Here is a 60,562-nt window from a genome sequence, read left to right on the forward strand (position 1 = left end):
TATTTACAGAACTTTATTTTTATTTGGTGCAGTATTTGTGCTTTGACAATATAGTATAAAACACTTATTCTTTGTGCTCAGCCAAAGCCTGGGGCTGAAGTAGTTTACATGACGTGGACAGCAGGCTCTCCACTTAGAATGTTACATAGAGAGGCTGTTTGATGCCTCAAGGTTGGGCAGAGGACAGCTAACACCATCATTTCTCTTGAGATAAACCTGGTTGGACAGCTGTCTGCCACAGGGCAAGGTGGGGGTGGGACACAAAAGGCAACAGAGGAGAAATAAGCAGAGGAGAATAAAGTTCAAAACTCTTGGCAATGTGCAATGTACACTACGTGCTTATGCATATGCACAGATGTGCAGGGTGCCATAGAAAGACATGCACTCATAAACGTAAAAACTGGAAATTTTATTTTTATCACTGCACTTATCAATGTATCCTTCAATGCATCTATTATTTCCACTTTTTTATATTTTACTTTGGTCCCTCCAAATGATACATCATTTAAAGCTCAAAAAGGCCAAATATATTTGTGCACCAGCAGGAGTCCAGGAACAAAACAGGATGTGCCCTGGAGCTGGGCGCCCTTCCTGCATTGGCACAAGACTCAGAGAAGGCTGGTAACTGCTGAGGGGTTGGAGGGTGGGGCTGTGTGTGTGTATGGGGGGTGCAAATTAGCACTATTAGCCTATCATCTCTGACCCTAATAATAAGAACTCTATGTTTATTTCCCTGTATTACTTTCCTTTGTGTAACCAGTGCTATGGACAGTACATAGTGTACCAATCAGGCTTCCACCAGAGAACACAATGGCATGCATGTGTGTGCATACATATATACATATGTGTGTGTATATACATATGTGTGTGTGTATACACATATAAAAGAATTAGCTAACACAGTTGTGAGGATGGCTAGGCAAGCCTGAATTCCACAAAGCAGGTAGTTAGAAAGGGTGGACTGGAACTCTCTGGCACAGGCTAAAGCTGTTGTCCACAGGACTTTCTTCTTTAGAGGAGGAAGAGCCTCAGTTCTGCTGTTAAGCTCTTGCAGTTGATGGATTCAGGCCCTTCAGAATCATCTACAAAAATCTCCTTTGCTAAAAGTCAACTGATTATGGACATTATTCACATCTCCAAAATACCTCACAGAAACATCTAGATTAGTGTTTGACTGAATAACTGTGGACTAGAATAAGTGGCCTGGCCAAGCCGACACATAAATGGACCACCACAAATAGTTAAGTGTTCATTAAACAAATGTTTTATGGTTTTGTTTTTCATTTTTTCACTTTTCAAATTCAGAAAATAATACTTATAGAATAGAGTTTAAACCACAAATGTACAACCTAATAAACTGTAAAACAAATCTTCTGGTAATTACAACCAAGGTCCAAAAACAGAACAGTGAAGCCCCAGGAGCCCCTGGCACACTCTGTCCCAACCATCGAGCCCTCCTGACCCCCACCGCCCGGGCAGGCACCCTCCTGACTTTCTGAAACTCATTTCTTGCTTTTCTTTATAGTTGACCTCTTTATTATGAATCCTAGACAATATGCTTTAGTTTTGCTTTGTTTTTCACTTAAAAAAATGAAATCATACAGCATGTGTCTGTCTTCTTTCACCCAACACTATTATATTCTTACACATATTGGTCAATTATTCATTTCATTTCTGTTATGTGTGAGATGGGACATTATTTCACGATATGAATATTTTATTACTTCCTTATCCATTCTACTGTAGTTTTAGCTATTGGCTTTGATCAATAAATAAAGCTGTTGAAATATTTTAAATATTTTTCAAAACATTTTTGAGATTCTAGAATTGTACTGGGTCATGAGATATGGATATTGTCAATTTTACCAGATAATTTCTATTTCCAAAGTGATCAAACCAGTTTATACTACTAGCAATATAAGAGAGTGGCTCCTCATCCAAGCCAAAGTTCATTGTTGTCACACTTTTTAATTGTTGCCAACCTCTTTCATCCCCAAAATATAAAAAATTTCTATCAAAAATGAAAAAAAAGGGATAGGCAATCAAATAGAAAAATGGGCAGGAGCCTTAAACACACACTTCTCATGGATATTCAATGATCAATAAATATATGAAAAGATGCTCTACATTATTAGCCATTCAGGGAAATCTAAATTAAAACCACAATGAGCTATAGCCACTCATACACTAGAATGGCTCAAAGTTTAAAAACCCAAACAACCAAAATCTGACAGTAGCTCATGATAGGAGGCTGTGGTGCTCCTGGAACATTCCAGAGCCATTGGCATCCCAATCTTGTCCCAGGTGAGGCACACTGTTTTGTAAAATATTAATAGTTGGTGCCTGAAGGTCCTTGGCATAGTAGGCACAAAACCAATAACATTTCCTCAACTCCTACCTTGTCTCACCTTAAGATACTTGATTTATCCACATTATTCATTAAATGTTCACTGTTACCTAATGAGACAGACATGTTACAGTGACTTTATTGAACTTTTGTTGGGTGGCTATCACCTAACATATCTTACCCGACACATATTCACATATATTTATTTAACAGTGATTGTCTGAGGCACTAGAGATATAGCAGAAATTAAAACAAAGTCCCTGCTCTAGTGGAGTTTGAATTCCAGTCTAAGAGGCAGATAGATACATAAATAATGCAAATAATGTAAATTTCTCCATGATATAATAGATTCTTGGTGAGTGTCAAAATGGGAGACTTTCACCCAGACAAGATGGCATATATCTATTTTTCCTGCTCCTTCCCACTAAGTACAACTTTAAACCCTGGAAATAACTCAAAAAGCAGCCAAAAGTAATCTCTGAATGGCAGTAAGAAGGTAGCAAGCCAGTGTGGGCACCCAGGACTGGAGAACCTACACAGTGGTGGGCAGTCTCATTCCCACCATCCAACAGAACAAAAAACCAGACTCCGAGGTTTCTGATTCCCAACTAAGCAATAGGACATAGCTCAGGCAAGCTCATTCCACCTCTGGACTAAAGGGGAGTCCCACAGAAAACATCCCCCAGTGAGCTGGGCAAGATAGTTGATGGTAGTCCTACCAACCGCAAGTGGCCAGAGGATGCAGTCTGCCAGGCCCGAGGCTCCCCTCCCACATGGAGAGATACTCAGGCAGCAGGATGGCACTGGCAAAAGTGACAATATGTAACCCAAGGGAAGGAAAGAAAAGAGAAGCAAAGGAATGAGAAACAGATGAAGCAAACAGAACATAATAAAGTGGCAGATTAATCACTCACATATTAATAATTACCTTAAACATAAAAGATCTAGATATACGGATCAAGAAACAGAGATTGGCAGAGTAGATTAAAAAAACAAAAACCAGAAAACAACAACCCAACTATATTCTGTTTATAAGAAACTCACTGCGAGTCCAACACATGAAAATGTAATACAGTCCGGCACTGCATTACGATGTTTTGGACAAGTCCAGATTGCCTATACAATGGTGGTCCCATGAGACTATCATATTGTATTTTTACTGTACCTTTTCTATGTTTACATATGTTTAGATATGTAAGTACTTATCATTGTGTTACAACTGCCTATAGTATTCAGCACAGTAACATGCTGTACAGGTTTGTAGCTTAGCAGCAATAAGCTATAGCATGTAGCCTGGGTACATAGAAGGCTATACCATGTAGGCTTATGTAAGCGCACTCTGTGAAGTTTGCACAATGATGAAATCATTCTCAGAATGTATCCCAGTCATTAAATGACGCATGACTATATATCAAAATTTGTGGGACATAAATAAAGCAGTGCTGAGAGGGAAATTACAGCACTAAATGCCTATAACAAGGAAGGATCTCAAATCAGTCATCTAATTTGCCACCTCAAGAAACTACACAAGCATAGCAGAAGGAGGGAAACAATAAAGATCAGAGCAGAAATTGAAAATAGGAAAACAATATAGAAAATTAATGAAACAAAAAGCTTGTTCTTCAAAATATCAATAAAATCAACAAACCTCTAGTAAGACTGATAATAAAGAGAAAAAAGATACACATCACTGATATTGGGAATGAAATAGGAGATATCATAACAGACCCTGAAGCCATTAAAAAGGTAATAAAATTATACTACAAAACCAACTTTACCTACAGAAATTTAACAATTTATAAGAAATAGAGGCCGGGCGTTGTGGCTCACGCCTGTAATCCTAGCACTCTGGGAGGCTGAGGCGGGAGGATTGCTCAAGGTCAGGAGTTCAAGAGCAGCCTGAGCAAGAGCAAGACCCCGTCTCTACTAAAAATAGAAAGAAATTAGCTGGACAACTTAAAATTCTACAGAAAAAATTAGCCGGGCATGGTGGCACATTCCTGTAGTCCCAGCTACTTGGGAGGCTGAGGCAGGAGGATTGCTTGAGCCCAGGAGTTTGAGGTTGCTGTGAGCTAGGCTGACGCCACAGCACTCTAGCCCGGGCAACAGAGCAAGACTCTGTCTCAAAAAAAAAAAAAAAGAAAAAAGAAATACACCAATTCTTCAAAAATCACAAACTACCAAAACTCAACCAAGATGAAATAGATAGCTTGACTAATTCTACAACCATTAAAGGAATTGAATTTAAAATCTAAAAAGCTCCTGAAAAAGAAATCTCCAGGTCCATATGGTTTCAATAAAGAATTCTACCTACTGTTTACAGAATTAACACTAATTTTATGCAATCTCTTTTGGAAACCAAAAGAAGAGAGAACAATTCCCAACTCATTTTGGGAGTCCAGTATTACCTTGATGCCAAAATGAGACAAAGACAGCATGGAAAAAGAAAGCTGCAGACCAATATTTTTCATGAATTTAGATACAAAAATCTTCAATAAAATATCAGCAAAGAGAATTCAAGGATGTATAAAAAGAATTACATTCTGTTACCAGGTGAAATTTATCATAGGTATGCAAGGTGGTTCGACATTAAAAAATAAGTTAATCTGCCATATAAACTTGCTAAGGAAGAAAAAGCATATGATTCTATAAATTGACACAGGGCTTTTGGCAAAATTCAGCACCTATTCATGATAAAAACTCTTAGCCAATTAGGAGTTGCGAAGGACTACTTGCATTTGATGAAGATCACCTATAGAAAACCTACAGTTAACATCGTACTTAATGATGAAAGACTGAATGCTCTTTTCTTCCTATGAGCAGGACAAAGCGAGGGTTTCCACTGCCCCGCTCTTACCCAACATCGTACTGGAAGGCCTTGCCACTGAAACAAGACAAGAAAACAAAATAAAAGGCACACAGATGGAAAAGGAAGAAATAAAACTGTCTCTATTTTTAAATGACATGATTGCCTATGTAGGAAATCCCAAAGAATCTACAAAACCCCCTCCTAGAACTAACAAGTGAGTCCAGCAAGGTTGCAGGATAAAAGACCAATACGTAGAAATAAATCACTTTACATAACAATGAGCATGAGGAAACTGAGATTTAAAACACAATGCCATTTACAATCACTCCAAAGATAATAGACTACTTAGGTACACATTTACCTATACATATACACATCTGCATGTTGAAAATCACCAAACGCTGAGGAAAGAAGTTAAAAAAAAAAAAAGACCTTCATAAATAGACTTACTGTGTGGATTAGAAGGCTCAACATAGTAAAAATGCCATTTCTACTGTTGAAAAGAAAAAAATTATTCATGGTATATGTTAGAGATGGTAGAGAGACTTTTTAGGACTATCGCCATAGGTGTAGGAACCACTGTGATGAAGTTTTGCAGTCGGGGAGAGAAATTGGGCTCGACTCCTAATACAAGTGTGAATTTATCGCCAAGCAGCAGTGTCAGGGTCAGCAGATAGAAAATTACTAAGAGAACACCAAGGCTAGGGGGATTCTGGCTAAACTGAGTCAGCAGATTCTTGCGGAAGGCAGGCCAAGATCATGAGATATTGAGGGCAGGAAATGAGGAATTTGATCAGATATCAAGCCTGGAGGATTTTCCTTGAACTAACTTACCAGGATTCTTGCTAAAACTTGTCTAAGTGGGCTTAGACTCTGGGCTAAGGACAGATGGGGACCTAGTCAGAAAGAGAGCCTTGGCCACTACCCAAATTGATCTATAGGCTTAATGCAATCCCTATCAAAATCCCAGTATGTTTTTTTTCTCAGACATAGACAAGTGTGTTCTAAAATATACATGGAAAGGCACAGGTATTAGAACAGCTAAAACAACCTTAATGAAGAGGAATCACTCTACGCAATATTAAAGTCTACTACAATATATAGTTACAGTAATCAAAAGAGTGCAACATTGACAGGAGAGGAACAGACACACAGATGATTGGAACAGGATAGAAAACCCAGAAATAGACCAACACAAATAAGCTCAACTAACTTCTGACAAAAACGCCAAAGCAGTTCAATGGAGAAAGACAGCCTTTTTAACAAACAGTGCCAGAGCAAGTGCATATCTGTATGTAGGAAAAAAAAAAGAGTCTTTACCCAACTTGTCACACCTAAAGATGGATTATGAATTTAAATATAAAATATAAAACTATTAAACTTTTAGAAAATCACAGGACAAAATTCTCAGGATCTAAGGCCAGGCAAAGAGTTCTTAGACTTGACAACAAAAGCATGATCCATAAAAAGGAAAATCAGTAAATTGAAAATTAAAATTAAATTAAAAATTTTAAAACTTTGCTCCATAAAAGCTTATATGAAGGGGATAAAAAGACAAGCTACAGATTGGAGGAAAATATTTGCAAACACATATCTAACAAAGAACTTTCAAATCTCAACAAGAATTAAAAAAACCCAAATAATTCCATTAGAAAATGGGGAAAAAATATGAACAAATATTTCTCCAAAGAGGATATACAGATGTCAATTAGCACATCAAAAGATGCTAAACCACAATGAGACATCACACTTGTCAGAATGGCTAAAATAAAAAAAAAATACATTAAATACTGGCGAAGATGCAAAGAAACTGGATCTCTCATACATTGTTTGTGGGAATGTAAAATATCACAGACACTCTGAGAAAGAGTTTGGCAGCTTTTTAAAAGACTAAATAAATATGCAATTACCATACAACCCAGCAATTGCACTCTGGGCATTTATCCAAGAGATGTGAAGTTATATTCACACAAAAACATGCACATGAAGTTTCATACCAGCTTTATTCTTAATGGCCTAAAACTGAAGACAGCCTAGATGTCTTTCAATAGGTGAATGATTCAACATCACACTGTGGAATACTGCTCAGCAATAGAAAGGAATAAACTGTCAATACACACACCAACATGGATGAATCGCCAGGAAACTATGCTGGGTGAAAAAGCCAATTCCAAAAGACTACACACAGTGTGATTCCATGTATGTAACATTTTTGAAATGACAAAATTTTAGGAACCGAGGACAGATTAGTAGGTGCCAGGGCTTAGGGCTGGGGGTGGGCAGAGAGGGAGTTGAGGGATCCTTTCAGTATGGAGCTGTTCACTGTCTTGACTGTGGTGGTATCACACATGTGACGAAGTTCTATAGAACTAAATCCAATACAAAAATGACAACAAGAACAGCCCAGGATATCTGAGGAATACTGGCACAGTGTGTTAATGTCTCTCCTGGTATGATACTCTCCTATGGTTTTGCAAGATGTTACCAGTGGAGGAGACCATGGAAAGGCTACAAGAGATTCCTCTGTATTATTCCCTACAACTTCGTAATCTACAATTATATCAATCAAAATTCAATTTAAAAAATTGCAGTGAGATAATAGGCTAGAATTTCACTGGGGAGGCACCGGGAAGTGCTGGGTTTCAGGGCAAGTGCTCTGGGAGGTGATCTTTAAGTTGAATCATAACAAGGAAGGAAGAGAATGCTCCTGCAGGGCAAGCAAACACCAGGGGAGAGGCCTGGAGCAGGGCTTTATTCTGTTTAGAGAATGGGAGCAGGAGGGCAGCTCAGGGGCACCTGGAGCATGTGTGTGCAGCCTGACTTCGCACAGGCCGCCTGGCGATTCACCCATCAAATGCTTTTCCAATTCCTAGGCTAGCTTCATTCTAGAAAATGACTAGCAGATCCCACTGCAGACAGAGCTGCGTGGCAGCCAGGGGTGAGACAAAGGTGCTTCCCAGATTAGAGGGTTCCTGGAGGCCCTAGACATGCTGCACTCTGCCAGCACCACCCCTCCTAAGGATGAAGACTGAGAGGGCAAATACCAGTAACCTACTGTGTGAAAAGACAAAAGTACAACAAATTTAAAGATCTCAATTAGCTTTATTAATATTTGTGATTCTAGAATGGGGCAACATTTCATTTCTTAAAATTAGAATAAAGGCTTCACGGAGTTGAGCAGAGAGATTGGTTTTACAGACAGGAAAGGCTGGAGAAAGCAGAAACAAAGAACAAAAGGCAGATTGGCCATTTCCGAATCACTTTCCTTGTGAGGCAAAACAAGACAAAACAATGACTGATTAGTGAAAGGGGTGGCCTCGCTGAAATAACAGGAAAATACCTGATTCTCCAATTTCCTAGTAACAGTTCAACAGTAAAGTTCAATAGTTTGATAGTTCAGTAGGGGTGCCATTGGCACCTGTCCTGTTGCTGGGTATGACTCATAAATGTTTCCTATGAATATTCCATTGCCTGTTCCCTTTCTATAAACATGGAGATGCTTATGCAATCTCTGTGCCTTTGGGTAGCTGGAATTCCACAGGAATCCTCACTTCCTTTGATTCCACTGCAGGGCGTGACCAGGGAAAGTGACGCCTCAACACCCTGGCCGTGGGTGCCAGGTAAGTGAGCCAGTCACCTTGAGTCTCTCTGAGCGGGGTGGGCTCGAGTGTGTGGGCTCTGAGCAATCCTGCAGACTCAGCCTCCGTGCTGGGGTGACACAAAGGCATGTGATCTCCCACATGTGACTCCATTCTATCTCGTGGACAATAAAAATGCTAGCTGTGACCTACCTCATTGGCTTCATGACCCACTAATGGCCAGCCAGCTGTTTGAAAAACACTGCTCTTCAGTTTCTGTCCTCTCTGAGGGCTGTTCTAGAAAATGGGGTAGCTACTGGGATGGAAGGGGAAGAGCAGCTACACAAAGGCCTGGGCAGCGAGGGCAAAGCAGAGAGGAAGCCTCAGTTACCACCTCTATGATATCACCTGAGAAAGAAAAAACACTCATCTGAGGAAGGCCAGCCCCTACTGAACTATCGAACTATTGAACTTTACTGTTGAACTGTTACTAGGAAATTGGAGAATCAGGTATTTTCCTGTTATTTCAGCGAGGCCACCCCTTTCACTAATCAGTCATTGTTTTGTCTTTCTGTTCCTGCCTCACAAGGCAAGTGATTCGGAAATGGCCAATCTGCCTTTTGCTCTTTGTTTCTGCTTTCTCCAGCCTTTCCTGTCTGTAAAACCAATCTCTCTGCTCAACTCCGTGAAGCCTTTATTCTAATTTTAAGAAATGAAGTGTTGCCCCATTCTAGAATCACATATATTAATAAAGCTAATTGAGATCTTTAAATTTGTTGTACTTTTGTCTTTTCACACAGTAAGTTATTGGTATTTGTATGGTTTCCTGGTTCAAGTGCAGCTTTTGGAAATGAAAAAGGAGCAATTAATCCCCAGGCACTGGTGGGGATGGGGTGGGGGCAGATGTCACCAGCCGCTGCTGTCAACCTCCACAGAGATTCTGGGGAGCTGCAACTCCTTTTGGGAAGGAAGCACGGGATGTGCTGGGCAGCCCCTAGTGCTGGCCAGATTGTCTTCTTCCCCAGGCTTTTTGTCCTCAGGCCAGAGTAGGTGTCAGGGAAGCAGACAAACCGACAAAGGAAAAGGTGTGAGCGCAGGAGGGGCACCGGGCTCATGGGGGTCAGCGGTAGAAAGCCAGGAGTTGGGGGCAGAGTGCCTCCTTGCTTTGAGGCACAGTTTTGCCAGCTTAGCCCGGGCTCTAAATGAGTGAGTCACATCCACTCCCCAGGGCTTCTCCTCTGGGCTCCCCTGCAACCGGGGAACTCCCAGGACCATGCAGTTGCGGGAGAAGCTCCCCAGAGGAGAAACTGGGGCGGAGAGACGGAGGGTACTCACAGCCGACAACGGCCAGAGCCACACGTTTCCTGACCACCAGCCCAGGGCTGGCTCCACACTGTCATGCTCTCTAGGACTTTCTATCAGCTGGTCCCAGCCGTGAGGGCCACCCCCAGACAAACAGACCCGGGTCCTGCACCGGCCTGTGACCTTGGGATAGTTATACCTCCCTTCCTAGTCAAGTTTCCTCTGCTGCAGAACGGCCGGGACTGCAGCCGGTTGGGAGATTTCAGCGGCAGTACGAAGAGCTTAACGAATAACAAAAATAACGTAAAGGGCTTCCGGTTATTTATAGTCGTCCAACTCCCCGAAGAGGAGAAACAAAAGCTGGCGAGGGTGGCGCCGGGCAGCCTGCCCGCCCCGGGAGGCGAGGGCGTGTCCCGCCCGGAAGGGCCGGGCGCGGTCCGCGGGGTCCGGGGCCGCAGGCGGAGGCGGGGCGGCGACCGCAGCGCGGGCTGAGCGGGCGACTGCGGCAGGACAGGGCGCACACTGGCTCTGTTCTGAGACTCACCTTGCTGGTCGTTCCCTCCTTTCAGTGGTCCTGCCAACAGCCCCTCACCCCACCGTCCGCGAGCCTCCCGAGAGCTGCCCCTTCATCCTCCTGGAGCTCGGTCTTTGTCGCCGGAGTCGCTGTGCAAGGATCACGCAGCAGGTGTAGCGGGTCGCCGCGCAGGCCGAGCGGTGAGTCGTCCTCCACCCAGGTTTTGCTGTGGTTCTCTCTTGGCAGGATGCTCCCTTGTCCCCTGTCCTGGTGATGTTCCCATTTGCCTGTAGGTGAGGCAACTGATGTCGCGTCCTTCCGGGCTGCGGGCTGCAGGCTGCAGAGAAGCTGCAGGGGAGGAGGTGCAGGAGGGCGCTCGGGGAGCCGGTGCTTCCTCGGGCCACCCCTGCCGGCCTCTGCCCCTCCCGGGGTCCGGCCGCGCGCCGCCGGGCGTGTCAGTGTCTGGCGGGGACCCCCGGCGGAGATCCAGCCTCCCGGGCAGAGGCAGCCGGAGCCCAGGCGGGTCGGGAGTGCGAGGAGCCCCCAGAGCTGTGCTGGGCGCCCCAAAAGAGGAAGGGGCTGGTGCCTTCAGTTATGTCCCACCCGCCTTTTAATGGAGGAGGGAATAAAGTTCAATTTTGTAGAAATGATTGTTATTCGAACCTTCGGAGTTCACACGGATTCAAGTATACATTGTTTCAACGTGCAACGAAGTGTCACCGCGTAAATATTGGCAGCGAGTAGTCCGGCAGCGCGGCGGGCGGAGAAACTTTCGTCTTACGTGTTACATGGCACCAACAGAATCTGCCTGGGGAAGTGGGTCCCTTCAACGTTCTTTTAAAGTTCTTGGACCTGGCAGTGCCCAGAGAAGGGAGGGCCCCAGCCCCGGCGGCCGTGGGCAGGTCTCCTCTCCCTTCCGGATTCAGCTCGGCGAGGTGACTCGAGGTCGCGGTGACTGCGCGCAGCCTTCCACCCCGACCTGCGGCGCCTCCCGCTGCGCAGGGCGCTCCCCGCTGACGGGTGTTTCAGGGAAACGCCGTCTGAGATCCGGAGCAGAAAGGGGCCTTTTCCTGCGAAGGCAATGCACGCAGTTTTCAGGCGTCTGAACGACCGGTCTGAACTCTCCTGTCCCTATCTCCGTCCCCGTTTCCCTTCTGCCCCGCCGTCCCCTGGCCTCTGCTGGGCTCACTTCTCACCTCCAGCTATCTTCAGGGTGAAAAAGACCGTGCGCTCCATTCATTTGCTGTAACGTTGGTTTTAAAAAAAGAAAACTTTGTGACCTCCTTGAATAGAAAGTGTGTCTTCACCTGGGCTTTTAAAAGCCGTTCTGAGCCATTCCCAGGGCGCGCCATTGTCTGTCGCCTTTCAATTTGTGCAAACCTCCCCCACTTCTCTGCCAATCTTACTTTATTTCCTTTCCTTCTTCAGAGGCCATATTGACCTTCTGGTTCTCAGAATAAGCCTCATTACCCAGACTTCTTTAATTGAGCACAGGTTTATTGGGCACGAATTATATTTTTGGTCCCATCACTGGTGGACATTCATGTTTTAGTTAAAAAGGATAAATTAGTTTTTGTTTACATGGGATTTTTGTCAAAGTTGACTTTTGTTGTCTTTACTGATCATAAAATTAATGCAAACTTATTTAAAAAAAACAAACACCCAAAACAGAAAGTGAAACTTCCAGGCTTGCTGACTCCCTAAAGATAACACAGGACATTCACTCTTCCTCTTCCTCTTCCTCTCTCTCCCACTCTCTGCCTCTCTCACACACACGTTTGCTTTTGAAATATGTTCACTCAAAAAAGTATTAGGTTGTCATCAGAAAAGAAGCCAAACTCTGTAAAATAATTTAAAGAGGTTTATTCTCAGTCAAATTTGAGGACCATGGCCTGGAGCCACACCCAAGAAGCCTTGAGCAAGTGGACTGGGTGCGGCTGGGTTTCAGTTTGGTTTTATACATTTCAGGGAGGCAGGGATTACAGGTAAAGTCATAAATCAATACACGGAAAGCATGTTGGTTTGGCCTGAAAAGGCAGCACATCTCAAAGGTGGGGCTTACAAGTCACAGATGGGTTTAGGGATTCTTTAGTTGACAATTGGCTGAAAGAGTTAGGCTTTGTATAAAAGACCAGGAGTCAGCAGAAAGCAGTTAAGATAAGGGTCTCCCATCTGTCATGTGACGCTATACCAGAATCAGGTTGGGAAGTAAACCACATCATATTGGGTTAACAAAACTTGTTTACTGAGATTTTGTCATTTGTAGGTGTGACTCACCAGGCCCCCTTACAAAGGAATTTTTGGGCAAAAGAAAACATCAGAGTTCAGTCCTCAATGTTTACATACTAGGTTATTTACGCAAGTAATCTGATTTTTGTTTAATGGGTTAAAACCAAAAAAAAAAAAAGAAAAAACCCAAAAAACTAAAACTTCAAAAGATCAGGGTTTTTTTGTTTTGTTTTGTTTTATTTTGTTTTGTTTTTTGTAAGCCAGATCTGGCAGTGGGTAGGGGAGCCCCAGGTGCTCACAGCAAAGGTTCTTCCCTGGGGAGGCAGATTCAGAATTTTCCTGGGGGCGGAACCTGCAGGCCAGGTGAAACTGGCTTCCTAGGGAGATGAGAGAAGACTTGTCTTGGAGAACCTGAATTTAGTTCCCTCAGTGTGAAGTCTGAGAGCATCCTGGTACAATGTTAGGAGAAATGTTTCCTGAAATCAGCTCCGGTCAGGGTCAAATTTCCCTCCTGGGGAGTTGGCTAGGGCTTTGGAGAAAGGATCTGTTCTTATCTCTCCGAACAAACGGCACAGATACTCTCAGGACCTCTATTTAGATGTCCCAGTGCTGATCTCTAATTAAATCCCATTTGTAAAATTAGTGCCCTGTGCTGACAGGACTCTGTCCTGCCCTTTCTCTTCCCTTGGTGTCCCTCTGTGGTCTTGGTCCTGGGCTTCTCTTAATTGTTGACTCCTGGGGTTTGCCCTTGGTGCTAGTTCTCAGCTGCCCTGTTTTCCTGTGGCCAGCCTTCGCTTCTGCATGGGGTGATGCCCACCATGCAAGAACCGTGGTGCCTCTTGTGAAACATCCGACCACAGCCCCTTGGCTAGTGAACTTTGTCCTTCCCTGTCCAATCCCAGCTGGAAACCGAGGCAGCTTTGTCTCGCGGTTCAGTCAGCCCCGAGATGGAAAGTTCTGTGGCAATGTGAGTGTGGTGTGGACTTCTTTCCTAGAAGAGATTAGAGTTGCTCCCTTGATAATTGAGTTTAGGATTTGGGAGGTTTTGCTTTTAGGGAGATGAGGGGTTTCAGAAACTCAAATGCCTTCAGGTCAAAATAATTTTTATGCCATAGTAGCTTATTCTGGACTTTTTCACATGGATCCATCATGCAAGTCTCTGTCATTTCCTGTTTAAAACATTTCAGGGGCCCCACTCACCTCCAGGATGATGTTTAAGATTTTCATTAGGACACATAGCCATGACTCGTAGATGCAGCTGCCCACACCGAGCTGTTGATCTCTCTGTACTCAGCGCTGCCTGGGCTGTCTCATGTATGCCATGTCTCCTCGCCTTTGTTAACACTGTTGCTCCTGGTGGAGGGCCCTTTCCTCGCCACATGCTTTCTGGGCAGGTTCCTAGTCAAGAATCATGAAGCACCCGTTGCTGCTTTCTAGGAGCGCTCGGGGTTTGCATTCTTTCTTCTTTTCTGCTCCCTCCTTCGTGGCTGAAGTAAATAAACCTCCCAGGTCCTGTGGCACCTTTACTTGGCCGCCCTGACTTGGAGTTATCTCCTGGCTTGCTGGGTTTGTTACACACACTGAGCTAGTGTCTCAGTGTCCTTCCTGGGTCCTTCTCGTCTCTCCAGGTCATACATATTGGAGGAGATGCTTTTACACTAGACTGGTTCTAATCTCTGCCGACACACGGTGAGGGGTCAGGGGACAGCCTGTTAGTCTCATTTATTTCACAGGAGACTTCAGATTCTTTAAATGACTAAGGCTTGGTAATGCCTAGCACTTTCTGGTATCTTACAGATATTTAATGCCATTTCAAATTATGTGACTGAAAGTACCCAGGCCAGCGTCCGAATTCATCTGTTATTGAAGTTACGGCCATTGCTTTTGGTGGGGTGAGGCAGGAGAGAGGGCAGGATCAAATGGCACCTTTCCTGTGGTGAGCAATGGCTGCAGTGGGCTAATTAGGTGACAGTGTTTGGCAAGCTGGCTTTTCTCAGCCAAGCAGGAAACAGGAAGTGGAAGGGTGCATCAGGGTTAGATCCCGGATAATGGTGAGGGTGGAAGTCCATTTTGTAAAATCAAATGTCTCATTAGGACATAAACTATATATATTAACTGTTGGAGGAAAAATGTCCTGGATGCAGAATAAGTGTAATTTGGTAAAATAATTTAAAAGCAATTGTCAGAAATAGTCCCTAAAATTCTATGAATAACATTTACTAGATTAAGGCAAGATGTAAAATTAAGCTGAACAAAAGGCAGTGCTTGAAAATGCTCATCACAGGTCCTCAGCTTGCAGAGCCAGATTCCTTCCAGCTTTGTCCTGGGTGCGGGGTGGGCTGGGGGCACTCCCAAAGGTGTTTATTCCAGAGGCTGAAAAGGGGTGATGAGAAGGCCTTTTGTCTGGGCCTCCAGTGGTGACCCAGAATTGCGTATTCCACAGTTGCCACTGGGTCCCAGAACCCCTTCTCACTGCCTGTTTTCTAAACTAAACTGTGGTGGGGCAAACTCTGAAGGTTGGAAAACAAGAATGCAGCTTTATTCACTATATTTTTGCCTGAAAGCTGCTTTTGAAATGCGAAGGTAGTACTGTGTCACTCAATTGTTAGTACCATTCTTAATCAGCACTAGGGCCTCCTTCCACCCCTCAGCGGGTGGCCTTGAGAACTGGAGGGTAGGGGGAGACCCACCAGGTGAGTTGGCTCCTGGCTCCCACCCTGTGAGGCTCCACCTGGCCTAAGGGGAGACTGGGTTTTCCTCTCTTACCTCCTCCTGTCTTTGACCTGTCAGTGGGCGGGTGGCTGGGGTCACTGCATAATTTATCCTCCATGTCCACATCGTTTGGATAGTGAAATGTGTCTCTGAGAATTATGCCAGGACTCCCCAAGTAAACCTGCTTGAGACCTAAGTTATTTATTCAGTGGGGATCTTTCCAACTGGAGCATTGCCAAAGTCTGCAACTTTCGCTACCAAATGTGGGTGGTTAAATAGAGCCTCACAGAGTGCAGGGCTGGGGGTGGGGGGTGGAGATAAGTTAGTCTTTGGGAAGCTCACACCCAGGAGGGGAGAACCTGAGGCACTAACATTACAGGGGGACTTGGGGGAATGAGGCTGGTGGGAATCCACTCAGGAAGCAGCCAGCAGAGGGACTGAGCAAGGGACCTGGTTTCTCTACTTAGCTGGCCTTGGTGTCTCTGGGTCAGAGGAAGAGCAAGCAAGCCTAGAAATACCCTTACTCTGCAAGGCCAGGCTGGGAGACCTCTCTCCAACTGGGTTTGCTTTTCTGAACAACAGGGGTTGGATTCTCCCTGGGGAGCCTTCCAGGGAGCACTCAGCATCCTCTGGCTCCCCTCTAACTCCCCCACCCCAGCTCCCTGGCCCTGGGGGCTGCTCCTCCCACCAGCTCCCCCCACCAAAGACAAAAACAGCAGCTGGAAGGTGCAGAGTGTGTGTGTGGGGAGGGGGTGCTGCTCTCACAGGGGAGCTGCTTTTACGGGGGAACGTGCCTGCCCCACAGAAGCTGGGCTTGGGACCAGGACTGTCTGTCTGCCCCCACACCCTGTTCTTTCCCCAGTGGAGAAGTGAGAGCTCCATAAGGAGGGCAGTGGGCTGGCCAGAGTACGCAGTGCCCCTCCCCCCTCAGGTGACTGTGACATGGCTGGGAGAGGTGGGACCCCAGAGAGAGGAGTCAGGGCTATCAGACTGAGGGGTGCTGTTGATGGTGCCTTGGGTGTTGTGTTTCCTGGTTCCAAGGGAACCAGACTAATGTGTGGCTGGGTGTCTGCAAATCTGCTTAGTGGATGCCGTAGAAGGCCTGAAGTCATGTCCAGACATCTATGTCCAGGATCCCTCCCGAAAGCACTATGGGAACCACTGCCCGTGCCTCAACCCTCCTCCCACCCCTCCGCAGGCACGTGGGGATGGCTGGCTCGGCAGTGCCTCCGCCTGTTCATAAAGGGTTGTCCCCGTGTGTGCACTTGGCCCCTGGTGATACGGGGTGAGAGGTGGTACTTCTCTTGAACGCATTCTCTTCCTCAGCTCTGCTTAGCTGAAGTGTTTTACAAAGGCTAAGGGAAAACAAAAGGCAGATGAAGAGAGACAAAGCAGCAATTGCAGGAAAAGTTTTGCAGCCCTCCCAACCCTGGCCTTCAGTATTTACTGAAAATGGCCAGTATATTATGGTAATAACAGTTATAAATTCCATTCTCCAAAAAGGGACCTTTCAGGTCTCAGCCCGTTGACAAGTGACTGGTGAGACACAAGGGTAAGAACCGCCCTGTGGGAGTAACAGGCCTGGCCTCGGGAAAGTGGCTGTGCTCGGCAGACTTCTGATGTCTTTGTGAGCTTCAGATCATTCTGGAAGCCCAGTGCTTGACCTTCCTCATCTCTGCAATGGGTCCTGCCCACCCTGCAAGCCAGTGCAGGGAGTTGGCGGCCTGGCAGGTGCAGGGCACTCAGGATGCCTTGCTTTATTAACCAAGTTCAAAATGTGAGCCTTGCCCTCCTCCAAAGTGGGCTCAGGCCTTCCTGATTACTGAGATGTAATAAAGTAACTGCGGTTATGTATACACAGCTTCTCCCATCACCAGGCTTTGCAGTGGAGGCAGGGCCGGGGGCTTATTCACATCAGCCTCAGGCCCCTCTCCCTCCGTGGTGGTCCCTCTGGACCAGGTGCCCTTACCCCACCTTTGAGCTGATCCCTCCCGCTACTCCCACTGTCCTTGAAAGCTGGAAAAGGAAGGTTAAGATTCCAGAAGGAGGACAGGTGTGGTCTGAGAGTCCATGAAGTCCTATTGCTGGGCTGGGAAACCAGGAGGTGGGTCAGGTTCTCTATAGAAGTGTAAGGTGCCTGTCCCTTTGGGATTTTGCCACATTTTTGCCATGTCCTCTTTGAAATTAGCAACCCTCTAAACACACAAACATGCACATACAAACACATGCACATACATGCGTCACACACTTACATCATTAATGTGTAAAGCATTCCACTTCATGGCACTGACTTTGCACATGTCAGTGGGGCCGCACACAGCCTTGCTTCCTGCTGGTGGATTCACTGCATTCCGTGTGCTGTTTTCCCATAGGGTCCTGCCTCCGTGGAGAGAATGGCGGCCGCACGAGCTGGAGCAGGGGAACTTGGAAATCACAAGTAAGGCTCTGTCCCGTGCCGCGTTGGCTTGGGTTGGGTTGGGTTTGTTGGGCATGCTTTGTGCCACCCATTTTTGTAAGAACTAGACCTATACGTACACATTTGATTCTTGTGACAGAAACTGAGGCCCAGAAGGATCAGCAACTCAGCAGGCTCAGAAGTCAGATGGTCTAAGACCTGCAGGCTGGAGAAGGCAGGGCTGGGCACGCATCAAGTGCCAGGCAACTCGCTGAGGACTTCCTCCTCGCTCCTCTCCTCCCCTCTGCTCAGTAGCTATTTTGTCCTCCCTCATTTTATTGTCAACTATTTGCTTACCATGTTCCACCTACTAAGAGGCAGTCAGCTGCAGAGGTTAAGAGCTTATGAGTGCAGCCTCTTAATAAAGATGTGATCTTGAACCTTTAAAATGGGATTGGCCAGGCGTGGTGGTTCACGTCTGTAATCCTAGCACTCTGGGAGTCTGAGGTGGGAGAATAGCGTGAGCTCAGGAGTTCAAGACTAACCTGAGCAAGAGCAAGAGCGAGACCCTGTCTCTACTAAAAATAGAAAAACTAGCTGGACGTGCTTGTGTGTGCCTGTCGTCCCAGCTACTCGGGAGGCTTGAGCCTAGCAGTTTGAGGTTGCAGCGAGCTATGATGACGCCTCTAGCCAGGGCAACACAGCAAGACTCTGTCCACCGCCTGCTCCCCCCCCACCCCCCCCACCCCCCACCCCCCCCCCGCCGCAAAAAAAGGGATTAATGATAGTCCTTAGTTTATAATATGGTTGCATTAAATAAATTCATATGTGCTGGCTAGTAATAATTTTATTTCTATGTACTCCAAAGTTGATCCTTCCATGAGTGGAACCATATCTCACTAGTCTTTGTGTTCCCTGCACGCAGCGCCGGGGTTTGGCTGGTGTTAGATTCTGCTGATGTTTCCTGGGGCCTCCATCTTTCCCCTTTCATTCTCTTGAGTACCTGTTCTAAGCCGTGTGGGCTGGTTTATGTAACAACTGGCAGTGTTTTCTCTTCGCTGCTGATAAACTCCAGGAATCAGAAGCCAGTTTTCATTTATTTTCATCTCACATATTTCTTTTATGTAGTAGGTGCTCAGTGAATATTTGTTAAATGAATAAAATGACAGAACAAAGCAAGATAAAGTCACTTGAAATTGCATATAGACTAGAGAAATGCTTTTCGAAGTGATATGTCTCTGACTTGTTATTTTAAAAATCCTTTAAAAAATAAGTTGGAGGGTGTTCCAGTTCACATTTACATATTTTAAAGTTATTGCTGATCTTCATGGTTATACCCTATTTCCTTCTCCTTTTCCTGGAATTGAGAAGAAAATAATTTTTTTTCTATTTTGAAATATGTGACATAGTTATCTTCATCACATCCTGTTTTGTTATTTTGAAGCATGCCAGTTCTTTTATTTTGTACTCTGTGTACCCAGAACATCCTGAACGAGAATAGGAACCTTAATCACATTAAGTGTAATTGTCATTAAAAGAGCTTAAAATGCTGTAGAGTGTGTTATGATTGTCAGAATTTCAGATTGGCCTAGTGATCAAAAAGGCTTTCTGGGAAAGTGTGGCATTGTAAAATATATATTTGGTGTTCTGCCTGTTTCCCATTGTACAACTCCTTAGGATCTCCAAAGTGATGTCTTTCTGTATGCTAATGACTGACCGGTGGCTGGCAGCTTCTGGGTGGCTTCAGGATGGGGGCGGGTCACCCAAAAGGCAAGGCAGGATTAGGGCGCTGGGACTTTCAGTCCCACTCCTAACCTCTGTGGAGCGGCGAGGGGCTGAAGATTAAGTTAATAACCAATGGTCAATTATTTAATCAACCATGCCTATGTGGGTTTGGAAAGCTCTGGATAGCTGAACAGGGGAGGTTCCTGGAGGGCGGTGGGCCTGGGGAGGGCATGGAAGCTCACGCCTGCCTCTTCCCCCTGCTTTGCCCAGTGCATCTCTTGGTCCGTAGCCTTTGTAATACCCTTTACAGTAAACGTGTTTCCCTCAGCTCTGTGAGCCACTCGACGAAATTAATCAGAGTGTGTTGTGAGAACCCCAGCTTGAAGCCGGTTAGTCAGAAATTCCTGAGGCCTGGACTCGCAACTGGTGCCAGAAGAGGGGCAGTCTGGTGGGACTGAGCCCTCAACTTCTGGCTCCAACGCTGTCTCCAGGTAGATAGTGTCAGAATCGTGTGGGGGACACCCAGCTGTGTCGGCTGCAGAACAGACTGCACGCTTGGTGGTGGGGAGAACCCCCCACCAGCATTCGCTCACGGAGATCTTCTGTGTTGACTGCTGTCGAGTGAGCAAATGGGGAAAGCACTTTGAGTTTGTTTTTTCTGCACTCAGAAAGTCTAGAGACGGTCCTAACCACACATACTTCTGGATTTGGACCCTTAAAAAATGGCCTCCCTGCCCCACTGCAGAGGAAGATTAACCCCGAGTCTGGAGAGCTGCAGGGCCCATCTGAAGAGGTGGGTCAAGGGGCAGATGGGTGTGGCTCTGTGCCGCAGCTGGCTGCCTGCCCTTCCTGTGCAAGATTACAGACCGTTTGGTTGTAGTTGGCACAGTCTCTGCGCCTAGTTGGCATGCCACCAGCGATCACTGCTGGCAGTTGATCAGCCCATGGTCTCTGAAATCTCCTGACATGTAGCTATGAAAGTCAACTAGCCCCACACTCCCTTTATAAAAAGATCTCTCTCTCTCTCTCTCTCTTTTTGTACTTATCTTTCCTATACAAGCCTTTTAGAAATGCTCAGGACACCACTCGAGGGGAATGGACAAGAGGGGAAATTTGAGAAACATGAAAGAAAGAAGCATTTGGATATAGGCAGAGGGAGAAGCTGGCGTCCTCAGTGTCTGGAGTCTGGGTGTCTGCTTTTGATGCCAAATGCCAGGTAGAAATAGGAAATAGATAAAATAAATGATAAAATATATCAAACAGGGATGGGCCATCTTAACCTTGCTTTGCATGTCTGCTGTGTGTTCTGGAGGATTCAGAGATAAATAAGACGTGGTCATGGCCTCCAGGAGCTTTTGCCCACGGGGACAATTTTGGTTATTACATTAATCATGTAAGTCAGTGTGATAAGGTATAATGAGCATCGCCTGGAGGGAGAGGGAGAATGGACGAGATCTCTGGGGGTGGGGAGTGCGGGGAGCAGCCCTTGATACAACGGTATTTGCAGTCACAGGCAGCCGAGTCCCTGCTCTCTTGCATCATGTTTTACTTTCTCATGAGTTAGATTAAGGAGGCGACGTGATCAGTGGGTTCTGAGTGGAAAGTCAGACTCAGAAAGAAGAAAACAAAGGCCCAATTGCTCTGAGATCAGGGATCCACATCTGCCTCAGTTTCCTGTGGGCGAGCTTGCCAGTCTCTGGAAATCAGAAAGCGCATACTATTGAAGGAACTGTGTTTGAGGTTGTTCTAATGGACTTTGGCAGGCTGGAGATGGAACCATCTAGATCTGGGGCATCTGTTTTGTAAATAAGGTTTATTGGAATGCTACCACACTCACTTATTAGTGGTTTCTTTCACACAGTTATGGCAGACTTTAGAAGTAGCAGAAACCATACAGTCTGCAGAGCCAAACATATTCATTGTCTAGACTTTTATGATAAAAAGCTTGCAGGCTTCTGTTTTAGGCTAGCAGTGAGCTGTCCAACAGAAATGTAGTATGAGCCACACATATATTTTCTAGTAGCCACTCTGAGAAAATGCAAAATGAACAGATGTCTTATCTTATCACTCTTACTGGACTTTGTACTGGAGAAGTGGTAGCTTGTGCAACAAGGCAAGAAAAAGAAACTGAAGGTGTGCAGATTGGAAAGGTTATCTCTGGGTGGTAGAATGAGAGGTGATTTTTTTTCCTTCAAATTTCTGTCCTTATTTCCTGAGGTGAACATAATAGTTGTTTTAAAATAAGTCAAGTTTACATATTGAATGAACCAGACTGGAAGCACTCGGCTATCCTCGTGGTATGGGTAGATTTAATATTTTCTTTGTACTTTTGTGGGCTCTTCTGAGTTCTTCCCGATTCCCCTCCAAACAGAAGCCCTGGGAGCAAAGAGGGGTAAGAGGAAGGGGGAGGAAGAACGGAGGGGAGTAGGAGGGAATTCAGAGTGTGGGGTTGTCTTATCCCAGGGCTCTGGCCGTGCCCTTCCCCCACCCTGTGGCTCACGGATCACTGACAGAGCACTTCTGTGATGCTGTCGGCCACTGGGCGCTGGTGTTCTATAAACCTTCCCCTTTCTTGTTTTTTAACAGAGACTGCCTCGTCCAACTTTCAAATCCAAATGTAGCAACAATGAAAGAAGATATCCTCTATCATTTCAATCTCAGCACTGGCACACATGATTTCCCAGCTATGTTTGGAGATGTGAAGGTAAAAGGCAGGCTTTGAATTCTCAGAACTTGTCTTAAGCTCAGCCTCCTCCTAATGATACAGGTAGACTTCCTCACAGGTGCTTGAAGGGGGACAGCTGACAGCGTCATGAAGTTATATGTTTATCAGAGTTTTGCAAATTGTTACTTTGTAAGTATATGAGCTAGCACATAAAAGAAAACTATCCTAAGTATTGCCATATTGTTCCCTAATTCATCTCTAACAAATTTGGTACAGCCATGCATTGCTTGAGGATACGTTGTGAGAAATTTATCCTGAGGCGATTTCATCCTTGTGTAAACATCAGAGTGTACTTTGCAAACCTAGCTGGCATAACCTATTGCTCCTAGGCTGCAAACCTACACAGCATGTTGCCGTGCTGAATATTGGAGGCAGTGGTAAGGATTGTATCTAAACATGTCTAAACACAGTAAAAACGCAATATTATAATCTTATGGGACCATCATATATGTGGTTCGCTGTTGATCCAAGCACTGTTCTGTGGCACATGACTGTATATATTTCCTAATGCTTCACTGAGAGAAGTGGGGCATGCGAACATTTCCTAGGGAACAAAGGACAGTAAATAAGCGTAATTGTATTCCATCTGTTTGTAATTTAAGATGCATATTAATATTCTGTTTAGTTAGTTGTCTTTAATGGCTTTTTTTTTTTTTTTGCTGCAAGCAACTTCCAGTCCATTTGCCCTATAATGTCTTAGAACCTTCAGTTTTGATTTATGTTAACAAAGGACTTTCAAATGTCTAATCCCCATGGGCAAAGATGAACTAACATGGAATTGAAAATCAAAATATAATAGGACCCTAGAATCCATTGCTGCCACATAGGATCATAATTCAATGACAGCCGTATGTCCCACCAGCTATTGTGTTCTTTGGTAGTGTTGGTTTCAAATCGTGTACAGTTTTCCATGTGCTCTTCATTTATTAAATATCCATCCATCCCGTTAAAGTTAATCTATAGTGATTGTTATTCCAGGCTATGGAATTTTCTTTTCATGTTTAGAAAATAATAATTTATTTTTTTTATCTTCAAACTCTTTAAAACTTATTTACTTTCTTTTTTTTTTTTTTGGCAAAACAAAAAGTTTTCTTCAATGATGCTCCAAAAATTAAAGTTTTTACTTCTCTGAGAGAGATTCATCCACAATAGATACAACTTCCCAAGTGTCCACCAGGCCCCTGGCTCTTTCCAAGCATTAGCCATTTGGCACTCAAATGCCCAGGTGAGAGGTAGCCCCAGCGTGGGGCCCTGGTCACATGGTGAGGAGCCACACCGTCTTGTTTCAAACCCAGGCTCTCTCCAGTACCCTGAGCTGCCTTCCGCAGGATGGAGGGAGGCCACGTATGCATGGGACCTGGAATTACCTTTTCAGAAGAGAGCAAGAGTCTAGATTTCTGAGTTTGTGGAGCTGACTGCCTTGCACTTCCGGGCTGTGAAGCGCCCAACCCTACCGAATATTCACCAGGAAGGCTCATTAAACTGGATTGCTGGGCCTCTCAGAGATAGTAGGTTTTGATGAGGCCAGTGAACTTGTATTTCTAGCAAGTTGCCAGGTGATGCTGATGTTGCTGGTCATTTTGAGGATGCCTGCTATAAACAGTGCACTGAAGGAGTCTCTATTCTCTGGCTGCAGTTTGTGTGTGTTGGCGGAAGCCCTTCCCGGATGAAAACCTTCATCAAGTACATTGGCGCAGAGCTGGGCCTTGATCGCCCGGGCGTAGACTATCCCAACATCTGTGTAGGGACCGACCGCTATGCCATGTATAAAGTGGGACCGGTGCTGTCTATCAGTGTGAGTACCTGCCCCACACTTGGGCTGTCTCTAGGCTCTGCAAGGCCCTGTGCCCCGCCCCCCGCACACACAGACAGCTATTCCCCCAACACTTGTTTACTGTAAATGGCTGGGAGCGAGGTGAGCCCAGGCAGCTGGGGTGCAGAGATGAGTGGGACTCAGGGTCCCACCCTCGAGGCTCAGGCTCCAGGAGCAACTAAGTACACAAATGCAAGTACAGCTGTGTATACAATGTAAAGGTGGCAGGTGACAGTGCCCAGGGCAGACAGGAGACACAGGAGGGCGTGTCCTTCCTGGACCGGGGCAGCAAGGAGAGCCACAGACGAGTACCAGGTCTCAAATTTCCTCTGCCATCTCACAGTCAGTGAGTTATTTCATAACAAATTTTGACTTAGCAATGAAAGTGAACATAGAAGTGTCCAGTATTCTACCACAGAAGTCTTCTCATTTTCTGGTTTTGATTTCCTTTGCCAGCGCAATATAAATGAAGAGCTACAGAGTTAGGAAAGGATGCCCCCCCACCCCGTGACATGTGCATCCTCACCTCTCTGGTCAGCCAAGCCCTCTAGTAATACCAACCACCCAGAACACATCAGGGAGCCAAGACGACGTTCAGTTACTGATAGTTTGTGGAAGCACTTCCCGTGTGTGAGACACCCTGACAAATTCTAAAAGGGACACCTCTACCACAGGACTCGGCCACAGGCAAAGCACCTGCAAAGTGCTGACCGCATCCCAGGGAGGGATGTCGTGGGAGACGTGACACTGGGAGGTCCTTTGAAGGGGAGGGCGGGAGGAGGTGGTGTACAGAGACCCTGCGAAGAGGAACAGGCACAGGCAGACGTGTAGGGCCAGCAAGGTGTCCATGTGCAGTGGGCTAAAGGCCAGGCAGTCACTTAGTTGGCATGAAGCAGAGAATGTAGGAAAAAAAGTGAAAAGAGATACAACTGTACCCAGCGTGGGGGGAGGGGAGTGGGGTTGGCAGTTAGGCAGGGCATACAGCGCCAGAAGGGGCTGTTTGTTACCCAGCAATAGCAGGCTGTTGCCTACCTGCTGGGCCTCGGGTTCCTCAGCTGCTACCTATTTGACAAGTTATATGGATCAGATGGTCTTGTCTACGACACCTTTGTGAACGCTTTTAAGCTTCCCAGGTGTTAATCGTATTTAAATTTATGCTTTAAATTTCATGTTCCATTACCACTGCGATGGGCATATTAGATTGCAGCATACCAATCAGAATACTGACAGGCACAACTTCGGCTTAACGCTGGTGTTTCTCCCTGGTTCCAGCATGGTATGGGCATTCCTTCCATCTCCATCATGTTACACGAGCTCATCAAGCTGCTGTACCATTCCAGGTGCTCCAACGTCACTGTCATCCGCATTGGCACTTCCGGGGGCATAGGTAAGGTCTGCAGAGGGCCTCTTGTCCTGTCTGCATGACGGCCTGCAGCCTCCTGAGGCAGCTCCCACGTGGTGTGGGATGGGGACTAAGAGTTCCTGCCCTGGCTTTGTTCAAGGAAAGCTTTTTAACGGGAGGGTGGAAAGAAGCTTGTTTGGTTATTTTTGTCAGCCTGTCCTCCGGCTTGCAGCCTAGAGCCGGGTAGCAGACAGCCCCGTGCTGCGCGTGTGCAGAAACGCATCCTTTGGGGGCTGTGCACTCTGTGCCTTCTGTTTGCTTCACTCTCTCTCCATTCTTCCTAATCGCGCTTCTCCCCTGTTCTCTCCTTCCCTTTGCTCGCTTCTCCTCCTCCCTGTTCCTGCAAGGATTTGGAGCACCTTATGAGAAAACCTGCGGGGAAAAGTACAGGCGGGAAGAGAGGCCGAATACAAAACTAAGATAAGTGTGCTTTACATTCGCTCAAAGTTTTCCAGTCCTCAACATGTGCTTTAAAACACAAAGATGGCAAAAAATAGGATTTAATGAGAAAACAAAATGCTAAAAAATAGTTGAATTGTAACCAAAAGTCTATTACGTGAAATTTGTTTTAAATAAATTGCCCTGCTCTCTGAGGTCCCAACTCTGTGCTAGTTTTTTGCTCATAACTGGCTTCCGGCAACTCTTACTCCCACCAAGACGCTGGGAGCTAATGGACGAAGCCTGTGTTTGCCCCAGAGCAAGTTCAGCCTTGATGTTATTGGCCAGGCCCGTGTGTATTTGTTTCTGACTGTCTACGCCTGCCCTGTCCTGGATTTATGGTAATTCTAGAATTTAGATGTTCTGACTTTGAAAGGGGATTTGCTTTAGACTATAAATCTTCTGAATACATTGTCTTATTTTTTCCTTTTTGTCATATAAAGAGATCCATGTGTAATATCTGTGTTTGCATGGTTATAATTCCAAGTCTAAAGAACTTGTTCTCAGGAAAACATACCAATGGCTGTGTGCTGACTCGGTCCTGCAGACTTGGTCTCCATTGCCAGCAGGCAGATACTTACAGCTGTGCATGTCATGCCCGGGTCTGCCAGGAGCTCCAGAAAATCGTTTTTGAGTTCTTCCAATGGAGGGATTTTTTTTTTTTTTTTTTTTTAAAGATAGAGTCTTGCTCTGTCGCCCTGGGTAGAGTTCTGTAGTATAAGCCTAGCTCACAGCAACCTCAGACTCCTGGGCTCAAGTAGATCCTCCTGCCTCAGCCTCCTGAGTAGCTGGGACTATAGGCACATGCCACCATGCCTTGCTAATTTTTTCTGTTTTTAGTAGAGATGGGGTCTCACTCTTGCTCAGGCTGGTCTTAAACTCCTGACCTCAAGCGATCCTCCCACTCTGGCCTCCCAGAGTGCTAGGATTACAGGCGTGAGCCTCCATACCAGCCTGGTGGGATTTTTAAAATGAATGATCAGAGAGAATTCTGGAGGGAGTAGTGCAGATTTTGAGTCTCCCTAAATTGTCCCATAAAGATAGAAAGAGTGGCTAGAGAGCAAAACCCAATACCCCTGGATCCCATTGATAGAACAATGTGATACTGTATCCCCACAAATCCCAAAATATGAACGGGTGGGGGCAAGCCGCTGCAAGATCTGGGCTATGTCAGCAGAATTTCAGGAGAATTTCAGGGGAGCCAACTAGGAAGGTGCAGGGGATCCGGTGAGACTAGGAGCCAGCGCTGGAGGGGTCTGCACGTCCCAGTGTGAGGGTGACGCTGGAATCCCAAGTGCCGTGGACCCGAAGGCCCTGTGAGTTCACCAAGGCCTTGGCCCAGCTTTCCTCCAGCCCCAGCCTCAGTGCTGGGAGGAGCCACTTTGAGGCTGTGCATTTGCCAGAACAGGGCTGGGAGCAGCAAGGGCGAGAGGAAGTTCAGATAAACATGGGTGTGAAGCAACGCAGCCAGAAGGTCTTGGCAGTCAGCCGTGTTTTTTTGATATTTTGCAAAAATAACCGACTTGAGACCTCTAGAAAAGATCATCTGACTTCTCGTCCCTTCCTGTAGGTTTATTAAAACTAATTTTGCATTAAAACAAGTATCAGGGAAAGTATTATGGGTATCTTTGTTTCGGCTGCTAAATGAAAATACCATAGGCTGGGTGGCTTGTAAAAAACAGGAATTTGTTTCTCATAGTCTGGAGGCTGGAAGTCCAAGATCCAGTCTCAGCAGATTTGGTGTCTGGCAAAGGCCGGCTTCTTGGCTGTGTCCTCACGTGGCAGAAGGGATGAAGGTCTCTCTGGGGACTTTTCCATAAGGGCACTAAATCCCATTCATAAGGGCTCCACTCTCGTGGCCTTATCACCTCCGTGAGCCCCCACCTCCTGCTACCGCCACCTTGGGGGCCAGGATTTCAGCATATGGATTTTGGGAGGACACACACATTCAGAACAATAGTCTAATTCCATGTAAATTATAAGACAAAAGAATAAGGAACAGAATAATGTCCCGCCAAGCATGAACATACTCCAGGAAGACATGCCCAGAAAACAGGGAAGCTGGAACTAAATAGGGCATCCATCCTAGAGGAAACCCCGCTGGGCAGGAGTTGGCAATCGCTGCGCTGGGTTTGGGGTATGTCAGAGTTCATTGTACTGGTCTAGTCTGCTTTTTGCTTGTTTACTTTTCAAGTATTTGCTTGAAATCTTAAATAACAAAAAGGTACAAGACAGGGAGCAGTTGGGCACATCGTGGTGACCCGAATGGCAGCTGGCAGTGAAAGGAGCAGCGGCTGGAAGACTCAGACACGGGCCAGAGGATGGGGAGGCTCCTGGCAGCTTCTGTTTCCTTCTCTTCGCTTTTGCCTGCTGCAGTGTCCACAGTGAGCGCGTGTTGATTCCTTTTATAGCCTAAAACACGCTTTTAGTGGGAAAATGGATCGCTGTGTTTCTCTAGAACAACTCTGGGTGCTTCAGTGTTTTGCTGAGTTAGTGGATCATTTTCTTTTCTCCGCGTGCTTTGCTGTGTGCTCACGGCCAGCCCTGCAGCTTTTCCACATCTGCTTCTTTCTTTAGGCCTGGAGCCGGGCTCTGTGGTCATAACCCGGCAGGCGCTGGATGCCTGCTTCAAGCCAGAGTTTGAGCAGATTGTCCTGGGCAAGCGGATCGTCCGGAGCACAGACCTGGATGAGCAGCTGGTGCTGGAGCTGATGCGGTGTTCTGTGGAGCTCAGCGAGTTTCCCACGGTGGTGGGAAACACCATGTGCACCTTGGACTTCTATGAAGGTGAGCCCATGCCTGCCAGGAGGCACCGTCCCTTGAGGCTGCCTCCCCGCCGTGGGCTGTGGTTTGCACATGCCGGCTGCTGTCTCTGTCGCAGCTCTTCTGCAGTGGTTGTGACAGCCCGTTTGAGTGGACAGAGCCAGGACCTGGATGGGTCCCCTGTGTCCCAGTGGGTAGCATGATGCTGGCGTACAGTAGGCGCTTGCTATGTGCATGTGGTTCTTACATCTCCTTGTGTGCTTCAGGGCAAGCCCGACTGGACGGTGCTCTCTGCTCCTACACAGAGGAGGACAAGCAGGCATATCTGCAGGCGGCCTACGCTGCCGGCATCCGTAACATCGAGATGGAGTCCTTGGCGTTTGCGGCCATGTGCAGGGCCTGTGGCCTCCCAGGTAGGCGGCACTGATTGGCCTCAGCGCCCCTCTCCCCTCCCTCTCTGCTCTGCTGGCTCAGCCTGGAGCCCCTCGCCAGGGCCCTCCTCCCAGGGCACCCTAATACCAGTTTCTGGTTTCTGCCTACCCTGCCCCCACGTCAGTTCCTGGCAGAGATGGCATCCTTGCACTCCTGTGCTCAATGTCCTTTGATTGTCACACAACAAAATGCATGATTCTCAGTGTCCATGCAGTGACTCTCCACGCTGCTAAGTGGGGTAAGAAAGATAATTACAAAGACCACCCCAGCTAGATCAGGGTCGCTGCCCGGGGAGATTGCCACCAGCCCTGTAAGGAACTCGGCTTTCAAAGCTCTTTGGCTTTCTGAATCGCGGTTAGTCCACCCCTAAGTTGCTAGCCCCCCTTCAGGGCCAACCCTGCCTTCCCGAGTTCCCTGCATCTGGGTCACCTGAGCCAAAATGTGCCTTTCAAGGCAGTACAAGGCGGCCCCGAGCTGGGCCTGGTATTGGCTCGGGAATTTCTTTTGGGAGAGAAGGCAAGAAAAAGATGAGAGAGAGACGAGGCAATGTGGTGTCAGGGAGGAACCCTCTGAGCGCCGGGACCCAGCGCCTGCCCCTCTGAGCACCCTGTCTGCCACCCCTGCACCCGGGTTCTTGAGGGACGGCAGAGCTGCTCCCCACGCACACGCTGTCCTTCATGCCGTCTCTGGGAGCCCTTGGGGCCTGGGGCTTTGCCTCAGTGCGGTCTTTGCTCTGTGCAGCCGCCGTGGTGTGTGTCGCCTACTTGGACCGCTTGGAAGGGGACCAGATCAGCAGTCCTCACGAGGTGCTGGCCGAGTACGAGCAGAGGCCGCAGCGGCTGGTGGCCTACTTCATCAAGAAGAGGCTCGGCAAGGCCCACGTCTCATCCTGAGCTTCCCAGGACAAGCTGCTGTGATTACTTGCCAATAAAATCATTGTCCAGAATCTCCTTTTGTGTGACTTTGAGTACACTTTACATACGAATCTTGAACATTAGGTCACAGTTAAGAGAGAGAGAATCCTGGATTAACCACATGGGAGATTTTTTTCTTTTTTTATGCTTCATTAGCACATTTTCAACTACTTTAGCTTAACTTGGCAGTTTCTTCAAGAACATTCTGCTAAATATTTGAACTATTTCTAGGGAACATTTTCAGACCTTTAAATTCTAATGGTGGTCAGAATTTCATGTCACTAAACAAGAAATCTGGTAATAGTGCCAGAACATTTCCTAATGCATTTTTAAAAATTCTGTATACACTTCTAATGAGAGACAACTGAAAGCTAAAGAAACAGGTAGCAGGTGTTTGAGAAATAAATGTATACTAAATGTGCATATATGCACGGTTTCCAGGCTGCATTCCAGAAAATTCCAGGAACCTTTTGCATCAGCTTAGTCACACCGCAGTAATTCTCCCGCCCATCCTCCACACGGCCAGTGCTAGATGGAGCTTGGTCTCATACCTGGACCAGGACGATACACCTGTGTTCAAGACAGGTTGTCCTGTTGTACCTGCCCTGGCTTGTCTGCCTGGCAGCCATTCCTGGCCTCCCACTGACACGCCAGACTCCAAGTTGCTTGGCTTCCTTTGGGGTTAGTCATTGTGAAGCACGAGACAGGGCAGAAGGGGGAGAATTCAGGGTGTCCCCTCCATCTCGGGTGAGTCTGGCAGCAGCCACTCCTCGGACAGGCCTGGGCCCCCAGCCTCAGGGCAGTTGGGTCTTGGGGCGTTGCTGGCTCCTGGGTCCCCCCATGCTTTCAATTTGCTTCTCCCCTTCTCACATCAGTGTGCCCTGTTCCTGGTATTAAATTCTGTTTCCTGTACTTGAGGTGGGCTGTTTCTTGGTGGGCATGGAGGCAGCCTCCCACGCTCGGGAGCTCTGCTTGGCAGTTTGCGTGTGACTTTGAGGGGTGCAGGGATGTGTGTTGGGACCTTGGTGTGGATGCACGTGTGTAGTCTGCACTCTTTGAAAGCCCCTTTCCTGTGTTTCTGGGATTCACCCTAAATTGGTGGTGATTCACCATCTACTGAGCCCATGTGTGAAATCGACCCTCCTTTCCATCAAAAATTTCCTTCCCTCCCACCTTCTGAAGCTCTAGGGGCCATAATATGCACCTGCTCAGAGTGGAGAGTGAACTACCTTTCGTTCCTCCCTCAGCATTCCTTGGCCTCTGATTTGAGGCTGTCCAGGAGAAACCGCAGCCCCCAAGGAGGCTGGCAGAGTCTCGGGAGGTGGCTGTCCAGCTTTCCAGGCACCTCGGGAAGTGTGCTAAAGGCCAGTGATCCTTGTTCTCACCCCAGCATGAGCTGCAGAGCTGGGCTCACGTCCCTCTGTCCCAGGCTACTGTCGAGTGCTTCTGTCTGTCTCCAAATTCCTGAGTGTTCCCAGACTTCAACTGGATGTCACTATGCTCTGTTGGGTGTCTGACCCAGAGCAGGTCAGTCTCCCCACCTCACAGACCACACTGAGCTGGCCCGCGGTGTGTCCTGGGCTGGAGGCCAGCATGCCTGTGAGCAATGCTTGTGTGACCAGCCAGCCAACATTTATTGCCAGGCCCCAGGCTGGGCGAGGATGCAGTCAGGGACTGTCACCCCAGCCTGTAGGGGCTCACAGGCTAGTCCTTTACACACCTCGACCCATGCAAGTGTGGCTGGATGGGGTCCCCCTGCCACCTCCTTGAGGACATCTTTGGTAAAGCAGAGAAAAAAATGCAGAAGCAGTTCACATGTTAACAGGATTTAAGGCTAAAGAGGAGGCTGCTGTTAGCAAGAGAAGACTGGTTCCTCCCTTAGGTGTTTGTCTCTGCAGTGTCTGCAAGTCTCTCCTGCTGCGGGGGAGGCAGGAGGTAAAGACTTCTAGTGACTAGATTCTCACTTAGAGATGATAGTGTCCACGCTGCAGGCTCTGGCGCTGCACCGCCCTCTGCTGGCTGCGCCAGGTAGGGCACGTCTCCAACCCCGTGTGGATCTCCGCGGGTGTGCGGACAGGGTGACAGCCCGGACTACAGGGGTGACTCGCAGCCAAAGCCGGCTGAGCACCAGGTCTTGTTCTGATTGGCTAGACAGAGTGACTACACTTCTATGACGACTGAACTTGGTTTAGTTCGGCTGCCGAGATGTCTTTGGAGCTGACATTTTAAACATTCTCCAACAGATGTCATCTGAATTCCTCAAGACGTTCCCAAGGGTTGAGTCCCTCCCTCATCCTACACCGGCCCCTCTTCGCTTTTTGGGCCCACGCACCGCACCGGTGGTGTTGGCCTGGTCCCAGGGCGGTCCCTGGCCCGCGCCACCTGGGCGCCAGCCCCCTCCCGAGCCTCCCCCACTCCCAGCGCTGGCAGTAGCGACTCCGCTGCGCAGGAATAAAATGACACCAACACGGTTCACTTTCGGTGTTTGTTCTGATTGACGTAATTATCCCAGATTTTGAAGCTTGTTGGTGAGCTCGCGCCGCGTTTTCTTCCAGCGTGACCCCTAAGTGCTGTGCTCAGAATGGCTTCCAGGAACGTGAAAGCCAGGCTTTCATAATTGCCCAACACTTTGTAAATCGGGAAACAAGGACGCCACTAGGGAGCTGCGCAGGCGTTCACCGCGGGAAGCCGGCCGCACTGGCTCCCGCGCAGCCCGCGCACTCACCTAGCGGGGCTGCGGGGCCACTGCCTTCCTCTGCCTCTTCCTCCAGGCCAGTCTCGCACCGGTAATAATGCTGCCCGGACCAGGGACAAGGAGAATAGTGGCTTGTCTTTATAAATGACAATGGGGATAGTGAAATATTTTAGAAGATTAAAACTGTGTCTTTCATACCTGTATCATCAATCCTAGCAGTGACCCCTGTCTAAGGCCAGGTGTCTATTGCCTGTGATCTGGTGATTCCTCTCCTGCTCCTAAGCCTGCGTGGAGAGAGCTCACGTGGCCCAGCAGGTGTGGACAGCAGTGTTCACAGCGGCAATGTCCTCCGTAGCAGAAGCCGCGAGCCCCCAAATGTCCATGTGCCAGAGAGCAGACACACACAGTTTGGTGCACTCAGACAACGCGATGCAGCGAAACCGATGCGAGCACTTCACCGTCAGTGCGGACCCATCTCACAGGTAACATTCTGAGTGAAAAAAGCAAATTGTAGAATAGTACGTGCAACATGATTTCATTTTACAAAAAGTTAGAAAACAGACAATAAACAATACCTTGTTTAGGAATACACACACTGTGTAGTGCGACTAGAGGAAAACCCCCACCAGGGATTGAGAAGCCTCAAATTAAGCGCAGGCATCGCCTCCGTGGGGAGGCAAGGTGCATTTGGGAGGATGCGGGACACTTAAGGGCACCCGTGATGTTCTGTTTCCCAAGTTAGACTTTGCACATCTGGGCTTCTGCTTTCCTTGTCACCTTACTCATATTTAAATACTCCTTGGTGTCTATGTGATAGTTAATAAAAATCTCATCTAATTTATCACAACCTGGAAGTTAAGTTTAATTTATAGAAGAAACAGTGCTGGCATAAGAAAACATTCCTGCTGTGCCTGTGCCCGATGTTTTTTCAGTTACCAAATATATGAAGAACAGACATTCCTGACCAATTTTCACGTAGTAGGATAAACTCTGCAGAGGTGAACTTTTACTAAAAACTGATACTTATTAAGCAATTCTTTTGGGGGAACTTGTGTAGAACTTCCATGAATGATCCTGCCTGACTCTCTCCAACTCTTATTATCCCCAAATGCCAGATGAGTTCACTGAGACTTGAGTTCACCCAGGTTTTGAGCCACAGCAGCATGTTCTTTACATATGTGCATACACATACATACCTGTGCATGCATGTGCACACATGTACACGTGTGCACACACAGACACATGTAAGTTTACTTACCGGGAAAAGAATACCACTTGGTTCTCTCTACTTCATGGGGAAAGGAAAATGCAGGCACAAATCTAAGTCCTTTGCTTATTTATTTTTATTTAGTTAGTTTTTTAAGAGACAAGGTCTCACTTTGTTGCCCAGGCTGGAGTGCATTGGCACAATCGCAGCTCACTGCAACCTTGAACTCCCGGGGGCTCAAGCGATCCTCCTGTCTCGGCCTCCCGAGTCACTAGCACTACAGGTGCGCACCTGGACAGGCCAGGGTTTGCCGTGGGCGCCAGGATTTCCCTCCACGTCCCAGGGCCATAGTTGGGAGGACTTGGTGGTTGAAGACCCAGGTGGCATAGTAGCAGGCCTGCCTGGCAGGTCCCTCCACCTCACTCAACCTCAGTTTCCTCTCCTGCAAAATTATATTTACATGTAGGGTCCATGTGCAGGCCGGGTGAGGTCACAGATAGAGGGTCTGCAGATGTGAGGGGTTCACGAATAGGTTCAGGTTCTTCCCCAAGGGGCTGAGCTCTGGGTGCTATTTGCTCTGGGGCTTGTTTGTGGCTCACATTTTCCTTCTGGGGCTGGAGTGCCCCTCGGCCAGTCTTGTCTCAACCTCCAACACACTGCTTGTCGCTGGCCAGTTGCCACCTGTTGTCTGAAGCCAAGTTCCCACACTTCTGCCCTCCAGCTTGCTGGGTACCTGGTGGTACACACGAGGTTCTTACCACACGGCTGGCTCTGGGCTTTGGTTCATGTGTCCCCAGCCTCTGTCCACCCCAGGCCAGCCTCTGGCAGGTGAGCTTCTCACTGGGGACAGGATATACAGTGGCACGGCTCAGGAGGGGACATCCAGTCTGGGAGCTGGGGACAGGTTGGGAGGCAGGACAGGACAGGACAGGACATGATGGGAGCAATGCTCGGGGGAGTCTGTGTGTGTGTATGTGTGTGTGCATGTGTGTGTGTGCATGTGTGTGCATGTGTGTGTATGTGTGTGCGCACACGCACGAGACCAGGAGAGTCAGCTGGGAAACAGGCAACCAGAGGCAGAGACAGAAATGAGGCAGATTCCACAAGGGGGACACCATGGTGGGGATGAGTGTGGCACTGGCTGCCACCTTGTGATACTGTCCAAACGGCAGGTCATGGGTGACAGTGCCAAGCAGCAGGGCTGGACAGCCACCGGACCATTCCTGCTGATGGCCGCTCACGGGCCCCAGGAAAGGGCAGGACGTGTGTAGGTGCAAGTGTGGTTGTCTAAACAGCCAGGAAGGGGACAGGCTGGGAAAGACTGACTGAGGCTGCCACTTGCTCATTCTTCATTCTGGAAGAGGTAGAGGGCAAAAGGGACACATTTGTGTTAGCAACTTGCTGACACTAGGAATGTGCTGGGTGCAGGGGAGAAGAGGCCGTGGAACCAGTTCCTTCTGGACAGGACAGCTCCATCTCCCTGGCTCTTCCCGCCCATCCAATTACAGTCGTGTGTGCTTAACAGTAGGGCTACGTTCTGAGAAACGTGTCGTCAGGCAACTCCATCGTCGTGCGGACACCATAGATTGTACTCACACAAATCCAGAGAGTAGAGCCTACTTCCTACCTAAGCTATAAGGTACAGCCTGTTGCTCCTGGGCTACAAACCCTGCAGCATGTGACAGTACTGCATACTGCAGGACCTGTAGCCAACAGTACAGATTTGTGTATGTAAACGTAGCAAGTGTGTGGTAAATATACAGTGCTGTCATCTTATGGGACCACTGCTGCAAATGCAGCCAGGCCACTGCTGACTGAAATGCTGTTATGCAGTGCAGGACTGTGTTATGTTTTCATGTGTTGAACTTAAAGTAAGTTTCTTATAACAGCATATAGTTGAGGTGTAGTTTTTTATTTTATTTTTTTTTTTTACTTTTAGAAAATCAACTTTATTTAGTTATACTTTATGTATAACACAATGCAAGTATTTTAAGTATATTGTTTTTGGATTTTGAGAAGTAAGTACACATGTATTGTTACCACTCACACCAAGACATAGACCGTTTCTTTCATACCAGAAGGCTCCTTGACACCTCTGTCCACTCAGGCCACCACTGTACCCTTACCAGGGGCAACTGTATATCTAATTTCTATTATTGTAGATTCACTTTACTTGTTTAAGAAATTCATATTAATGAAATCATAAAGCATATTTTATCTTTGTTTTCTTTCAGTTAGTATAATGTTTTTGAGATTTCTTCATGGTTTTGCATGCATTAATTTTTTTATTTATTTCAGGATATTATGGGGGTACAAACATTTTGGTTACATGTTATGACTTTGCCACACCTAAACCATGATTTGGGGTGTGTCTTTTCCCCCCTACAATGCTCACCAAGTCCATTAGTTGTAAGTTTACCCACCCCAACCCCCTAATCCGGTTGACCAATCTCTGTTTTTTTTTGGTCTGTGTATCTAGACCATTTCTGTTTAAGATAATTATTGATATGCTATGCGGTACATGACTACAGTATGTTTGTGGAAATTCTTCTACACTTGCCTTATCTTTGGTGGTGGGCAAGTGTCTTAGGGCTGCCGTAACAAAGAACCACAGACTGGGTGACACAAACAAACATTTATTTTCTCATAGTCCTGGAGGGTGGAAGTCTGAGATCAAGGAGTTGGCAGGGTTAGTTCCTTCTGAGGCCTCTCTCTGTGGCTTGCAGACAGCTGCCTTCTTGCTGTGTCTTCACATGGTCGTCCCTCTGTACATGTCTGTGTCTTAATTTCCTCTTGTTATAAGGACACCAGTCAGATTGGATCAGGGCCCATGCCATGGTCCCATTTAAACTTAATCACCACTTTAAATACCTTGTCTCCAAATACAGTCACATTCTGAGGTCCTAGGGGTTAGGACCTCAATATATGAATTTTGGGGATCACAATTCAGTCTGTAGTCATGAGGAACTAGCATGAGGGCCTTGGTAAAATAAGCGTACCTAAATAGTGTTGATCCACTGTCTTCAATACAGACACATCCAGCCCTGGTCCCAAAATATTCAAATGACATTCAGTCAGAGGTCATTTTTAAAGTGTACATTTCCATGGGAGCAAATGATGGGTAAGAGCACATTGCTCAAAATTAATGCTGTTTTAAAAAATTATTTCCACCCACTTTGCTTTTCAACATGAACATAATGACCCTTCCATCTGACCCGTCCACTAATGGTGTTGCTGTCTCTTACTGGGCCCCTGTGTGGGCTGGTCACTCTGTTGGACGTGGGGCCTCAGTCCTCGTGGTGGGAGAGAGACAATGAGTGAGCAAGCAGATTCAGAGACAGCTCCAGAGCATGGTGAGGGGGGTGTAGAAAAACAATAGGCAGATGTCGAGAGAGGGCTCTTTTTGGGGGTGGCCACATTGGAAGTGGTTGTTGGGGGTTATGATGCCCCCTTGATGATGAGGAGACGGATGGGGGTAGGGAGGAGAGAGGAAGTCTGTGGCTCAGGCACAGGCAGTAGCTCAAAAATGCCAGAGGAATGAGCTTGACATCTGAGAAAGCCTGGAGGAAGGGGACCCACGGTGTGCAGTGCCTGGCAGGTCTGAGAACATAGTACACAGGTCACTGTGGACAGCGCAGGTCCCTGTAGATCACATAGGCCCCTATAGACACAGGTCTCTATACCACACAGGTCCTTGTAGACCACTGTCAGGTGTGAGTCTATTACAGTTGCAGTGAGAAGTTGGCTCAGTATATGTTCCAGGACTCTCAAAGAAATCTGCTGCTATCCCATTTTACAGACCAGAAGACAGAGGCTCTCAGGGATTGGGCTTGGAGGAGGCTGGATTTTAGCGGCAGATTGGGGAGGTGGGGAGTGCAGTGAGGTGCAGGCTTCAGAGTCACTGCAGATATTATTTGTCAAACCTCCTTGTTTAGCTGACATTTACCACTTCTAACTTTATACAGCTCCAACTCTTCAAGAATAATCTTTCTCTTATATTATGTTTTCTGTCAAATTCCCTTCCAAGTAAACAACAGGAAACCCCAAACTCCAACCAAAGCGAACTGGGAACGACTGCAACATCAAGGCAACATGGATGACTCTAGGAGTTTTGAAAAAGCCAGTTTAATTCTTTTTTATTCCTAGACAGGAAGGACAGTGTTTATAGTTGATTTAACATTTCTTATCCATCCACTCGGGGTACAATGTAAATAGACATATGTATGGGAATGGCTCTCTTTTGACCTGGGGCAGAGTATTACCTGGAATTTGCTTATCTGTAATATTAGAATAACAATGCCTTCTCCTATTGATTGTTTCGATGGTTAGCAGGAGCAAGAAGTGAAAGAGCTTTTCATAGTAGCTTCGCTAGGACAGCCTTGATATATCATTTGTTTCTATTCTGCTGCTTCTGCAATTTTATGATCCTTACATAACAGGGTCATGCTGAGCTCTGGAGGAACCCCTGTACCAATTCTGTGGGAAGGGGTTGAGACTACACTGCGAGTGCAATTGAGTTTTGCCTTTTAAGCTGGGGATTGGATTCTTCTCCTTGAGTCCCAGGTGTCAGGACTGGACATTAAACAGAACAAGACTGAAACTCTGCAGACAAGTCTTGTTTTCTCGAGGGGGTTACCTGTGTCTTTCTTGTGGCTACCTTTGGAAGTGGCTCCGGATCTTGACGGGGCTGCATCTTTTGTACTCTCTTTGATGGCACCTCTTTCATCTAGGGTTAAATCATAAAAGGCTTATTGATTTTGGTTCTGAGTCATTGATAAACTTTTGCTTTAAAAAAAGGGAAAAAATAATAAAAAATTCAACACTTGAAAGAATATTTACTCTTTGTCCCAACTGAAACTGATAAGATGTTTGAAAGAGTTAAAAAAAGGGGAGGGGGGCGGAGAGAAGGGGAGGGGTCCGTGTCAGAAGCTGGCCTAATTGGAAGCTGATATTCAGAGCCTGACAGGAACTATTTTTAAGCCCTTCTGTCCTAAGCTCCAGTGGAGCTATGTGCTCAGAAAGAAAGAACATCCTGAAGCCTTTGTGGAATGATTTATTAAAATGTTCCAAAGACACACAGCTCTAAATCAAGAATATAGGAATGTTTTGATTTCTGTCTTACTTGGAAATCTGCTCTCTGATATAAAGGAGCAAACTAAAGATAATGTAATTGGATGGACAAGTCAGCTCTGTGATATCATTTGGGCTGCAACCCAATTCTTTGAGGAATTAAAAACAACTGTTCATGTTTCATAAATTGAGTCTTTACAAAACCAGAAATGTTACTCTGGAAGCAATTCAAAGCCTACCCATCCTTTTTACCAATCCCCAAACCTCCGCTGTTCACTGGAGATGCGTGCAGATACTGCAGAAAGTCAGAACATGGAAAATGTAGCTGTCCTGCACTTAAGAAAAAGAGGGAAAAATTCAAATGGTCATGCAACAGACCTCTGATATAATAATAGGAAAATATGCCCCCAAACTCTTTTTTGGAGAAAATGTCCATGTGTAACAGGAGGAATGGCCTGAAAAAGGGTAAAAATGTTTTCTATCTCTCTAAAACCTGCACCACTCTTTTCGAGAATTAAAACCTTCATCCCTGTCCCAGGACAGTGGTTGGGAGGGGCAAGGGATTGTCCTTTCTTCCTTGTACCACAGGAGACGGCTCCAGGGAATTGTCCCACTGGAGGTCACGAGACTGTCTTAGCTGAAGATGGGCTGAATCAGAACCACCATGTATAGTTGAACAGCAATAGCCTGAGGCTGAAAACCTCCCCTTTAAAAGCTCTGTGTTTCTGCTCAAAGGCAGGACATTGGTACTTTAAGACTGGAGTCTGCCTACCTCCTCATTTGCTGGCAAATTGATAAACTTCTCTTTCCTTCTCTTCAAACCACTTGTCCTTGTTCTTCTGATGCAGCCCTGGGGACAAGTGCTGGACTTTTGGTAACAGAATTTGGTGGTCTTGGGTAGGCCCATTGGCACACTGGTGGAACGGCAACCTGTGACTGCGGCTGTGGCTGGAAGAGGCAGGGAGCAGCCCTGGGTCAAGCCGTGGGTCTCTGTTGGGAGAAGCACTGTCTTTTTGGTTGAAAGAGAGAGAGAGAGAGGAGCTGCCCCAGCAGCTGCTGGAGCCTGTTTAACTCTGGGGGAGCTTCTGTCTCTCCCTCTCTGGAATCAGATGCAGCTCCTAGCTATCTGAACTCTTTGGGGGAGAAGGAAATGGATCTAGAAACATCTGGACAGCCTTGGCCATTTCTCTGAGTAAGGTCCCCGGCATGCACGTGAAGATTCTTGATCCCACCTGTTTGGGGAGGGTTCTGAACCTTTCTGCCCTGTGGCTGGGGATTTGTTCAGAGACCTATGTCAGGGCATTTGTATGGAGGCACCTTCTAGGGTAGAAGTGACAAGGTTGAATGGAACTAGGGAAACTGGTTTGGCTTTGGAGCTCATTTGTGGTTCCCAGGGAATGAGGGGGGACTAGGCCACCCATTTGGGGAGAGTTTTGAACCTTCCAGTCCTGTGGCAGGGCATTTGTTTAGAGGCACCATTTGGGGTGGCATTTGTGCCCTTTGGATTCCCATTTGATTGATAGGACTTGGCATTTTAGATTGTTTGTGTTGAGAATTCCCTATATTGTTTGTGTTTGATTATTATGTGATTTTTTGGTCCTAACATGGGAAGCTCTGTTTCTGTTTCATCTGAAAGTCCCTTGGGAAGCATTTTGGCTAAATGGTCAACTTATAGCCATGAAACTATGTCTGAAGAAACGATGATGTATTATTATTATACCGCCTGGCCACGGTAGGTGTTAGGGTGTGAGGAGAAGTGGCCATTGAATGGAATGTTAAATTATTATACTATCTTACACTGGAATTATTTTTTCAAAGATGATGTAAATGGGATGAAATCCCATCTGTACAGTCTTTTATGCAATTGCATAATAAAGAGGCTGAAAAGTCTGGAACTAAGTTATGATACAAAGGAAATTTCCAGCCATAGTTGGAAAGGGGAGCCAGGCCCTGGGTGACAGAATTGAGGAGGAATTAGCCAGGTTAAACCTCATGAACCCTTTCAATCCACGTCACTGAACCTCATCCCCGACTGTTGGATCACCGTATCATCCACCCCTGGGTTATGACTCAGGAATGGGAATGGTCTCCCCCTCCAAAACCTGGCAGGGAAGTCATCTCAGCCAGAGAGCACCCATAGCCGGAGCAGAGTGATTTCCATTGCGGCAATACCCCATAGGAGGCTTGAATGCGCAAGGACAGCCAGCAGGGTGTTATTGGACTTATACCTTATTTCCCACTTCGGATTTATTGAATTGGAAAAACTCAAACCCAACTTATAGAGAGGATCCCCAGAGAATGACGGGGTTGTTTACAACCATCTTTGTGAAACACCACCCCACTTGGGCAGACATACAGACCTTACTGAATATATTACATACCACAGGTGAGTATAGACTGTGATGGACAAGGCCAAGGAGGAGGCACAGTGTCTCCACAGCGAGGACCCTAATGGAACCCCAGACCCCACTGCTGCCATTCTGATGGCAGAACCAAACTGAGATCCTAATGCTGACACAGGTGGTGTGAGAATAAAGCATTGCTGAAAGCATATTCCGGCAGGCCTCTGGAGGGGAGTCCCTAGACAGAGGAGTTTCAACAGAGTCCATGAGTTACAGCAAAAAGCTAATGAGGATCCCTCTGAATTTTTGGAACACATCCAGCAGGCATATTGGAAATATACAGATGAGAATCCAGAAGTCCCTGAAAACATGCACATGGTTAATATGACTTTTACAGGGCAGAGTACTCCAGATACAAGGAGAAAGCTGCAGTGTGTGGAAGGAGCAATTGGGACAAATTCCTCCCACCTGGTTGATATCACTTTCAAAGTATATAACGCCAGGGAAGAACGAAAACTGAAACCTGTGTGTATTCTGTTAGCTGCGTCCACCAAGGGTCCTTTGAGAGTCAAAACCAAAGGGCGGGAAAGGCCACCCCAGGGTGAGGCACAATCAGTGTGCTTTTTGTAAAGAGGAAGGACATTGGAAAGAGCATTGCCCAAAGTTGCAAAGGGCTCCAGGTAACAAGAAAACCCCAGGAGAGCAAATGGTCTTTCGAGTCTGGGACTGGGATGATGAATGAGGGCACCCAGGGCTCCAGCCTCACTAAGCACCTCCCATCCAAATATCCCCACAGAAACCCTGGGTAAAATTGACAGTGCAGACTCAATTAATGGATTTTTAATTGACACGGGAGCTACCTTTTCTGTCCCAAACTCTAAACTAACTTTCTTTAGCAAAGACATGGTAGCAGTTATTGGGGTGACTGGTCAGACCCAGGAACAACCCATGGTCCAACCTCTCAAGTGCCAACTGGGAGAACAGAAACTGCGACACAGTTTCTTATACATGACAGACTGTCCTATACCTCTCCTAGGCCAGGATTTGTTATGCCAGTTGAATGCTCAAGTAACCTTTTCTCCAGAGAAAGAACAGCTCCACCTACAGGTCCCGCCTGAGAATGCTCTCTGGTTTCAATGCCTACTCAAGGAAAAAGAAGCAAGCAGCAAATTCTGTCCCCTCAGCCCCCAGGTCTAGCAAAAAGTGAGGGAGGCCGTATGAGCCAACGGGACCCTGGGACAGGCAATAACAGCCATGCCAGTTACCATTTTGTTAAAAAGAAGGGTCCTCATGCCCTCATAGGAAACAATACCCCCTTAAAAAGGAAGCTTCAGAAGGAATGCAATCTATATTGAACAGATTTTTGGAGCAGGGACTAATTTATCCCTGTTAGTCCCCCTATAATATGCTAATTTTACCCGTCAGGAAGCCCCACACCAATGAGTATAGATTCGTGCACAATCTACATGCTATTAATGATATGGTACAAAACATACACCCTATGGTACCAAACCCATATGCTCTATGACAACAATATCAGGTGACTATGATTGGTATTTGGTAATGGATTTAAAAGATGCTTTCAATGCATTCCTTTGGAAAAGAAGATTAAACTTCTTTTTGCATTTGAATGGCAGGATCCTGAGACTAGGAAAACATCACAACACTGCTGGACTATGTTGCCTCAGGGGTTTAAAAACTCTTCTCTCCTGTTGAGTGAGAACTTGGCTGGAGACTGGGGGAACCTGCAATTGTATCAAGGGATTCAATATGTGGGTTACAATATGTGGATGATTTACTTATAACCAGCTCTGATTATAATCATTGTCTTGCAAATACAGTGGCTGTACTAAATCATCGAGCCTCATATGGGTATAAAATATCACTCAAGAAGGCACAGATTTGCAAACAGTAAATCACTTATTTGGAATTCCAAATTAACAAGGGATCCCACAGCCTAATGTCAGACTGAAAGCAAGTCATCTTGAATCTTAAGGTGCCCAGACATAAAAGGCAACTGTGCGAGTTCCTAGGAATGACAGGGTTCTGTCACATCTGGATCCCAAACTTTGGGCTAATATACTTGCTTGTATAATAGCAAAGCCCTTATACAAGGCCCTTAAAGGGACAGATGCAGAACCCCTGATCTGGACCAGTGACTGTAAAAATGCCTTTGAAAGACTAAAGCAGAGTCTTATGACTTCCCCTGACTTGAGGTTGCCTGACTTGCAAAAAGAATTTAAATTGTACCCTCATGAAAAACAAGGAATGGGCCTTGGAGTCCCAGTGCAGACGCTGGGAATCATCCCACAGCCAGTGGCATACTTGTCAAAGCAGCTGGATAATCCTGTGAGAAGATGGCCTCCTTGCTTCTGGGCAGTGGCAGCTACATGTGACCTGTTGCAAGAGGCCAAAAAATTCACTTTAGGGCAACCTGTTGTATTGTATGCACCCCACCAGGTTTGGGCTTTATTAGAACAGAAGGGAGGCTATTGGCTGACTGCAGGAAGGCTGGGAAAATGCCAGGCCTTTTGGATAATCCCAGCATGAAATTAAAGACTGTATCTACTCTTAATCCCACCACCCTGTTACCAGAGAATGAGCTTTTGTAGGATGACTATTTAGAGATTCTGGAGGCTGTCTATTTTAGCAGGATGGACCTGTCAGATCAGCAATAGCAGGGTTAGACTGGGACCTTTTCACAGAAGGGAGTAGTTTTGTGGACAACAGACAGCAAAGGGCTGGATATGTAGTGGGCAGAACAATGGGTGCTAGAAGCAATGGCACTGCCAACTGCGACTTCAGCCCAGAAAGCTGAGCTGATTGCTTAAACCAGAGCTCTTCAATTATCCAGAAGGAAAAGGGTAAACATTTATACAGACTCTAAATATGCTTTCATGGTTGTGCATGCTCATGGCGCCATTTGGAAGGAAAGGGGACTCCTGATGGCAGGAAATAAGGATATTAAGTATGCCACTGAAATAATGGCCCTGATACAGGCTGTGGCTGAGCCCAAGCAGGAGGCCATCATACACTGTCCTGGTCATCAGAAAGGGGACACATGTTGCAAAAGAGTATCAGCCTGCTGACAGGGCTGCTAAGAATGCTGCTGAAAGTGATCTGTTCCTCAGAGCCTTGTTACCTCAGTTGGATTTAGATCAATATAATCCTACTACATGGATGAGGATGAAAAAAGAGCTAAAGATTGGGGTTTTGACACGTAGGATGGTACAGCTAAGTGGAGACAGAATTCTCATGGACTTATCCTTCTACCTGAAGCCTTGGTTCGGCCCCTTATGAGGCACCTACATGAATGCACAAATTACCAGCATGTTGCCTTATGGATTTGCTGGGACCTCAGTTAAGAGAACCCTGGCTACAACAGACTATACAACAAATAACTCAGAGATGCCCTCTATGTGCTCAAACAATCCAAAAACAGAAAAGCGACCTGCTGAATAGGACACCCAACATGTAGGGGCCTAACCTTTAGATGACTGGCAAATTGATTTTACTCAGATGCATAAAACAGCTGGAAACGTCAAACGCTTGGTTGTATTAGTACATACCTTCTCAGTATGGGTAGAGTCTTATCCTACCTCAACAGAGAGAGCATCTGAAGTCACCCAAATCTTCCTGAAGAAACTTATTCCAAGGTATGGACTCCCTTCATACAGAGTGATAATAGACTCTCCTTTATATCAGAGGTAACTCAGCAAGTAAGTAAAACCTTGTATCTAGAATGGAAATTGTACACATCCTGGAGACCTCAATCTATAGGAAAAATGGAGAAAATGAATCATAATTTAGAGAGGACTATAACAAAATTAATGCAGGAAGCCAATCTGAAGTGGGATAAGGTATTGCTGTTTGCCCTCCTCTGATAAGGGTAGCCCCTAGAAGCAGGCTTAAGTTGAGCCCCTATGAAATAGTTCATGGGAGACCCTTTCTAGAACCTGAGGTAAGTATGGTAACATAATCATAAGTGAAGAAAACAGAGTAAAACAATATATTAAACAAATAAGTCACATACTAACCACTATACATGAGCTTGCCTCTTTTAGGTACTCGTCTCAGCTGGGGACACCCCTCCACTCCTTTAAACCAGGAGACCAGGTGTTGCTTAAAGCCTGGAGAGAACCTGAACAGCAACTGACAGAGAGGTGGAAGGGACCCTATGAAATGCTTCTAACAACTCACGCCTTGTTGAAATGGTCAGGAGTAAAACCTTGGGTCCACCATACCAGAGTAAAGAAGTGCCCCAGGGAAGAAGAGCACCCAAAACCAAAGTGGGTGGGCAAGCCTTTAGGTGATCTAAAGTAGCTGTGTAAGAGGAAGGAAAAATGTACAAACCTTCCATCTAAAACATCCCCCCAATTCAGCAGGAAGTAGCTCTATGACTACGTCATCCCTCCTCCCACAGATATGGAAGAATACAATTGGCAGTGGGGATATATAACAGGGGGAATGGCGTGAAAAAGGGTAATGTTCTTTGCCTCTCTAAAACGTGCCCCACTCCTTTTGAAAATTAAAATCTGCATCTTTTCCCCAAGCCAGTGGTCAAGAGGGGCAGGGGAGTGTCCTTTGTTCCTTGCACCACAGGAGATGGCTCAAGGGAACTGTCCAGAAGGAGGTCATGAGATTGTCCTAGTGAAGATGGGATGAATCAGAACCATCAACTATAGTTGAACAGCAATAGCCTAAGGCTGAAAACCTCCCCTTTAAAAGCTCTGTGTTCCTGTTCAGGGGCAGGACATTAATACTTTAATACCGGAGTGTGTCAACCTCCTTATTTGCCAGCATATTAACAAACTTCTCTTTCCTTCTCCTGAAACCACTTGTCCTGGTTCTTCTGATGTGGCCTCAGTACAAGTGCTAAACTTTCAGTAACACATCTTTTCTCTGTGACTTTCAGATGTAAATTTTCTACTCTGTCTTCTCTTGGGTGTGAGAGCCATCTCTTTCAAACTTCCAGGGAGTTGCCAACTTCCAGGAAGATGACTTCTAACTCCCAACGAAGGGAAACAAAAGTGGTGGTGGGGAGGCTATTAAGAAACAAACTGGCAAATGAAATATCTTAAAAGTTTCTTACATAAATATTAAAAAAGTTTAGGCATCTGAGTAGGTAACTTTAATTTGTTCCATCTACCAGAAACACAATTTGAATCCAGCTATTTTGTTTTATAAACTAGCAAGTTTGGTATAATCACACCTGACACATGACTAAAATTTTAAAATAAAGGCTGCATCCATCTGTATGTTTATATATATGTGTGTTTGTATTGTTTGTGTTTATGTTCTGTACATATATTAATAGAATGTGTTTCTGTCTTTGGATAGTATTAACAAATTAACTTATAAAATACCTTAAAGGAGTTCTATTTAATTGGCTTGAAGAAAATAAGTGCTTTTATAAGTTGAGTTTTCCTAAAACTTTCAGAAATATAGAAACTAATTCAAATGTTTCTTTCTCTCCCTTTCTCCCTCTCTTCATTCCTTCCTTCCCTCCCTCCCTCTCCTTCCATTTCTTTCTCTTTCTCTATTTCTCTCCCTTCCTTCCTTCCTTCCTTCCTTCCTTCCTTCCTTCCTTCCTTCCTTCCTTCCTTCCTTCCTTCCTTCCTTCCTTCCTTCCTTTCTTTCTTTCTTTCTTTCTTTCTTTCTTTCTTTCTTTCTTTCTTTCTTTCTTTCTTTCTTTCTTTCTTTCTTTCTTTCTTTCTTTCTTTCTCTTTTTCCCATGATCTAGGATAATCTTCAGTAAAGAAAGCTAATTTTAAGATTTTTTTTTTATTCAGTCTTTGTATAGACTGTCAAAAATTGCCAATGCTGACTGTATTGCAAATTGTCATGGTGGGGTACTGGCAAAAGTTTTCAATTAGCAATAATGGCGCCTTGAATAAACCTCATTGGCTATGGTACTGCCACTGCACAAAGCTTAGATTGTTGATAAAATGAAAGCAGGAATGTCTTCAGAGTTGTCAGCGTTAAATGTAATGAAGACATAAAATTTTTTCTACCTAGGTGTACAGTCAGACAAGCTTATGTTATCTCTACCAGATGTTTAGATAATAAAATTATATTAATAAATACAACATAAGAACAAAATGTGCAATTAAATTGCTTGATGTATGTTAAGCATGACAGTAAGAAAAAACAAAGAAGGAAGAACCATACGTCTACCTTTTTAGTTTCCTTACATCTATGATTTTTTTTTTTTGAGACAAAGTCTCACTCTGTCACCTGGGTTAGAGTGCCATGGCATCAGTCTAGCTCACAGCAACCTCAAACTCTTGGCTCAAGCAATCCTCCTGCCTGAGTCTTCCATGTATCTGGGACTACAGGAGCACACCACCACACCTGGCTAATTTTTTCTACTTTTAGTAGAGTTGGCATCTTGTCCTTGCTCAGGCTGGTCTCTAACTCCTGAGCTCAAGTGATCCTCCTGGCTCGGCCTCCCAGAATGTTAGGATTACAGTTGTGTGCCACTGTGCCCAGCCTGATTTTTTTTTTTTTAATATTTGCCTGATATGTCAATGACAAAAAATATTAAACCACTTAGGATAATGGCTAGCTTTGTTTAATGTTTCATGAAATTTTTATGAGCAGTTCAAGCATAATTGTTAAGAACAAGTGAATTAAATAAATGCAAATGGGGAAAAGTTTATAAATTTTTCAATAATAATTATATTTTATAATATGTCTGCCTGAAAACAGTTTTCAATGTCTTTTTGGTAACTTGCAACCTTAAATTTATGCTAAGTTAAATTAAGTAATAGATATTCATTAAATGTCTGGGTCATCTTTAAATAAGAAAAAGTACTGAAATGTTAATTAATAGGCAGAAGTTTACATTTATATGTCTTGAGCATCTTGTTTTATATGGTATAGAGGAGCTAAATATATTTGAATCTCTAATAAACATGAGAAATTGTACTATGAGGAAATAGCAAATACCTATAAAAATGTGACAGGTATTCAAAGAAATCACGATGTGTTTTTGATAAGGAAAGTTATGAAGAACATGTGTTTTTTCAGAAGAAAAGAAAGTAATTTTATTCTAAAGGAAAATGGTTGTTCAAGGATTAGAAAGAGTTGTGAATTAAAATAAAATACTCAGCCCCCTAGAAGACTGAATGGACCCCCTCTTGGCCAATGGGGCTCCAGGAAAACCTTAAAGCTGAGTTGCCGGCCCTGAGCAGAAGGGAGGTCAGACACACCTTTTCCTGCCCTCTCCCTTTTGGAATTACTGTTTGTAGCAATAAGATACTAAATCATTAACAGGCCTAAAGCCATACATGACAAAGCTTAAACCACACCTGCAGGCCATCGATTTACTAAACAAATCACTTGAGTTTTGGTAAATGTCCGGTGACTAGTCTCTGATTAACAGACATTCTTATGTTAAAACATTCTAAGCCTCCAGACAAAGTTTCATTTCTTTAATCAATTACAAATCAAAGAATCTTTAAATCCATCTATAATTTGTAAGCCCCCTCCCCCTTTGAGATGTCCTGCCTCTTCAGGCCAAACCAACACACACCCTCCATGTATTGAATTAGGAACATACATGTAATTCCTGCCTCCATGAATGTCTAAAACCAAACCGTTACCCAGCTACTGCAGGGACATTTTCTCAGGACCTCTTGGGGCCATGTGTTCCGGGCTGGTCATACACATTCAGCTCAGAATAAACCTCTTTGAATTATTTTACAGAGTTTAGGGTTTTTCTTTATTCACAGAAAAAAAGAGTAGGACAAAAACTGAGTGGATATAAAAATATAAAAAAGGTTGTAGAAGGTTTACAGAAAAGGAATTTTATGTATGGTCAATCTGCTCAGATTGAATGGGTTTAAGTTAAAAAAATGATGAACCTTAATGCCAAAAGTGTACTGATATAAAACTAAAATGGTAAACTTTTCTTAGATTATTGGTCTGATCTTAATAAAGAGATTGTGAAAGATTTTCTTTACCTTTGAGTAATTTGCCCAGAAAACAAAGATTTTGTATTTTATCAAAAAAATTCCCTGTGCTTCATGTTGTCTTTATCAGTTCTTTAACTCAATCTTCTCAATATTAAAAAAGCTAAGTTTTGTTTACAAGTAACCTTCTCTATTTGCCTATAAAACCTTTTATTACCACTTCATGTAAATAATAGGTAAATATTAATGATCTGTGATTGTATTTAATTAAGAATTAAAACCTTTTGATAGTTTTGACAACATCTCAAAATAAAATTCTAAATGTTGTTTTTTGACCTCAAACTAACTTTGGTATTTCCCAGGAGATTTTCCTGGAAAATCTCAAAAGATTTATTCTCCCCTCTTACAAAAAGAGAGATGTTAACTACTTAGGCTGATTTGTTATGTTAACTTACGTGGGAAACATTGTCAAATAAGAAATGATGGTAATCCTCCTTACGTTATATTTGTATGGATATACAGTATTAACATAAGTATTTCAGAAACGATATGAGATCTACAGAAGTTTGTCAGTACCCTCGCTGTTCACCATATGTCTGGCATAACTTTATCAGGTGACTGATGAGGGCCTTGCTGATGGCCCTTAGGGTCCCCTCTGCAGGAAGCATATAGCTGGGGCAGGTTGACAGAGGCAGTGGTCCCCATCCATTTTTTAGCGCCAGGGACTGGTTTCATGGAAGACAGTTTTTCCATGGAGATGGGGTGGTGGAGGGGGACGATTTCGGGATGATTCAAGCACATTACATTTATTGTGCACTTTATTTCTATTATTATTACATTGTAATATAATGAAATAATTCTACAACTCACCATAATGCGGAATCTAATGCTGTTGCTGATCTGACAGGAGGCGGAGCTCCGGCGGTGATGCGAGTGATGGGGAGCGGCTGCAAATACAGATGAAGCTCACTTGCCCGCCACTCACCTCCTGCCGTGTGGCCCAGTTCCTAACAGGCCACGTCCATGGCCCAGGGGTGGGGACCGCAGGACAAAGGGACAACAAGGCTTCCTTGGGGTTTGAATTTTATAATGATCTAAATGTAGAATGTTTGCTGAGGTCCTATGTCCTTAATTTAATGGAAATAAAGTGTTAAAGCATAGCTTCTTAGAATCTCTATCCTAATGATTGCTTGTGGGAATCTGGAAGTATTTTTCCTTTTAAAAATTGCTTATGTGCTGAATGTATAATATTGTGCTCCTGGATTCTTTCTCCCACATCCCTAGCAGACATTTTCGCAGGTCAAGCTTGACCTGGACCATGAAGAAGCAAAGAGAAGTGAATATTCTGCCCTGCTCCCTCCAAGAGTCTCTGTTAGTCATCAGTTCCTAAGCAACTCTGAGCACCACTGCTGTTTAGAAAATTCTTACACTGAAACAGGAGTCTCCGCTACAGAACTTGTTAGAACTTTTCATCTGTGAAATTGAAATTGAAATTGGGACCTACTGCAGATGACCTAATGAACATTTGTATCCAAATAGCTTGGTGTGGACCTGGAGGAGGGCATAAGGCCATTCGTGTGAAAAAGAATCTGGCCATTTTCAGCTGGGGCTGGCTTAATACAAAAACTGGGAAAAGTAAATGCAGTCTTAGCTCTCCAGAACTCTGGTCAGAGTGTAAAATATAAACTGCTACTTTTTAAATGTACACAGATTGCAAAGGTGAGAAATAAGGAGCTTTAGTACATCTATAGGTATGGAGCTTGGGGACAACCAAGACAGGATGTGATCTTTCTTCCACCTGAGGGGATATTGAATAGAAGGGAGGCAGGTTTATCGTATTCTTTCAGATTAAAAAGGGAAAAGAGGATGGTACCCAGCAGCTGCAGGCTCAGGGTAGAACCTTAAATGGCAGGAAGGAGTGTTATTTTCCTGATGTCGCTTCTTTCTCCTTCTCTTTGTTGAGGAGTCTTTGGTAAACAACGCAAGGAGATAAAGAATTCATGAGCCTAGCAGGGTCTCACACTGTTATCCACAACAGATTGGCTCTGAGATGCTGGCAGGGAGGAGGGGGGCTCCTGGATGCCCTGCCAAGATGGACTTTGTGTGGCTGATAAGCAACCTGACGGGAAAATGGAAACATGACTGTGCTGGCACCTGGGCTCCATGCATTTGCACGGTGTGCTGTAAAAAGCGTTCTTTCCGGTAACGGGTTCCGGTAATGGGTTGTACTTGCATATTCTCCTAGAGAATTCTCCCCTTAAGGAAGGGATTAAATTTATGCTCCAAAGTGTATTATGATAATGGAACAGATTCTCATGGGGAAGTGAGCTGTCATTTTGTGGAGTGTTTAGCAGATATTTGACGATTATGTGACAGCTATTCTGTAGAATGGGTTTCTACGTGAGGTGCAAAATTTGACCCAGTGATATTTAAGTATATTTGTGATTTTGATTGGACAGATGATTCATCAGTTTTCCTAGAGAGGAGAGACTTGTATCGGTCTTGCCTTGTTTACTCTTAATATTTATAAAATATAAGTTTGTCTTTCGTGAACCTAAAATAATCAAAAGGGTCAAAATCCAGTTTAAAGAGGGTTTATTCAAGCGCAAAGTTTGAGGATGAGCCACTAGGGAAGCACAGATTCCAAAGAATGGAAATCAGTGTCCCGAACTGTAAGTTTGGGATTGTTTATATAGACAAAATTTAGGGAAATTTAACAGAATTTCAACATCTTTCTGCATAAGGCTTAATGCCTAGTTACAATGATCTAATTAGTCAAAATAGTCTTTTTCTTTTGGGAAAGGTGTATTTAACATTGCACACTGAGGAGGTAACTGTCATGGGGTCTTTGACACCATCTGGTCTGAGTTAGGTACAGGAATAAAGGAGGCAGTTATTCTATAACAAAGAGCAGTGATTGGAAGAGGGGAGGTCTGGTCTATGGTCTAACGCTATAGTCTTCAGAATTAAGTGAGATAATGTATTTGAAATGCTTGGAAACTGAAAGATTGAAGAAATGCTAGATGCTATTTTTTTCAAGTCCTCAGAGAGTGAACCCCACAAGCTGCTGGCTTCCTCAATCCTGTGATTCTCCCACCTGTTAGTGACGGCTACAGGGAGGCTGAGAGCTTTCACACTGTAAATTTCTCTTCCTTCCTTCCTTCCTTCCTTCCTTCCTTCCTTCCTTCCTTCCTTCCTTCCTTCCTTCCTTCCCTCCCTCCCTCCTTCCTTCCTTCCCTCCTTCCTTCCTTCCCTCCTTCCTTCCTTCCTTCCTTCCCTCCTTCCCTCCCTCCCTCCCTCCCTCCTTCCTTCCTTCCTTCCCTCCTTCCCTCCTTCCCTCCTTCCTTCCCTCCTTCCCTCTTTCCTTCCTTCCCTCCTTCCTTCCTTCCTTCCTTCCTTCCTTCCCTCCTTCCCTCCCTCCTTCCTTCCTTCCTTCCTTCCTTCCTTCCCTCCTTCCTTCCTTCCTTCCTTCCTTCCTTCCTTCCTTCCTTCCTTCCTTCCCTCCTTCCTTCCTTCCTTCCTTCCCTCCTTCCTTCCTTCCCTCCTTCCTTCCTTCCCTCCTTCCTTCCTTCCTTCCTTCCTTCCTTCCCTCCTTCCCTCCCTCCCTCCCTCCCTCCCTCCTTCCTTCCTTCCTTCCTTCCTTCCTTCCTTCCCTCCTTCCTTCCTTCCTTCCTTCCTTCCCTCCTTCCTTCCTTCCTTCCCTCCTTCCCTCCTTCCTTCCCTCCTTCCCTCCTTCCCTCCCTCCCTCCTTCCTTCCTTCCTTCCCTCCTTCCTTCCTTCCTTCCTTCCTTCCTTCCTTCCTTCCTTCCTTCCCTCCTTCCTTCCTTCCTTCCTTCCCTCCTTCCTTCCTTCCTTCCCTCCCTCCCTCCCTCCCTCCCTCCCTCCTTCCTTCCTTCCTTCCTTCCTTCCTTCCTTCCTTCCTCTCTCTTCTTCCCCTCTTCCCTTCTTTGCTTCCTCTTTATCGGACCATAATATATTTTTGTGACATTTAAATCTGCACCTTAAAAAAAAAAAACAGAAGAATGACTAAGTTATGTCTTTAAAAAGCCTTTAAAGTTTAAAAACTTGCTAAAACTCCAATAACAGTCTAGCAAACATTTTGCAAAACTAGAGAGATTTTTCTTGTTTTCTAATATAATCAAAAGCCAATAGAATTCACTTTTTATCTAATTAATAAACCTGAATTAAAATCTACTTTAGAGCCAGAATATGGGATAGAATGTGGAAAAAGACCGTCTGGTTGTTGAGAAGTGGAGGAAAAGGAGGTCACTAAACAAATTGTGTAAAATCTGACGTGATACAGAATCACGATGAAGAGTGCCACATTGTTGAGGTCTTAATTTCCCTTTAGACACACGAGGAAGTGAAGGAAAAGCTTGTTGTAACCAACAGTAAAACCAATTCTGTTGCTTCAAAAGATGGCTATCAGCTTTCCATGTCATGAGGTCAGAAAGCCACCCTGGAGACTCAAGTCAGAGATGTAATCTGCTGTTACCCTGGAGAGGGCACTGTAGTTTATTCATTTCACAGTCTCCCTTGAGCAGATCATCTTTGATTAATGGGTCAGTTCTGCTTGTTATCTAACTGTTTGCTAAAATGATCAGTCCTTTGGTCCTTGGCAACCCTTAGCAGACCGGGCTGTCTGAGGGCTGTCTGAGGACACTTGGAGTAGACAGAGATGTCCTGAAAAGGGGCTGCGGGGAGGGAAGGGGTCATGTTGGAGTCCAGAGTTTGCATCATCATCTGCCCCTCAGTAGTGAGTGAGCTCTGTTCCCAGAGCCTCCATTTACCTAAGGTTTCATGAAATAAGAACAATGTTTATGCTCTACCTGTCTTGTAGGGTCATTGTGGGAATCAAGGGAGATAATGGATAAAAAACATTTGTAGACTGCTAAGTTTTTGACAAATGGAAACATGCATTGAGCTTCCACTGACTTCTGTGAGGGTGAATTCCTCTTTTCTCTGTGGTCTGGCAGCACTCTGGGTACTTCTCAGTTAGAACATCCTATTATGTAGTAAATGGTTTGGTCTCTTCTATTAAATTGTGAGCTTAGGGGGGAAGCCCGGCTTACCTTTGCAACTGATGCTTAGTAGAGTGTCCACTACAGGGGAATCTCTATTTGGCAATAGTTTGCCAAATGAGTGGGAGCAAGTAATTCCCAGGATTTTGCCACAGGATGTTTTTACTGAATATCACACAAAATTAGTTCTATTCTTGCTAATCCCCAAATAATCACAATCTGGATAGCTTGCTGACTGATAATTTTATTCCTCTAAGAATTATTTACCATATAGCATGAAGGGTGTTGTCCCTGGAGGAATGTACTGAGTGCGGGAAGGAAATGATTCCCTGATGCCTTTGGCCTTTGGAAGTGGGTTACCTTGAATCACATGGGGTTCTGGTGTGTTTCTGTTCAAGCAGCACAGCTGCCCTGCAGGTAAGATGGAATCCACTGGAAAGAGCTGAAGCAATTAGCCCAAACCTGTGGTTCTCAATGGGTGGTTATGAAATGTCAACATGAACATCCCTTGAGAACTTGTTAAAAATGAAAATCCTCTGGCCTCAGACCTATGGAATGAGACAATTTATAGGTAGCACCTAGCAATTTATGGTTTAATCACCTACAAGTGATTGTGATACATACTGGTGTTGGAGAACAATGTCAAAAAACAAGGAAAATCCAGTTAGTCCTCTGTTAATGTAAGTCCTTACTGTCTCATAGGATGGCTTCATCTCCAGGCAACCGCCCCATCTTCTATTGGCCTCACATTACAAGGAGTCCAAATGGAGGGTGGATCTGGAATCAGGTTCTTATTGGACAGGGCACCAGTTCCAGTTCTCTGTAGTTCTCCCCACTCTTTGTGGTTTGGTTCTGTTTTTGTGCTGGTAAAGGACAATGGCTGTTACAAGTGTCACATCCAAAAACAAAGACATGTCATCTGTTGTTCTCTTAAGAGCCAGAAAAACTTTAAATGAAGCCTCAGTTGAACATGTCTTCCCAAGTATCTTACTGGTACATACTGATTTATGTGGGAACCCCTACCAATTCTGTGTAAAGGGGTTGAGACTACCTTGACACATTAACTGAAATTTGACTTGTAAATTGGAGATGGGGTTCTTCTCTTGGAGTCCTGTGTGTCAAAATTGGTCACCAGAACAAAACAAGACTGAAGCTTTGCTTTTTCATTGCTGAGTAGTATTCCATGGTATGGATAGTCACCTACTGACGGATATTTTGGTTGTTTCCAGTTTTGAGCTATTACTAATAATGTTCTATGAACATTCATGTACAGAATTTTGTGTGAAGATAAGTTTTCACTTTCTTGGATAAATGCCCAGGAATATGATTGTTGGATTATATGGTAAGTATATGTTCATTTTTTAAAAAAACTAGCAAACTATTTCTAGAGTGGGTATAACATTTTGCCGCTACACTAGCAATGTATGAGAGATCTTATTTCTCTGCATTTAATATTTTCACTAATTTTTATTTTAGTTGTTCTAAGAGGTGTATAGTAATATCTCAGCTTTGTCTTAATTTGTATTTCCCTGATAGCTAGTAATGTTAGACATCTTTTCATTGTCTTATTTGCTATCTGTATATCCTCTTCACTGATATGTCTCTTTATGTCTTTTTGCCCATTTCCTAGTTGGATTTTTCTTTACTGGTTGAATTTTGAGAGCTATTTATATATTCTAAATATTTATATATTCTATTCTGAATATGAGTCCTTTGCCACATATGTAGTTTGCAAATATTTTCTACCAGTCTGTGGCTTGTATTTTCATTCTTTTAACAGTATCACAGAACAAAAGTTTTTAATTTTAATAAATTCTAATGATTTTTTTCTTTCATAGTTTTTTTGTGGTACATTATTGTATTTTTCAATTTTTTAATGCTAACATCTTTCTCTTATTCTTCTAGCACATCATTGATCTGAATTTTGAAATGTTTGATAGGCTCCTAAGGCAATGATTGTTTCAATCTTTTCCCCTCCATTATTCATATCAGATAACTTTTATTGGTCTATCTTCAAGTTTTCTGATTCTTTAGTTTTCATATACATTCTGCTATTGAGCCTCTCCAGTGATTTTTAAAATTTCTGTTATTTTATATTTCAGTTTCACAGTTTTCCACTCGGTTCTTTTTTACAACTACTAATTCTTTGCTAATAATGTCCATGTTTTTAATTGTTTCAAGAGTCTTTGCCCTTACTTAATGGGGCACAGTTATAATAATTGTTTGAAAGTATTTATCTAATATTTTCAACATCTGTGTTATCTTGGGATTGCTGTCTGTTGATTGCACTTTCTCTTGAAAGTTTTTTAAGGTTCTTCTGGTTCATATGTATGTTTGATAATTATGGATTCTATTCGGGACATTTTGAATATTATGTTACAAGATTTTGGGTCCTATTAAAATCTTTTGGGAAATGTTGATTTTGTTTTGTTTTGTTTTGTTTTAACAGGCAATAGCCCAGTTAATTTTGCTCTACAAGTCCTGACTCATCTTCTGTGGTCTGTGCATCCAGCGTTAATTAAATTTTCAAAGATGTTGCAGTGCTGTTCTGGTTTGCTTTATATATGTGCTACCTAAGGGTCAGTGTACTTTGTAGTTCAGTTCTCAAAGCCTTTGCTGTGTCGATTCTTGTCTGTTCCATGCACACATAGCTCAGGGATGATTCTAGGACTCCATACATTGATCTAAAGTATCTCTTTCTCTAGCTCCCTCTACTCTGTGATATTCCTCACACACAGCAGTTTCCATGGTCACCCTTTCCTGGTGCCCTAGCTAGGGATCTGGGGCTTTAGCTTCTTTGTGGTGTTGCACACTTCCTACAACAAGGTCCACTTCAAGGCAAGGTGGCAAAAAGTTGAGCCTGTGGGGCTGCTAGCATCACTGTCACCACCGCAGGGGGCCAGATTTGTTATGGGAGCTCACCAGAATGAGGGTTGGGAGACTCATAAAGCTCCCTACTGTAGGATCTCTTTTGTAGATTCTTTTCCATTTGTATCTGTTCATAATTTCAGGATTTGGGTTGCCCTAAACTCTAAGTAAGGCAATCTGGGAAGAACCAAATTTTTTTAAAAAGGTAGGAAATTCACTGCTATATGGGTCATTTTTTCTGAGTTTGATCTCTCTGTCCAGTCTGTCTGCTCTTATTTACTTCTCAGAGTTCTCCAACAGTTTCTTTATGTATTATTTCCAGAAATGTTAGTTCCGATAGGTGGGATATAGGGTAGAATGAGCTTAATCCACCCTAACTGGAACGAGAACTTTAAGTCTTGGCCTTTAAGTAAAAAGGTCATGGTCTAGATGTAAGGTAGAATAATTTGGAGGAATATTCATCAATTTTTTTAAAATTTCCTCTTTTAGGAGTCTAGATAAACTTGTCTACTGTACAAATGGATAGGGTTATTGGGGAAGACTGAAGGAAAAGACTCTTTAAGAGGGGACCCTGTACCCATCCCTTCTCCCCTGTCATGTTATCTCCAAGATGTGGCTGGGACAACATAGTCCACAAACGGCAATCGGGATCTGAGTGGATAGGAGGCTGGTGCTCCACTTCCCTGTGAAGCCCTGGAGATGAAAGCCTTCCAGAGAATTCATGCCATCCTGGCATGGGAGTGGTGGAGTAGAGATGGCAGCAGGGCATGGAGACACAGAGGGCCAGAGAGAGCTCCACTGAGTTTCTCACAGTACCAGAGAGATGTGAAAGAACAGCTCAGGTTTCTTTGTATCTCTGAGAAAATCCTGGAGGTAAAAGGAGAGAGAGGTCTTATGGGTCAGGCCAAGAAAACGTAACAACAAAGGGCCCCATGGCCCTGGGGACAGGAGACCAAACACAAATGCAGGCATTTCAGTAGAGTCCAGCAGTGAGGTGATGATGCTGTGGACTGTGCGGGACTGTCCACCATTGTGAATGTTGGTGAGGGAAGAGATCAGACCTGTGCACGAATCTGAGAGTGGTCAGTGCACAAGTGGTCTTTACAAGCCATGTGCCTGGCTGAGACATGGGTGTTTCTAGAGATGAGAAACCAGTGAAGACCGAGCCCTGAGGTACTCTGAAGTTCAGAGGATGAAAAGATGAGGAGGAACAGGCAACAGATATGGAGAAGGATGGGCCAGGGAGGTGGGAGGAGAAGCAGGAGAAAGTGGTGAGGGAGGCACGAAGTACTGTGCAGAACACCGCTGCTGGCGTCATGTAGGGAGAGACCTGCTTGGTTCAGTTGTTGGATGTGCAAACACGGAGCATGGAGGTCACAGAAGAAATGCTAACAGAGTAGTGAGGACAAAGCCTGCTTGCCATGGATTTAAGGCAGATGAGATGGAAGTTGTGGACAGAGAGAACATAGACAATTATTTTGAAGCATTTTGACATTAATGAACATAGATATAGGGCAGTACCCAGAGGAGCTAATTTTTATTGGGTGGCAGCTATCCTAGCATATTGTGTGCTCATTAAAGAGTGGAAAACTGATGCTCCTGCAGAGGGCAGGAGATGCAGCCAGCGCACCAGTATGGGGCTGTGGTTGGGGGGAGCAAGGTGGTGCCAGGAGGGAGGGCGCAGTATCTGAATAAAGGTGGGGCAAGCTGGCCACTGGGTGGAGGGATTGTGTGAAAGCTTCATTGTATTGCTGTTTTCTCAGTGAAATACTAAGATTCAGTTTTTGCTTCTGTAAAATAAAACATACAATAATACCTACCTACTTCACTGCCTTGGTAAATATCCAAAGGGATGCATTTAAACATATTTTGAAAATTGCAAGACATTGTACAAATACAGTTGTGTTATGGACCTTGGAAAAGTTGTTCTTTCTCTTCAGATATCAACATTTCCTTTCTGACATCCTTAGGATTCTAGAATGTGGGTTTGGGAGGCATCAGCCTCTCACTGCCCTCGCCTGACAACACCTGCTTCAGGGCAAATCCCCTCCCTCGCCTTGACACTGGTGGTCCTTGAGTCGCATTCCTAATTTGAATTTTAGATTTTGCCTTTGATTCTGCTGTCCTATGCTTGCAAATTAAACCTGGGTGCTCTGACACCAGAGTAAACAGACATGCATTTCACATTCTTTCCTGGAGAAATACAATTCAACTCAAATGGACAATGCAAGAAACATGATTTAGACCTCAGATTGTCCCTAAAGTATTCAAAGGAGACTTCTACTCAATGCCCTTAAATCTAGGTTTAGGCAATTTTTTTTCTCAATGTTGTTAGTATCTGAGGATTTCTTTTCAATTTTCTTAGCTCAGTGGACACCAGATAGCATTAGAAGAGGAAAACCACTTGTTCCTATCAATTTATTATCTTTTGAACAAATATCCTTTAGACACAAGTTGAAATTATGTTTTTCTATCAGTGTAAGAAGAGAAATTAATTCAGATTCATGAGAAATTATTGAAATTAGCAAGATAGAATTTCCGTATCAGAGAAAAGTAAGTTATTTAAATTACCTGCAAGGCTATTAGTTTTCAAGATTTATAAATTATAATTAACTAAGAAATATTTGGGTCATGAAAGTTCTCTAAACTATGAAACTTCTAATTGCTTATTGCTCCTAATTTTAATAAAGGTTTTTAACAGAGACAAAGAGGCAATTTTACCTGAAAATGCTGAATAATTCACTTACAACTTTTAAACGACATTACCATAACCTTTCAAAGGAATCAGCCAAGTGTGCGTTTGATAATCTTCTACATTCAGGTTCATTGCATGCTCATCTAACAGTTTGGTTGGCTATTTGGGAACTCCTCAGGTCTGACTGAAACAATTTATGTATGAAACTTACTCCATCCAAGAAGAATTACAAGTAGCTGGGAAAGAGATGAAGTTGGTTTTCAGCCCCCTCTGAGGGCCTTCACTTTCCATTCCTTTCTGTTCTGGATCCAGCCCTCCTTCCTCCTTCCCTTCCCTGCCTGTGCCTGCCTTCGCAGACTGCTGCCCCTTCCACCTCTCTATGGAACCAGACCTTAACCAAGAATCAAATAGGCTGGCGGTGGGGGCTGGGGAGGGAGCACTGTCATCAATCATGAGACCAAATGTTATTTTTATAAACCAATATGAGATGTCTTATGACAAGGCACCAGTCAACATGGAATTCTGATTTGCAGTGACAGGTGCACCAGGCACACGGTCCTTCCTGCACAGGTGATTCCTGATTCTGTAATGAGCATAGAGTGGCCAGTTCCCCTCTGGGGATGCTTACGCTTTAGAGATCATCTCCAGGA

At 45.0% G+C, this 60,562-nt stretch overlaps 1 protein-coding gene and 1 non-coding gene across 5 annotated transcripts; one reads left to right on the forward strand and one right to left on the reverse strand.

Moving 5' to 3' along the window:
* The first annotated feature begins 10,486 nt into the window (after positions 1-10,486).
* UPP1 (uridine phosphorylase 1) lies at positions 10,487-30,130 on the forward strand. 4 transcript variants are annotated; one of them, XM_045564247.1, is made up of 8 exons: positions 10,487-10,750; positions 17,864-17,928; positions 22,198-22,315; positions 23,973-24,131; positions 25,422-25,536; positions 28,567-28,776; positions 29,019-29,165; positions 29,926-30,130. In XM_045564247.1, the coding sequence occupies exons 2-8, from the start codon at positions 17,885-17,887 to the stop codon at positions 30,075-30,077; spliced, it is 945 nt and encodes a 314-aa protein (XP_045420203.1). In that variant the 5' UTR covers positions 10,487-10,750; positions 17,864-17,884; the 3' UTR covers positions 30,078-30,130. The 4 variants fall into 4 exon arrangements, with proteins under 4 accessions (XP_045420203.1, XP_045420204.1, XP_045420206.1 ...); XM_045564248.1 differs by lacking the exon at positions 17,864-17,928; XM_045564250.1 differs by lacking the exons at positions 10,487-10,750; positions 17,864-17,928; positions 22,198-22,315 and adding an exon at positions 24,606-24,779 and having other exon boundaries at positions 24,041-24,131.
* Positions 30,131-47,204: 17,074 nt separating this feature from the next.
* LOC123647798 lies at positions 47,205-47,345 on the reverse strand. Its single transcript, XR_006738340.1, has one exon. It is a non-coding gene; the product is annotated as a U4 spliceosomal RNA (small nuclear RNA).
* Between the last annotated feature and the right edge of the window lie 13,217 nt (positions 47,346-60,562).

The sequence above is a fragment of the Lemur catta genome, chromosome 11 (genome assembly GCF_020740605.2).
Source record: "Lemur catta isolate mLemCat1 chromosome 11, mLemCat1.pri, whole genome shotgun sequence".
Taxonomy (NCBI): Eukaryota; Metazoa; Chordata; class Mammalia; order Primates; family Lemuridae; genus Lemur; species Lemur catta.

Bases quoted from the DNA above. Each gene is read 5' to 3' on its own strand.
- UPP1 (XM_045564247.1), top strand. From the start codon at position 17,885: ATGGCGGCCGCACGAGCTGGAGCAGGGGAACTTGGAAATCACAA. The intron at 17,929-22,197 runs GTAAGGCTCTGT...GTTTTTTAACAG, and splicing joins GGGGAACTTGGAAATCACAA to AGACTGCCTCGTCCAACTTT. The intron at 25,537-28,566 runs GTAAGGTCTGCA...TTCTTTCTTTAG, and splicing joins TGGCACTTCCGGGGGCATAG to GCCTGGAGCCGGGCTCTGTG.